The 72,089-nt window shown below is 46.0% G+C and overlaps 2 long non-coding RNA genes, 1 other non-coding gene and 2 pseudogenes across 3 annotated transcripts; 4 read left to right on the top strand and 1 right to left on the bottom strand.

Annotated features, from left to right (window-relative positions):
• Positions 1-3,677: 3,677 nt before the first annotated feature.
• LOC144118921 (uncharacterized) lies at positions 3,678-5,413 on the top strand. Its single transcript, XR_013312189.1, has 3 exons — positions 3,678-3,750; positions 3,852-3,944; positions 5,267-5,413. It is a non-coding gene; the product is annotated as an uncharacterized LOC144118921 (long non-coding RNA).
• A 22,166-nt stretch (positions 5,414-27,579) lies between these two features.
• On the bottom strand, positions 27,580-39,089 carry LOC144119973 (uncharacterized; annotated as a pseudogene).
• Positions 39,090-46,379: 7,290 nt separating this feature from the next.
• Positions 46,380-47,855, top strand: LOC144119972 (uncharacterized; annotated as a pseudogene).
• A 2,917-nt stretch (positions 47,856-50,772) lies between these two features.
• On the top strand, positions 50,773-54,650 carry LOC144118920 (uncharacterized). Its single transcript, XR_013312188.1, has 3 exons — positions 50,773-50,860; positions 50,960-51,052; positions 54,493-54,650. It is a non-coding gene; the product is annotated as an uncharacterized LOC144118920 (long non-coding RNA).
• A 3,803-nt stretch (positions 54,651-58,453) lies between these two features.
• Positions 58,454-58,592, top strand: LOC144122257 (U4 spliceosomal RNA). Its single transcript, XR_013312867.1, has one exon. It is a non-coding gene; the product is annotated as a U4 spliceosomal RNA (small nuclear RNA).
• Positions 58,593-72,089: the final 13,497 nt, after the last annotated feature.

Raw genomic sequence — 72,089 nt, 5'->3', positions numbered from 1 at the left:
ACAATCGGTTTAGTTTCTTCACCCTGAGGAACAGCGCATGATTCCATGACTTTTTCTCGCACGTATGTTCAAACTGATCTCTAGATATATAAGCGCAATCATCCTAAAAGAAAGTAACTCGGTTAAGAGAAACGGCCGTATCAGTAACTATGCAAACACTGCGGACGCACTACTTATGCATTGCTCGGCACAGAAGCGGCCACTTCAATGGTAAGAGCAGAAAGTTGGGCAAGAGGGTTGAAATGCATGGTAGTTAATAGCGCATGAAAACACGAAGGACAAGACATCACATGTACGAGCGATAACCGAAGGTTGCTGACGATTGGTGCTGTGAGCCGGTTTTGTGCTTTTGTTCTATTCTGTCAACATTTTGTCCTTTTAATACCTGCGCGTACAGAAATAATCCTTCAGTTGCGAGTTAGCGATCGTCCTTGTGGTGCCTTGTCCTTTGTCTTCTCTTGAGATATTGCCTACCTTGCATCAATGGTTGCAGCCTCTCATTACCACCCACACGACAGCAGTGCCACGCGGCAACAATAACATTCTCCGTTTCCAGACTAGGTGTTCACACAGCACTCGCTCTTCGTGCTTCGTGTGGATTCACACTGGTGAGTCCCAAACGTCGCGCGCCCGATTTCGGTCCGTTATAGTTACCGTTTCCGAGGCACTAGGAAAGCGGGAAGGAAGCGTAGCAAATCGATTCAAACCTGTCACGTGACCTCCGAGACAAGCCATGGTAAGTCCACCCTAAGGGGTACAAAGCTGCATTTATTGGGCGATGCGGAGGTTTTATCGAGAATTAGACACATCATATCCGCTGTTGGCTTATGAGCAGGAAACAAATCACCGTCTTTGTTACATCTCATCGCTCTTCAACACAGACTACAGACCAATGACAGACGCAGATCAGAGACAGAGTCCATGAATCGGAGCCCGCATATTTTGATATATTGAAAGGATGGTTACTTCGGTATCTATCACAGCTATTTAGCTGCACCCAGGCTGGTCATCTCCAGGAAACGAAACATGCATGTCGCGTCCCTCGTTCACTTATTTTGCGTCTCAAAAACGCGGCGTCTTATTTGTGAGTTTGCTTTTTTCTTTCCTTGACTTTGCCAGAGAGCACTTCTGTGTATCGCTTCTTATTCCGTTTTTTTTTCTTCTCCTTTCTGTCGAGCTCTACCGATGTCGAAACTCTGTCATGATGCTGAACTGAATATGTGTGCTGATTTGTTTGAGGTATCCAAACAGTATGGTTTCCTTCTTAATTTACTGAAAACAACAATACATGTGTATAAGTTTACAGAAATGATAAAACAGAACATGTTTGAACTCTCAAGGAATTTGGTATGCTTTCTTTTTTGGACATTCTCTACTGCAACCTATTATTGCACACGTTTGTGTCTTTGCTTGTTTTCTTTTTCTCTCTGTTTTTTTCTTCGCTTTGCACTTCGGATTGTTGCGCTTGAGCTTGGTTAAAATATTCTGTTCATGTAGTTATAGACAGTCCTAGTCGCAGTTTCCACCTATCGGCCTCCTGCAGTGAAAACATCCTGTAACCATGTATTCTAGCTGTAAATACGAAATAAAAAATATTAGAAAAATGTGTTGCAATCGATTAAAAATTCCGTTCTCGAGAATGAATAATACGCTGACTAGATATAAAGATGGGTTTCAAATAAACGACAATGGCATCAGTCATAGTGTCCGGAGAATGCCAAGAACGGACACAAGAATTCATATTTCCCAAATTTCAGTTCGCAGTCGTTTAATATATATATATATATATATATATATATATATATATATATATATATATATATATATATATATATATATATATATATATATATATATATATATATATATATATATATATATATATATTTTAAACGACTGCAAACTGAAATTTGGGCGAATCGGTATGCTTTCAGTGAAGAGGACCAGCGCAACAGCGGCGGGAAAAAGATAAGACACCCACCATAAACTTTCGTTGCAAGAAATTAAAATGTTCACCGATCTACATAAAGACGGCGCTGCTTTTCCGACATTAGAACAAGGTCATGCCCGAAATCATGGAAGCATTTTATATCCATAATCCCGGCGTAAAATGCGTCAGTAATCCTTCCGTCACATTAAATGACAAGAAAGTAGGATATTTTGCCTCCCACTTGACATAGATACTATATGTTAGCCTGCGTTTTTAAAATCTGTTTTCCGCATCTTTATGATTGTTGTTATCACCCGCATATATCCATCTTTCCGTCCTTCAATAAAGTCAGTTGTTAGCGCTTATCTTGCCCAATGTCATGCTGCCAGTGCGCTGCCCCCCAACAATGACCACAAACATAAAGATTTCCCAAGCCGCTTCGGTCGGTGTAAACATACCGAAAATTATATACAAACACACTCTCCAACGAGAAGTTGCTTACGAACGCACTTTTCGCATTTCGTAACACTGCCCCATAGCAATCACAATATCCATCGATTCACGTCGAGACCCTAGCGGCGTTCTATTTGTTCTCAAAAATGCATCTAATGGGCTTTTTATAGCAGACTTAACAAATCGGTGCAAGCGCAGGACAAATTTCAAAAGCAAGAATTAACTGCGAATCGGAAGCCTACAATATTCGCGCCAATACGTTCATAACAGTACTTTACAATATTCAACATATGCCTTAGTTTGAAAGGGATGTCATAGAAAGCTGGGCCTGTCATGAGCGCAGTGCGGTAATCGAGAAAGCGTTCAGGGTAGAAGAGATACAAGTATCACCAGTGCCGTTGTTGAAGACAGCTTCGGCATCCACAGCAAATCTCTCTCTCTCTCTCCACTGAATCCTGTAAGAGGAGACTGTGAAAAACCATGCGCGCTAGAGAAGACGTGCTGCGTACAGGGCCAGCCTTTAGCATGTTCCGAATAGGACCACTTTATGGAATTTATTCATGGCACTCCTATTATTTTTATTTACTTAATGCTGCGTTGGTATGATGGCAGTTGGAAAGTAGTCGTGCAACAAGACTTTGTACTGAAGTCGTGCTGGGTGAAGTAATAATTGTTCTCCAGGCCGCAGTCCCGTGCACGATAGCTATATTTAGGGCAGTCTGAGATTTATTATGATGGCCGAAAATAAAAGTAAAAAAACTGGTAATATCGCGAGTACAGTGTGCTGAATGTAAATACTCCGGTTAACAAATGTCCAATTATTAGCGTATTTGATCCACACCCTTTCCTCGAAATTCTGTGCCCAATTCATGTCCAACATGCTGGGGCAAAAGTTTTGAAAATTAGAAAATTGTAAGATACTGTTATAAAGATATTGAAGGTAATGGTCTGTTCTTCTGATATGTAGCAAAATCTTTATTTTCAAGTGTTTCCATTGATCGCATCCTCAGTTATGACTACCATTGAAAACCAATGGGGAATGCTTTTGACAAAAAAGTTAATTGAAAAAAATATGCGACTGTAGTAACCTGCGGATATATTTATTGTTATTGTGAAACCTTACATTATATGACAAAATTGCGTTCATAAAACGTTTCCCCCGAAAAAACGCATTTGTCCGTAATTATTGGGTACGCATGAGCCCTATTTATACATCGTCATGACGTTTTCACCCGATTCCCAAGCTGTTAAGGGGTGATGGTGCATTATCGTCGTGTAAAGTTCTGCTCTCTGGCGTTTCAGAGTTTCAAAATAATAAAGGACAAAAGGACACTAAAAAATGTGAGAGACGCGTATCGGAATCAGCGGTGAGTGAACGTCTTGTCAGTGTAATCCGTGCAAGTGTTAAATATTGTTTCATCGCCTGAGGCGTCCCTTTCTATTTTCTCTTGTGGAATCCTCTTCACAGACACGACTGTTTCATCGATCGTTATCCTGCATCTACCTTTGTTCCGGCAAGCGTGTAAAATTTGAGTTCGAGGCTGACGGAACTCCATGCTGGGTAGGTGTGTCTTATACCCGAGCCAATGTCACTGAGTCATCCAAATAACATAGCTTTGGTAAAGGCTTATCTGGACTTCCACTGTTTGTCCTATCATTTGTCTTTGTCCCATCAATAGGTAAGAGTTAATGGCTAATACCTAAATAATCTGCGATGTGCTGATGACATTGCCTTGCTGAGTAACTCAGGAGGTTAACAACAAATAATGATCAATGAGTCGAACCGCCAGAGCAGAACATGCAGAAAACGAAACTAATGTTCAAAAGTCTAGTAAGAAAACATCAGCTAGCAAATGGCAACGAGGTGCTGAAAGTGGTAAAGTAGTACGTCTACTTAGGGCAGGTAGTGACAGCTGATTCGGACCACGGGAGGGAAGTAACTAGAAGGATAAGAATCGGGTGGAGCGCATATGGCATGTTCTCTCAGATCGTGAATGGCAGTTTACCAATATTCCTCAAGAGAAAAGTGTACAACAACTGTATCTTACCGATACTTACCTACAGGGCAGAAACTTGGAGTTTAACGAAAAGGGTTCAGCTTAAGTTAAAGAAAATGCAGCGAGCCATAGAAAGAAAAATGATAGGTGTAACGTTAAGAGACCAGAAGTGGGCAGAGTGGCTGAGAGAACAAACGCGGGTTAATGATATCCTAGTTGAAATCAAGAGGAAAAAATGGGCTTGGGCAGGGCATGTAATGCAAAAGGAAGATAACCGCTGGTCCTTAAGGGTAACGGAGTGGATTCCAAGAGAAGGCAAGTGTAGCAGGGGGCGGCAGAAGGTTAGGCGGGCGGATGAGATTTAGAAGGTTGCAGGCATAGGGTGGGCGCTGCTGGCAAAGGACAGGGTAAATTGGAGAGACATAGGAGAGGCCTTTGCCCTGTATTAGGTGTAGTCAGGTTGATGATGATGATGATGATGATCCATAGTCTCCTGCTTTGCGTAAGGGTTAATTTCACACAGCACAATTGAAATTCTGCATCAGCTACGTTTAGCCTGAATTTGTGTTCCTCTAAACTGCTCCTATAAACTGGTTTTTCGTACTGCGTCAGCGCCAAGGAAGCTTGCAACACCATGAGCAATGTTGACGCGTATTTCTTTCATTCGCATCAAAATACAAGACTTTTTTGACAGCATTCTCCTTGGTAGGCCGACAGCTGATTGTTACACTGAAACCCATTAGCTATTGCTGCTTCTTTTCTCTTTCTGCGTTTTTTTTTTGCTGTCCAGATGTCTATGTCAATCAATGCTGACTTTCTTGGGTCATGCAATGGCTTCAAATTGCGGCCTTTTACTGTTCTCAATTCTGTTCTCAACAATATGTAGCGCCTACTCACCAAAGGGATTTGCCAGAATGGTGTATGCATGGGACATAAACATGGATTCCTATGAGATCATCAGCACTTTTTTCCGGACACATTTGCTCTGGACAAGGCTTCACATGTGTTGTAACGTAGGTCGAAAAAATAAAATGTCTCGACGATTCACTTGCCCTGTCACTTCGCCTGCATCTCCAGCCTTTGCTGTTTTGGGTTATGCACGTGCGCCTCCACGGCATTGCGCTTTGACCTGTCTTCGTGAAGTTGGTGCTGCATCCTTTCCGACCACACACCTTTTTGTCTTCTGTGCAAAGCCGAACGGCAGACCATTCTTCACTGTTTTCTATTTTTGTGCAAAAAATGCTACACAATACTTACTCATGGTGCACTTAAGTACAACTGTTTCAATCTTCAAACTGCTTGCCTTTATTGACGTACGTAAGGGGATACATTGTTTGGGTGTGGAGGAAACAACTTTATTGCAAAAAATTTGAAGTGTTATGATTCCCTGAGGGAGTCATCAGTCTAAGACCCCAATGACAGCTATAGGCTCTATATGGTAGCTATATGCTCTGAAAAATGCGTGGAATTCACGGTTCCAAGCATCGTCAAATGCTGCCTGTAAATCGTGACATGTGTAGAATAAAGGTTCATATTCTACTGCGCAAAACACTCATATCACCAGATAAATTCAGTAGATGGTGATTAAAGTAGATTCTGCTGTCGCTCTGCCGCCTGGAGAGATATTTACCTGCATGAGCTCCGTGTACATGTGCAGGGCACTTCACCCCCTCCCCCACCCATTGGTGTTTTTGAGCAACTTTGGCGCCAGACCTGGGATCGAGAGTAATGACATGAAGCTGTGTGGTGATGCTGTGTAGATATTGTGCTTCTCGAGTGACCCGAAAGCGCGGCCTCTGCTGCTGTTTTTCTTAGGAACCCTGGTGGGGTCTCTGGGGGCAGAACGACTGCGGTCATGTTACATGGCCTCCTCCGAAGGGAAGCATTGCTGAGAAGAATTCCTGTCAATCAACCTCCCGTTAATTCTTCCCGCTTCAGCCTGCCGACCCCACTGGGCCACTCAGAGTTGCATACTGAGACGTTATTCCTACAAGAGACCCTCCCGGGAAGCGAATGGGGAGGCGGTCCAACCCCAGAAACAGCAACGTGAGCAGTACTTCTATCCCGGTGATTGAATCTTTGCCGGAAGATTGTGAGCACAGATGGTGAACTCGCATATTTGATGTTTGCTAAAGTTGCGGCCCCAACGAACTTCTACACCCTCCCTGTGCGGAGCTGATGCTCTAGAGTCGGGAGGGCCTGATATGGCTGGCTCTCCGTCGTGGCCATCCATTATCAGCGGTGAAGGATGATGAGCCATCGACTCGCGACCTGTATTCTCATGTTGCGATCGAAATTGAAAGTTTACTTCTTTTACACACATTACAGCGAGAAGAAGGGACACTAGGCAAAAAAAGCTGCCTAAGACAGCCTGAAGTATCCCCAGTGCCCCAAGTATACATGTACAGCAGTATGTCCGCGTACAGAAGGCTTTGTACAATATAATTCCCCCTCAAAACAATAGAGTAAAAAAGGAATAAACGAGAGAAAACAGTATAACGCCTATCGCACACACAACAAAAGAGAGTGGACATCATAAGACATAAAAACAACACACATTACCGAACAGCACACTTATCTGCATTGCTCCCACAAAAGATTCGAAAACGCACATGACTGACAGTAACTTTTATGCATATGTTATTTTCTGCAAGAATGTTAAGGTAATGTGCTGTGATATAGGATAAGGAATGTTTACCATATGAGGTACGGCAAAAAGGCAAAAACTAGGGCAAGTGACGTCGTGTATTGTGCACTGGCGTGTGCTGATGAATATTAAAGGATGAGTTCAATATTTGTCTTAACTGCATTTTTGTACGTACAAAATATCAATATTCAAAATATCAGTACATAGAATACCATATTGCTTGAAGAACGGCAACGCATGGGAATGCCATGGTATGTTTGCAATCAATCTCACTGCACGTTTCTGCATAACTAGTAGCTTCTGTTTGTTGTGTTTTGTTGCTGTACCTCACAGAGTTATATAGTAGGCAATATTATGCAGTAAATATGCATTATAAACAAGAATCTTTATCCTTGTTGGCAATGTATGTCTGTGTCGACACGGGACACCATTGATTCCGTTCATTTTCTTGCGGATAGTGTCTATATGTTTGTCCCAACTGAGGGATTCCGTGAACACCATACCTTCGCATCTTATGGTCGATACGACTTCAATTCTAGTGCTGCCGACCATAAGTTGGAAACTCGTAGTGATAGGTTTGTTTTTTTCACGGCATATGGCTGCATTAGTTTTCTATGCATTTGCTTTTAAGCAATTTTTTAAGATCGTTCGCGGAAATATTCTAAAATTGTTTCCACGCATTAATAAAGTCCTTTTTGTTATCACCAGTAAATAGCATTGTGATATCCTCGGCGTAAGCTGTTAAAGTCAGAAGTGAGAGTTTGTAAAATATATCCTTAAAGTAGATATTAAAGAGTAAAGGGCCTAAAATGCTGCACTGTGGTACTCCACAATAAAGAAGTTTCAATGCTGATGAACTGTGGTCATTAACTACCGTTTGCTTGCAGTTTTCTAGATAGGATTGAATTAATGACTGACCTATCCCTCTAATTTCATAATGGTGTATCTTATGCAGTGGCAGAGGACGGTAAACTAAATCAAATGCCTTCGTAAAGTCAATACAAATTGCGAGACCAAATTTCCGGGCCCTAAAAGAATCTACAAGCAACTCTTTCTGTTTTTTAAGCGCGATTTCTTTTGACCCCCCCCCCCCCCCTCTCTGAAGCGGCCAGGGCGTCAGAAAGCTCCAAGCTCTTTTTGCTACAAATCCGGTCAATCTTATATACATATCTTTTCTAAGCTCTTCGCCAGCACAAGAAGAACTGAAACTGGTCTACAATTTGATAATTCTGTTTTTTGCGCCGCCTTCATAAGAACAATAGCATTTGCAATTTTCATTTGGCCTAGAAAAGTTCCGGTGGAAAGAAATATATTGTAATGGCCCACTAGTAGCGGTGCGTGTTCATTATCCACGAACTTAAGATGTCTCATTTGAAAACCGTCTTTGTCCTCTGCATTACTAGTGTTTAGGTTTGTGAAAACAATTATTATTCCGTGCTTCTTTACAGGCTCTAAAAACATCAACTCAGGAACACTTGGCGTTTGATAGTCATTCCCTACTGTACCAGTGAAATAGCCGCAAAGCACCTTCACAACATTAAAAAAAGCTGTTTATTGTACTCAAAAGCTCTTCGCCCTTAATAAGTTTGCCATCCTTTATGATGCTCTCGATAGTGGTCATTGCATTAAGATTCAAAATTTTATTCAGCTGATTCAAGGTTTAAAAACAGTTTCGCTACGCGATCCAGAAAATACTTCGGTAAAATATGCAAGCTTTGCGTTGCGAAGCTCCTTGTTGAGCTGGTTGCGAAATTTGTTATAATGTTCCAGCTTTAAGGGACTCCTAGACTTCAGAAACGGCCCGTAAAGTTTTTTTCTTTATTTTATGCAGTAACTCTTCTGTGATCCAAGCTGTATTTACGTTTACGGCTTCATACTAATGGGAAACACTTAGCGTAAACTGTCTTTAATTTAGTTATTGGGCTATCATACACTTCGTTAAGTTCTTGAGACATTCAGTATCCTCCCACGTTATTACCTTGACGGCCGCATAGAACCGCTCAAGAGTTGTGTTGTCTATTCGTCCTTACTATGGCGGTCGTTTCTGGTATAAGGTTGGAACTGTGGTCTGAAAGGAAGGAAAACTCGGGAAGGTTTTCGCTGACGTCAGACAGAATTGTTTCAGTATGTGTGTTGCTTTTGTCAACGTCAGTGATGATGAGGTGAACTGATGTTGCAGTAGAACAGGTGATATGCTCTGGCACATCATTGAGACAGAAAATGGCTGTGGCTTAAATGTGGCTAAACGTGGATATACAAGCTAAAGCTTTATTTATGATGTGGTTAAACTTGGTTAATCACAGTTGCAAGAGTATTGTTCACAGAGAGTTAGAGTCGTTGAGCTGTGGTATCACTTTTTATTTTTGCTCTTTATTGCTTCAAAGACTGCCTAAGGTTGGTGAAGTAGTTCGCCGCTACCTACGGTTTTGTTACGCAGTATCGAGCTTTGTCGGCTGAATGATCAGATTCTGCCTGGTTCCGATAGTACTGCCCGCGCGCACTGCACGCAGGCTCCTTGGCGTTCTCCCCAATTGTGTCTGTGCTCGCACGTCCCGGCGCGCCAACTCACTCTTCCTCTTCAGTCTCTGACGCTAGCTTCGCGCGCTTGGTATTCCGGACCCCCTCCAGCGAAGCAGCTCGCCGGGCGATATCCGCAGGGTGGTCAGATGCCGCTTTCCGACGACGGCGCAAAGTCTTCCGCTCCTGCACACAAAGCTCGGAGAAGATGGCCCGGCCTCGCTCGCATGAATGGACAAGCTCGCACTGACTAGGTCAGCACGGTGGTCCTCTTAACCAGGCGAGCGGCGAGTGACGTAGTCGGGCGGCGACTCAGCAGCAGAGAGCGCATGCGCCAAGCTCCGCAAGCGACGAGCGCATGCGCCAAGGCGGTGAAGTAGCTTTGGTCAAATGAAGGTCAAACTGCAGCCCGTAGTGAAATCGGCGCCGCTAGGCTAGTAAAGCTTTCACTTAAAAAAATACTAACTGTCTAGCTTTTTGAGTTCTTCCGACGCAGAAGCAGGGATCACATCAACATTGATATCACCAGAAAGAAAAATGTATTCTCATTCAATAATACATGTATGGTCCAAAAGAATTTCTATTACAGGAAGCAATGCATCAAAACTTCTATTCGGTGCATGGTAAAGCACATTACACATCTATTTCCCGCCTTTAACCGTTTATAGCTCGTAGTTTGGAGTAGATTGTGTCGTCCACGAGAAAAAGAACGCGAAAACAAGACGAAAGACGAAGACAGAACACAAACCACGAGCGCTGACTTCCGTGTGTCTGTTCTGTCTTCGTCCGTCGGCTTGTTTTCGCGCTCCTTTTGTCATAGGTAATCGATACCGACTCGCCCAAGTTTACACGCTTGTCAATTAGATTCTGTAAATCTGTTATTTACGTCTACATTGCGCATTTTCAGAGCCTGTATTGAAACACCACCGCCCTACGACCACACCTGTTAAGAACAAATTGACTAAAGTCAGCAAGATAACTGAAATCATCGGGGTACCACGTTTCCGTGAACATGATCAAACTAAAGAATATTTTATACGACCCAATGCTCCTATTGCTGCACTTTTTTTTAATTGCAGAACGTCAGTTTAAATGGAATACTTTCGTGCAACTCTGGTCATTGTTGAAAGCTAGAACATTTAAGGCTGAAGAGGTAAGAGGGTTATGAGAAGCCATTCCGAATCTAACAGTAGGAAATATATTTACGGATTCCTAGTTCAGTTAATATTAGCAACCTCATCCACAGTATTAATTTTGAGCAACGTACTGTTCTCGTAACGACGCGCATAGACCCGGCTATTGCGTACCCATTTCTTTTTTTTATGCCAATGGTTTTGCCAAGTAGTCGCTTCCGGTCTGGACATAAACACTCACTCACAAAAGCCGAGTTTTCCGTTTCAAAGCCAAAATCTTCGCAAGTCAGCCTGACTTCCGCGCCATCTCCAGGACGGGGCCTTGTCAGCGCCGGCTTGTGAATTATGCGACAATGTTTTCATCAGATTCATTGTTCGGCACGAATGTTCTGTGTAGCACGTCGATATCAGGAGAAATGCTTTCGCGAGCTTATTTCGCAGTGTTAACATGATTGCTTCTAGATTTTTAAGAAAGTTAGCTCTTACTCATCACGTTTTGAGATTTGGTGGGGTCTGCTACGACCCTTGATCATAGCGCCATCTGTGGCAGCCACTACTCTTCACAGTTCCGAGATTTCGTGAGGACTCCTACTCCCCTGAGATCAAAGCGCCATCTGTGGCTGCAACTAGTAAACAGCGCATCTCTCATTGAAACCTGTAGCGCCATCTACAATAGCATTTTAGAAAAAACCACCTGCCGCGTGCCAGTGATGACGTCACGGTCTATTACGGTGGAACTATGTGAGTATGACGTCAGGGGGCGAAATGGCGGCGTAGTTTCGGCTTCTCAAAACCAAGATGGCGGACATTAAAATTGGTTGTGCCCTCTTACCCTTCACCCCCTCACCAAAAAATATCCTAAAACGGGTAGAACTGCCCCGTTGCGGGACCGCTTTTTTCTTTTTTGCCGTTACGGGACAGGTGCGCAAATATGCATTATTCCGCTATATATACTCCGACAACGAGCACTCATCCGGGGACAGTTGTATACCTCATTTGGTAGGCAAATAAAACCCTAAAGATTGTTGTAGAGAAATAACACAACAATATAACAATGGGTATCCACTGTATACATGAAATTACTAATTGAAGCGTTACCATATCGCACCGCAAGCCGAATTCTAGGCCCACCTTGCCTCCCCCAAACGAAGCAAACTCCGTTTGGGACGTATCTTGAGGGTGCAACTCGACAATGGGTAGACGTGCATCGTAATTTCTCTGATAGATGGCGCTAGGCGGCGTGCGTGCACGCGTAGCCGAGCATGGTGGCAACCCACCCCATTTCAAAGGGTATTACGTTCCGTTTCTCGAGACGAGCGGCGCGTTCTTCTTCGCTTTCTTCATCTAGTAAACGAAACAGCTAACGCTCATTACTTCAACGTCTTCCAGATGGTGGCGGCCTTTCGCTGATTTTTTTTTTGCATGCACATGTATGCCTTTGATTAAATTCGCGTTTCGCGAACACTGCTCACATTGTACTATCCGCTCTTCATACATTTTTGCTTCAGCAGCAAGCGACTCACATCATTGCTTTAATTTGGCATTTTTTTCTCTCCGTGATGATTTTTCGTTTAGGGTCTTCTGAAGGTTACCCCTAATTTCTTTATAGTTGTCATTTATGAAGGTAGGCTAGCCTTAATGTCTCGGAGTTCACTGCGAATATCACTCAGAAAAGAATTCTTGAAAGTCTTTAATACCGCTTTAATTTTCTTGTTAACGTCTTCTAGAGCAAAGGCCAGTTCTTTGTTCATTTTTGGCATTATTTATGAGACCAGAACAGAAAATCGCAGTAGCAGTAGCAGTGTGCTAGACTTCGAAAATTCACAGTTACAGCAATCATGAATGCAAAATCACCAACCTCCGAGACGTGGGACGTGGACAGTGCTGCTCACACCACTCCTGCCGAGTGCACAGATTCCCTATTATCTTCCGATATGTGCCGCATGACATGACCTTCAGGTTGGCCGCCGACCTAGGGCCGTATTCTACAAGCTGTCCGTTTTACAGTGGCAATTTCCCGTTCTTCTGGCGGTCTGTCATTGGTCACTCAGACATACTCGCGGCTTTCAAGCGTCTCTGGAAAGCGACCCAGCCATCGGATAGAAAGCAACCGAACCTCCCCGTTGGCTGAATATCGCAGCCAACGGCAGCCAGCGGGTAGGTCCGGTCGCCTGCTGCTGACAGAGCGCTGCGATGCACCTCAACAGTGGTTGCATATCGTAACAGGTGGTGAGGTCCATTCGCCAACCATCAAATAGCCGAATCGCTTTCCACAGACACTTAAAAGCCGCGAGTATATTTGAGTGATCAATGACGGAGGACGAGATGGACGGGAATTTTCTATTTTAAAATGGGAAGCTAATAGAATATGGTCCCTGAACTCCACCGACATATCTAACAATAAGACACTATCTAATAACTATATCAACTAAACAGTTACGCTGTTGATTGCGCCTTCCCTCGGTGTGGTTCCAACACCTTCAGCAAACGAGGCGAATGTTTAATCACTTGGTCACCACTGCGCAGCCTCTGCTGAGTTACAAGTGCGAACTCGGCTCTAAGCCAGCTCTCCGTTCGTCGGTTATTTTTCTGCCAGTTCATATCTTGGTGGTCGTAAGAGCTGCAATATTCGACAACCATTTGGACATCCAAGTCCCATTCTCACCTGGCAGTGTCACTTGGACATTCGCAACATATGTGGTTCCTGTCGTGAGCAGCTGCAAGAAGCAAAACATCGAACTGCACGTTGACTGCTGTCTGACTACCCTCCTCACGAATGCGCTTGGGAGGGCACCTTGGTAGCTTGAAGGCTAGCTTTACCTTCTACTACGTCATTAGCTCTCACTGTTCGTGGAGTGTATGCAAGTCCATTACCAGCAACCAAGCATCAAGGCAAGCGAAAAAATGTAAAATAAATTCAGAATGCAAATATTATTAGGCATGAGTGAGTCAGAGCCACTGTGGCAGTGTCATCCAGATATTGTGTGCAGCCGATTCGGCAACGTCTCTGCTGGCAAGCAGAGTTGTGCTTCTAAGATGAGAGAATAAATTCGGCCGTGGTCGGTTTACGGTCTGTTGCGCTCCGAACCACGGGATGAGACGGAGACTCGACTGTGAGCTGCAGAAAGTTCATATATCTTTCTCTTGCAACCCTCGAAGCCCAGAAACAGCTTCACGCTCAAAGAAACTATGCCAACATCCAAAGCGCAAACACAGCCAAACAGCGAGGTGGTGTGTTCTCGATAATAATGAAATGTTCAGTGATGATTCGTGCCAGTCAGGCACATAATTTTATTGCGTTAGAACTCGCCGACTTCACCGATGTTTATCCTGTCTTTATGCGACTGCGTGGAGCTGGGTGACCGGGTACCACACACTGGGTAGGAGGTGGTCCACCTATATCGCGTGGCATGAGACGACATCAAAACAATCCCCCCTCCCCCCGCCCAGTTGCGAGCAAGCCGCGTACAGTGGCAGGTGGATGTTCAAATAATTATTAGTCACTAGAGGTTCCTCTGGAAGAGATCGGGCAGTGCCGCGTCTCTTAGCCGTTGCACAAATGCACCGCTGCGCCAGCGTTGGCTTGAGGACTCTCAGTGATCTATGAATGCAGAGAATAACCGACTCCACATGTATGGGCATTTACCCATTAAGCTATCGTGACATGCCCTTAAAACGGAGCTTAGTGACCCCTTCAAGTTTAGTGCACTAGTGGTAAAGCGCCCCCTCGCCCATTTCGCTGATCTTTGTCTGAAGCCTGCTTGACCTTGAACACCGAGCCTCGAACCGAAAGCGGAGTGAAAGCCGAAGTGCTGGCGCACCTAATTTGCGTTTGGCCTAACTACGTATGCTAAATTGCTCGTAATTTTTTCGCACGCGTTTTATAGAAACAGACCTTCGCTTTGCCAATGGAGCCATTCTCCTCTTTTTCCAAATGCCGCTGCTCTACTAGCGTTCCGCCTAATGTGTAATATAGATTATAGGTAGATTACAGACTATTACTTCCTTGTAGCCTTCTTTCCATATTTATCATATAAATCATGAAGAACAGTGCTGATAGAGGACAACTCTGCATTAATCCTTTCGTACCTCGAAACTTGTCGTACTTGTAATCTCTTTCCATGTAATCACTTTCTTTATTGACATGGACGTAAAAGGAGCCGTTTGTGCCTGATTATGGTGCCGGCTATTCCTTTGCACATAACTGTGGAAAAACAAACTGGGGATACGAAATTTCCTTTTTTAATTTCTGTATATTTACTTAAAGGAAATCAATACTCTCATGGCCAGTACTCCATCTTTCAGTATGTTCCACAAGAGTTTCCTATTTACGTCCTCGTATACGCACTGGTTATGTCCAGGAAAGCTAAAGAGGCCTGTTTTCCGCCATAGCTATTTCAGCGCAATTGTGTATATTTGCCTCTCCCTTTATCTAATTAAGATCAATCATTTCTAAGCTCCTTTCCGGTACGTTGGCATGTCGTCAGCCATAACTGAGCTATAACTGAGTTAGAGGTGACTCAGCTACAACTAATGCAATGTATTCCACAGCGGTTTCTCTCTCTAAACACTTTCCCTCATCACCTTGAATTTGTTTTCTCTTTCTTTGTCTCTTTGCACCCATACAGCTTATATAATTCCGAAATTTCCTTGGCTTACCTTTAGTTGAATCGCGAACTTCAGCCATCCATCTGCAAGATCGAGCACAGGCTCCACCTTGTGGCGCAGCAGCGACACAAGTTTGGGCACCCGCAGTAGTGTTAACGTGCGCACATAAGGTACGCATTCAACTAATGTTGTCCTTTGTTTCGTGGTTTCAGTGTGCTCCATTTACTTGTCCTCCGCCCACAGAATAAATGCCAACACGCTATCATCCATCGCTGCAATGAAGACAACAATTGTCCACACCCACACTAAATCGTGACATCCTCCGTCGGTCGTCGTGCCTCACGTTCTTTGGCGGGCGGCGTCTTCAACACACTGACGACGGCGTTAGGGGCCGTGTCTAAGCAACACGAATATGTCGCTACCATCCATACAACTGAAGAGAGCCGCCCAGCGTTTGTGCATACCCGTGAGTTACGTATGGGATTCCACAGGTGCTGACACATGAGTTTGCTTGCGGAATGCTGCCAAGCGGAAAGCAGTCTGAACGGGCCATTTTGGGCACTCTACCTGTATGGTGAAGTTTGAGTATTTTCTGCTCTCTGTGTTAATCATATTGAAAGCACATGTGGCCCGCTGCGGTGGTTCAGTGTTTGTGGCGCTTAGCTGCTTACCGGAAGACGCGGGTTCGATCCCGGCCGCGGCGGTCGAATTTAGATGGAGGCGAAATGATAGAGGCGCTTGTACTGTGCGACGTCAGTGCACGTTAAAGAACCCCAAGCGGCCGAATTTCCAAAGCCCCTCCCCACGGCGTCCCTCATAGCCTGAGTTGTTTTGGGGAACCAAAACCAAATGGAAAGGCACATGTAAGGCGTTTCTATATTCTTTATTGCTGTAAACTTTAAGCGGCGCATGCGTCACATCACAGCAGTGAGTGAGTGAGTCATTTAGAGAACAGAGAAAACGCTTGAGGGCTCAAATGACGCCCAGAAAGTAATTATAACCGCAAAAACGGTCTGGTCAAAGTATTTCAAGGTACGCCATTATCAGCCTAGTAGCGCTGGTATTCGGGTAAGTTCGAGCGTTTTTGCACGTGCGCTCAATGTGCCTGACAAGTAAAAAGTAACAGAATAATGTGAGCAGCATATATGCTATGGCGGTCTGTAGAGGGAGAAATAATTGTACAAAATATTACACGCGCCTAACTCTCTTTCCCTGATTGCATGATGAGGAGTTTACTTAGCTAGGAGTAATAGGTTTTAAAGGGACAGCGAAGAGAACTGTATCATTTTTTTTGTTCCCAAAATCCGATAGTTCGGCATATCATGGCTTAGTTCCCGCTTGACCGGGAGCGAAATATGCATTTATTTCAAACATAGTTCACTTCGAAGTTGAAAAAATCTTTCCGCTGCTCTGCTTCTAACTCGCGACTCTCTTATGACGTCATAGGCCCGAGTGACGTGAAACATGAGGAAAACGCTGAATCTGTGATTTCTGGAGGCAAGCGGCGCGGTCTAGCACCGCCGGTCGCACGTTGAAGGCATCTATCGGGGGTCGCTGCCGTCGCTTCGTTGACGTGTACACCGTCGTCTTGCCAGCGTTACGATGGATCCCGTTCCTAAACCCGACAACGAAGTTCTTGCAGAGAACTCTAGCTTGCAATTCAGCGACCTCAACACCACAGAGCGTGCGATGCTTTGGAGGGAGGAAGCGGCTCGTGAGGCCGGACATCAAGAATGTCCAAGCGCCGAGGAGCCGTCGGCATCCAAGCGTCAGCAGCAAGTGCGCGAGCAGTCATCGCCGAGCCACTATCACGACTGATGAGTTGAGACCTGTACGTGCGGACATATGTAAACTACGTAATAATAGTCCTCATAGAACGTAGTCCTCCCCAGCGTCTTGGTTGTTTACTAACGTGCCGAGCATTGCATTTCCTAATATGGAGGGTCATGCAACATTAGCTAGTCAGAGGAGTTTTTATCTTCCTTCTCCGAAGCATATGACTGCAAGGTGCAAGAAAGACACATTTAAAAGCTGGCAGCAGCTATGTCACCTACCGTCACGAGGAGCTGCGAAAATAAATCCTCTTATTCATTTACTGGCTGAATGCTATAGGCTCACGAGTGAAATTTCCATTGCTGCTGCAGATATGCGTATCCAGTTTGCCATTGTCTTCTCTTTTTGCGCAGTGACTCTGCGGTTGTTTCAGGTGCAGCTGTGCACAGTGACAAGTTCTGTACACCTTATAGGAGCTAGACTGTGTTTACTGCCGCGAGAAAGGCCGCTTCGTCGAGGCTCATCCGGAGGGCTGCATCACGGACCACCTGGAAGTCAGGCTTTTAGGCCTGAACATCGCTATGCACCGCGTTGCTTACTTCGAGCTACACGCACAGCGGGAAACTATGAGCGACGATATCCACAAGTGAAGTTCTGTTCTCGTTTGATGCTGCGTTAGGCTGCGCATACGGTACAACTTATCATTCCAGAGTGTCCATCCCGGAATATTCTTATTTTACTCTAGACCATAGCGCAGTTATTTTTTCTGCGTAAATGTTTCATGCTACCGCACTGTAAAAAAGTAATTTTCCAGTCCACTGCACTGCGCATGAAAAAGTCTACTTAGCATTTCAGGGCATTCAACCCTGAATGTTCCTATTTAACAGTAGGTCATAGTAGAGTTATGTTTGTTATGCGTAAGCGTTACATTCTGCATGCACTGCAAAAAGTTTGTTTTCTGTGCACTGCATTGCATATGAATAATTCTTGTAGCATCTTGTGACTTTATGGCACTATGTGTCTCTATTCATCCTTGGTTGTCATCTAACATGTATGCATGTGTGTATTGCCATCACAGGGCATGATTTACTCAGTGGTTTTGCTGTTTATTTCTAGAAGGTGCCGGTACACAGGATACCGGCAGTATGTTCGGTAGCTCTGGTGTCGCCTGGGAAAAAAACATCGCTTCATCTCGCCAGCCTTTGTTATGTCGAAGATAAGGGCACCATTCGCGGCAGACACATCGACAGAGTTTTGATACGTTGAGTATTAGGTGAGAAGTATAGACAATTTATGAGGTTCTTGTAGTGTGGACTAGATTCCAGGCTCCTAAAGGTAAGAGCCGAGAAACGTGGTTCTCCTTACATCTCAAGAGCGCTTCTTATTTGGTGGGTTGGTAGTTGTTAATTGCCATTTAAAGGCACAAAACCAACTACACATCCCACTATAGAGGACAACAGGACAGAGCACCAATCACAGCTGCTTTATTTCACAGAGAACACGTGCATGTGTATCCTCAGTCGTCAGTTGCTTAAAGAACACATTCATGCATCAGTTCATCATCATCATCAGCCTGACCATGAGGCCTCTGCCATAATTCTCCAATTAAACCTGGCCTGTGCCAGCTATGGCCAACCTATCCCTGCAAACTTCTTAAACTCATCCACCCACCTAACTTTGTTCCGCTCGGCGCTTGCCTTTTCTTGGCATTAAATTCGTCAATATGACGACCAACTTCGCATTAATTGCTGTGCCCAAGCCTATTTCTTGTTGATTTTGACTAGAATCTCATTAACCACGTTTGTTCTCTCATCTACTCTGCCCTCTCTCTGTCCCTTAACGTTACACCTATAATTTTCCTTTCTATAGTTTCCCGCGTTGTTCTCATTTTAAGTTCAACCCTTTTCGTTGGCCTCCATGTTGTTGCCCTATGGGCGAGTACCAGCAAGATACAGTTTTATATAAATTTCTCTTTGTCATTCATGATTGTCATTCATGATCTGAGAGAACGTGCCAAATGCGCTCCACCCCAGTCTTATTCTTCTATTTAGTTCCCTCTCATGATCCAGATCTGCAGTCACTACATGCCCTAAGCAGACCTATTCCCTTACCACTTCCAGCACTTTGGGGCCAGCTGTAAACTGCTACTCCCTTGCAAGACTGTTGAACATTATTTTGGTTTTCTGCATGTTAACTTTTAGACTCCCCGTTCTATTCTGCCTGTCAAATCATTGATAATGCCTTGCACTTCGTCTGTTGGATGACTTAGTAAGGCAATGTCATCAGCAAATCGCAGATTACTAATGTATTCTCCATTAATTCCTATCCCCAGCTGTACCCAATCCAAGCATCTGACTGCATCCTGTAAATATGCGGTGAAAAGCATTGGCGAGATCATATCTTCCTGCCTGACACCCTTCCTTATTGGAGTTTTATTGCTGACTTTATGCGGGACTACGGTAGCTGTGCAGTTGCTATAGATATCTTCCAGTATTTCTACTAAAGGCACATCTACACTCCGATTCCGTAATGCTTGCGTGACTACTAAGGTTTTTACTGAGTCAGATCTTGCTCGTAATCTATTAAGGCTACATATAGTGCTTGGTTCTATTCTGCGCATTTCTATATAACCTGATTGATAGTGTGAATATGGTCTATTGTCGAGCAGCCTTTATGAAAGCCTGCCTGGTCATTTGGTTAATTGAAGTCTAATGTTGTCCTGACACTATTTTCGATCAAGTGCGATGTGATAAACGATGCTTTCTCGGGCTTATACAATGTTATGAAATGTTCTTTGATGCACGAGCTACCTTTCATTTTGAAGTAGATTGCTTCAATAAGTTCTTTGGCTATTGATTTCTTACTTCTGGTTAGAAATCGCATTCCAGCAAAGCATGGCTCACAAGAGTGTGAAGGGCAAGCTCTGATGTGCTTTGGTAAATTTTGGTTTGGTTTGCTTTATGCGGATTTAACTTCGCAAAGTGATTCAGGCTATGAAGCACGCCGTAGTGAAGGGCTCCCGAAACTTCGACCACCTGGGGTTCTTTAACCTGCACTGACATCGCACAGTGCAGATGCCACTAGAATTTCGTCTCCATCGAAATTTGACCACCGCGGCCAGAATCGAACCTATGTCTTTCAGGTCAGCAGTTGAGCGCCATAACCACTGAGCCACTGCGGCGGCTCTTTGTTACATTTTCCTTCTTTATTTTGTACAATGTTTTGTTCATGATCCCTGAGATTTGCTCATCTACATAGTGCCCGGTTTATTATATGTATGAAAAATTGCTTGAGAGGGCAATTTCATGTAGTGTCCCAATGCTGCACCTCATAAAAAGTCACCCACGCTTGGTTCCGCAACCCGCTTTTTTAAAAATAATTTTGAACGTGAGGAGTCGCATGGCAGAAGCCCCCTTTTTTTAACGCGTCCCACAACACCAGCACACCCAATTTGTATAGAACTCAATGTTCAAATCTAAAAACTGTAAAAAGCTACCATTACGCAGTTCGCGTGTAAAATACAAGCCAAGCTGTCTACATACGACTAAAACAATGACCAAACCCTCTTAAAAATCTTCAAAATGTACAGAAATAAATTGAAGAGTCTGCCAAATGAAACTAGAAATGACAACGAAAGGGGGACGGGGAAAAGTGGTTGTTTAGCGGTTGTTAGTGCATTGGCATGTGTGTTGGTATGTGCCGCTGTGTGATCGCACACTTATGGGAAGGAAAACATAAGTTCAAGTGCTCTAGAATTGCCTAATTGTCTGCTGGAGTTGTTTTAAAAGGCTCTGAAGGCTTTGTGCTTGCTGCTACTATCAGGTTGCTAAAGTCTTCAGTACATCTCGGTATAACATCTTGCCTGGGCTAACATGCAGCCCCTGTGCTGCTTACGTGACACGTCTTTTTAGACTTCGACAAAACTTTTGACAAAGTTCCACACAAGCGGCTTTTTTTTTAAACTCTCACATTTTCATCTCCATTCTCTTGTTCTTGCCTGGATTCGTAACTTTCTAACTAACCGACAACAGATTGTTTTTGGTAATAAATGTTCATCCTCCCGCTCCTCTGTTATTTTTGGGGTACCCCAAGGCACGATCCTCGGGCCCCTTTTTTTCACATTTATATAAACGACCTATCAACTGACATACGCTCTAACATACGCTTCTTCACTGATGATTGTGTTGTTTACCGTCCTATACTCACTAACAATGATCACCAGCTCCTTCAATCCGACATAGATTGCATATTACGTTGCTGTCAGAATTGACTTATGTCGCTTAACGTGAAAAAAAACTTTTCTCCTTTCCTTACACAGGCATCACTCTGACCCATCTTCAGAGATCACCGCTTCACCAGATAATCATCTTTACTTTGATAAAAACAATGGTACTGTGCATTTTTTTACAAGATGAAGACTGCTGGTAGTTTTATTAAGGACTGTGAACCAGCACTGGTTGCTTCCTATGAACTTTTATACGCAACCAAGAACTACACAGGAATATAATATGCAAATCACAGCGACTTGCCAATTGTTGGCGCTCTCTTCTATTGGGTGACGAATGTAGCACCGTGCCTCGCTTTTACTGTTTTTACGTGCTACGTTGGTGTGCCATCGCTTGTTACTGCCTGTTCTCTGTTGCCATTCGAATTAAAATGAAGAGCCGCCAGGAGTGTGCTAGAAAGGTCAATAAACTCGATGCTTTTAGACATCATTATCATGTTGAAAAACCCCCGCAGGGGGGCGTCTGCAGCTTGGAGGCGTTGGTGAGTGGCGACACCACAGGTTCCCGAGCATCCGCAGGGACATTCCCACAAGCGGATGATGGTGAAGAGTGCATCACAGTGGACCCGAGCACCCGCGCCCAGCCGTGCGTAGCATCGCCGTTTCCGGGGAAAAGGGGCTCCTGGTGGTAGAGCGGATGCCGAGCGTTTGGACCTTTAAGGCCCCTCGGCGGAGGCAACACACCACTTTGGAACCAGTTCCGTGTATACGACACCTCCGGCCTTACCCGACCGGGGGAAATCGGCAGTCGCCTTTTACTGTCCTCCTCTCCATATTTTACTTTCCTATCTTCTTTCTCACAACTTTCCTGTCTTCTCCTCTCTTCTAGTTTTTTTTCTTATATACTTCCCAGGCGGCAAGGGTTAATTTTCTGTGGCGTAACTACCCTGAGCTGGCCATATTTCCTGTCCCGTCCCCTTGTTGGGCTCCATGGTGAGTGGCTGGCACCATGGCCAAAGAACACACTTTTTTACGGCTGCCTCTTTCCTTTGAAATGATCGCCCTCTGGAAAGTGGGCGGACCGATGTCACCTCTCAGTTTTTCAGCAAAAAAAAAACTACGCTTTCAAAGTACCACATCGTTCATAGCAAACAAAAAGAAAAGCCAGCCAGACTTATGTCCCCGTTTCTAGTATCCAAATTTCTCACAGAATCCCTGGGCCTAAGTATAAAGTGACAAAACTAGCTAGTGGTGACCTTTTGCTCGAAGTGATCGATATCATTCAGATTTCAAAGCTGGCAAGCATAGAAACTTTTGGTGATATCTCTGTCTCCGTGATCGCACATAGATCTCTAAGCACAGTGCGCGGTGTCATTTCTGACCATAACTTCTTGCAACTAACCGAAGAAGAAATGATCGAAGGATTGTCCAATCAGAATATGATTAATGTACACGGAATCAAAGTCCGTAAAGATGAGAAATTCCGACAATGCACCTGATTCTAACCTTCGCCTCCTGCACCCTGCCCGAGTCAATCGAAGTAGGATATGCAAAGATCTCCGTCCGTTCGTATATACATAACCCTCGACGCTGCTTCAAATACCAGAGGTTTGGCCACGGCTTCCAAAGCTGCCGCCGCCGCGATACCTGCGCCAAATGTGCCTCCAATGATCATCAATCAAACGACTACGATGCTGCGCCGCGCTGCGCAAACTGCGAAGGCGACCACGCCGCTTATTCATGGTCGTGCGCTGCTTGGGAAAAAGAAAAGGAAATAATTACATTAAATACCAAACAAAATATAACATTTAAAGAGGCAAGACAGCGTTATGCAACGACTCAGAACACATTCTCTTTCACTGCACGTACAAACTTCGCCGATGTGGTGCGAGGGCGCGGCACACCACAGCGGCCTTTCGCACCTGCCCAGCTCACGCCTAGTGAGGCTGAGGCAGAGCCATCCGCGCCCCTGGCAGATGCAGCGAAAGCTTCTATGCCACCCCCGAAAAGGGCCCGCTGGCCACCAAGTTGGCAGCCCGCAAGGCTTCCGCCGTTCGGGAGAAGCCCAAAACCTCCCTGCCCGGGGGCTTCCCGTGAAACTCGAACGCCTCCAGTGAGGCGATAGACACAAGTCAGAGCTCACCTCCACCTCAGTGGAGGTGGAACTCTCTTGATCGCAAGAAAAAAAAAACTGTAATGACAGGCCCTCAGCATGGAGGAACCTAAGGTCTCAATACAATCACCCCCCCCCCCCCCCCAATCATCATGGCGTTCTTTATCCACTGGAACTGCCATGGAATTCTAAATAACTATAGTGACGCAACAGATATCTTAAATTCTCTATCTCTTGTAGCGCTGTGTCTGCAGGAGGCCAACTTGGGACCTTCTCGTAAAAATATTTTTAACAGTATAAAGTCTTTCGCCGTTACCATGAGCAAGCAAATAGGCTCTCTGGAGGCGTTGCTGTTGTAGTTCAGAGCGGCGTTGCAACCTATGAAATAAAGCTCCAGACGAATTATGAAGCCGTTTCAGTCACTTCCCTGAGCTTTAAAACAATTACCTTATGCTCTATATATCTTCCACCACAACTCACTGTAACACTACAAGATCTAGAGGGGCTTTTTAGGCAGCTACCGGAGCCATATGTGGTAGTCGGAGATTTTAACGCGCGCTCCTCGTTTTGGGGGAGTGGACAGACACCAGAGGTCGGGTTTCAGAAGATTTTATTCTGTGCAACAACGTCTGCTTGCCCAATACAGACAAGCCCACATATTGCTCTTCATCCTCAGGAAAGATGAGTTGCATAGACTTGTCTTTTAGATCTCCATCCACATTTACCGATTTTAAGTGGGATATTCTTGATAATCCGTACGGAAGTTATCGCTTTCCAGTGGTAATTAACTTTGCATCACCACCACCAATAATCCCAACAAAGCCACACCGTTCGAAGCTGCACTTAGTGGACTGGCCACTATTTCAAGAAAAGGCCTGTCTGGAGAAAATATTTTCTGATATCTTAGCGTTCGAGAACTAAATGAATTTTTTACAACATGTATCATTGCGGAAACACGCGTAGCCATTCCTCAATCTTCAGGAGCTGTACGAAAAAATATTAAGCTCCGGTATACACAAGAGCAGAGAAACAAAAAAAAAAAACAAAGCCTGGGGAACTTTCCGAAGATAATTCACACACGACCACCTCATAAATTTTAAAAAGGCGAGAGCAAAAGCACGGTACATACCTCCCAATGCTGAGAAAACTTCATGGAAAACTATGTGTCGCCCATAAATAGTTCAGTTACAGCAAAACAAACGCGGGAACAAGTGCGCAAACTTAATGGCAGCTTTGCTCTTTTTTACGATTCATTTCCTAACACCTTCGGATACACAAAAAAAGCATTAGCGAACAGGCCTACAAACAAGGGGAACACTTAGCCACAGTTTCTAGTTCCTCACACTACACACAATTCTTTATAAAGTACAAGAACACAACAGAAAAGCAATGACTGCCGACAAGTGGCAGTGCAAATGAACATTACAATAAATTAATCACACTAAAAGAAATCCGTACAGTACAGTGGGCGGGCAAACAGACAGCACGAGGCCCAGATGAAATCCATTATGAAATGCTTGCTCACCTCTCCGAAGGCGCTGTAGAAGCTCTTCTGAAATTCTTCAATAAAATATGGCAGTCTGGGAAAATATCAGAGTCGTGGAAAAAGGCCGTGGTTGTGCCAATCCTGCATGAAACCTGGAAAACCACCAACTTCGGCTGGAAGTTACAGTTCAATAGCACTTACTAGTTGTCTTGCTAAAATTTTTGAAAGTGTGCTAAGTATTAGATTAATGTTCATCCTTGAATCGCGCAAACTTGTTGATAACCACCTATGTGGATTTAAAAAAGCATGCTGTACAAATGGCCATCTCGTCCGTCTTGAAAACACAGTCTGTGAAGCATTCATACACAAACAGCACTGTTTGGCAGTATTTTTTGACCTGGAAAAAGCTTATGATACCACCTGGAGGTATGGGATGCTGAACTGCCTAAAAGACTTTCTTTCTGACCGTTCCTTTTGCGTATGTCTAGACTGCACGCTTTCGAAAAAATTCATCCAGGAAAACGGCGTACCGTAGGGGTACCTTCTAAGTACCACACTCTTTATTAGAAAAATGAACTCAATATCGCAAATAATTCCAATGTCCATCATGTATTCCGTATATGTTGACAACCTTCAAATTTCATGCACATCTTCCAGCTTACCAATATGAGAAAGACAGATACAGCTTACACTGAACAAACTAGCGACTTGGACAGACCAAAATGGATTTAAGTTCTCTCCACAAAAAAACAGTTGCCGTCCTTTTCTCACTGAAAAGGGGCGTGCAGACTGATCCCAGCCTGAACTTGAATGAAATTGTCCTACAAGTAAAACAAGAGCATTAATTCCTAGGCATAACTTTTGAAAGAAAGCTCACATTCTTACCCCCCCCCCCCCCCCCCCCCCCATAAACACCCTCAAAAAGAAAGCTTCCCGATCTCAAAAAAATGAAGGTGCTCTCACGGAAACACTGGGGGACCGATAGGTTATGTGTTTTAGTGATCTGCCGCTCCGTAGTACGGTCCACTTTGGACTATGGATGCATTGTGTATGGGTTTGCAAGGCCATCATACCTCATAAAACTGAATCCCCTACAAAACGTGGCTTTTCGTCTATCAACTGGTATATGCAGAGCATCCCCCGTAATCAGTCTGTATGTAGAAACAAATGAACCATCCCTTGCAAACAGAAGACTAATGCTTACCTGTGCATATGTACTGAAAATAAGATCCTTACCAAAACACCTTTGTTACCCCGTAGTTACCAAGTGCACATCTAGAAGGCTAAAGGCTATTCAATAATAAACCGAAATCAATCAGACCTTTGTTATTCAGCTTTGAAGATGCGTGTCACGAACTGGGAATATAAGATGCTCTACCTAAAATTGCCCCGAGACACAATCCATTGCCATCATGGTACTGCTTTCCCGCTAAGTGTGACTTGAGTCTAACACAGTTTCGTAAAATACAAACACCACATGACCACCTACTATAAAAATACTTGGCTTTGAAAGAGAAATATTCAAGCTACATGGAGTTTTACACAGATGGCTCGAAGACAGCGATGTTTGTTGGAAGCGCCGTAGTACAGGTTGAATGGGAAAAATAGTAAGTTTGTCAAGTTATGTATCAATTTCGACTGCCGAACGTTATGCAATGTGTATGGCTGTGGTAAAAATAGTACATGAGAACATTAAAAACAGTATAATATACACCGATTGCCTGAGCCTACGCACAGCTCTGCAGTCAAGCAATGCAGTTTGACTTTTAGTAGGCAGCATCATACACAGCATAGAAAATTTCACAACACAAGGACATAACCCAGATCTGAAGCTCCGGCTTCCATCCTGCTTACCACGACGTGAAGCAAATTTGTTGTGTCTCCTGTGGCTTGGTGTAGCTTTCACCAATCATTACTCCTTCTTTATCGGTATGGCTTATAGCCATGAATGTGCCATCTGCGGGTGTGATGAGACTATCGCCCCCATTCTTTGTGAATACCCTGCATACAGCGCCGAAAGGCAGTCCCGCTGCCGAGCACTGGAGCGTCTAGATCCGCGCCCACTGACGGAAATGAAGATTCTCGGCCACTGGCCGCGACGATCACCGGCGATGAATACCTCCAAGGCACTGCTTTGCTTCTTGAGGACTTCTGGCCTGAGCTGTAGGCTGTGGCTTTACCGAACGGTGTGACTTTGCATATTGACTTTAATTTCCTGCTACTCAATTTTCTCTTTCATCTTCTTATCCCCTCACACCTTTCCACCCGTGCAGGAGAGCAAAACCGGTTATTCTTCTGGTTAACCTCCCTGCCTTTTCTCCTCCTCCTCCTCCTCCTCGTCCTTCCAGTGGCAGACGCCTTCCAGCGACTCCTTCCTCTCTCCTAAAATTGGAGAGGGAGATTCCCTTTCTCTAATTTGTCACCTGCCAAACGTGGCAGCGGGTCGTTGGCACTTTCGTGTACCGACCAAGGCAGGTGGCACGTGCCAAGTGTACACAAGAATACACCCCCGGACGACGCCGGACGTTTTTTGGAACACTCAACAATTCGGGGCTAAATTTTGCGCCGGAAATACAATAGAAAGGAAGTTAATTCTTCAATTTATTCAAAATATTGAATTCAAGATAGAACATAAATTGCTGGCATCCTTAAGGACGAAATATTGTGCGAAGAAAGCTTTGCTGATGGGCACCACCATCACGAACCTGCAAGCACGATTGAGGTTTCCACTCACCCAGGGAGCCATTCGACTTTTCCATCGTCAATGCCAATTTACCCAATGTACTCCGGCGGCCTACTTCCAGTGCCGCGTTTCTGCAGCGGCGTTGTCAACGCCAACGCGTATTGCTCTAATCCCGTGTTTCTTCCACAACGTTGTCCACGCCAACGCATTCAGCTCACATCGCTATGTTACTACCGACAAAACGCTCACAGCGCAGATATTAGTTTTATAGTAGTATTAGTGGATTAAGGAGACGATGTGCCATGCTCAGCATGAGTGTGTGTTTCAATTCACCACTAGGCGTGCTTTGGAAGAATATTGCGACGCTGATTACCGGCTAGTGGTCACGGCGCATGCGGATAGACTTGCAAAAAGCATTTGATGTTTCCCACAATATTTTTTTCTTGATTTTGGAAAACATAGGTGTAGTTGGTGTTATTTTAGAAGTTAGAAGTAGTTAGCATGGCACATAACGGATGCACCGCGATGTTAATTACTAACAAGAACTTAACTGAGAATATCCCAGTCAGCTTGTGAGTGAGGCAGGGATTCCCACTCTCCCCACTTCTGTTTGCCTTGTACTTCGAAACCGCTCTGTGCGAACCTAATTGCGAGCGAAAACATACGAGAAAAATGTTAAACTACAGTCGTTCCAAGTAAAAATTTTAGGCAACGCAAATGACTTGGCTGTTTTTTGTGTCGATGAGGACAGCGTTAACAATGCAATGACACTGTACCATAGTTTCTGTGATGTGGTAAGTTGTTGCGTTAATATGCGCAAATCTGTTCAGTTATGGCAAGTTGACTTGAGCTCCCCTCCTGATGTTTACATAAGAGTAACGTTTTCACGTACTCCGTGGTCTTATATTCGAATTCCCTTGGCTCAATATCCAGATAATGCGCTGTACTGGAACGCGAAAACGAGGCAACTACTAGAGCAGTCGAATACGTGGGGAGATGGAGATATATCGATATTTGCGCGGGCGGTCATTGACAATGTGTTCATATTTGCGAAGTAGTTGTAGCTTATCTTCTCATTGGAACCTTTTCCAACTTTTTGGCCGGTGGAGGCCTGGCTCTACCTAATCTGACTGCGAAACAATTGGTCTCGTGGTTTTTGTTTCTCAGAGAGCAACGCGACCGTTTTATTCTAAGATTTCTGCTCCTGCGCCTCTCATCTGCTCTTCCAAACAAAGTCGTTTCTTCTAAATACGGTCTGAGATACGTTGCCAATGCGCCTGTAGATTTCTGTCAGTGCGATTTTGAGTGCAGTACATCAACCATTGTGAAACACTAGCAGTTGAATCCTGGCATAGTAGACACCATGTTTCCAAAACCGACATATAGGTTCCTGTACAGCGGAGCTAGGCCAAGGTAGGCATAAAGATGTCCTAAAACGGGCTATGAAAATGATGGTCACAGCGAGAGTTAAAGCCGTCTTCTTCAAACATTGTACCAATGCGTTGCCTGTCAAAACGTGCCTACAAGAGAGAGGTGTGTTTCTGTAATGGGGGACTAGTTGACTCTTATGTAGAAACCCAGAGAATGTCAACATTTATTTCTTGATTCGTCGGCGCTGTATCCTTCTGGGGCCTCCTGCAACGTGCCATTAAAAGAGACATCTCGCTCGTTTCACGGGTAATCAGTTTCACACTTAACAAGGAACAGATTCCGTATGATGGGCTGTATCGTCTTGGCTTGCATTCGACCTGGCGGTCTCGAATGGCAGTCCGAAATAGGGATCCCGACGGCCACTCTGGGTGCTGTTATTTTGTTCACAATGTATGTAACCTGCATGATATCCTCACGAAGCAATGTTTCTATGCTGAATTAAGTCATTGAAGTCATGGATGATCTCGTTAAAATGAAAGTCATAACTTTTTGCATCACACTATTCATCAAGGTTGGGTCGGGCTGTACCTGCCGCTACAGGCAATAAAGAAAAAAAATGCCGCGATAGTTTAGTACCTTCGCGCAGAGGTCTATGCAACTGATCTGTTCGCGCCCCAGTGGGTTCGAATCCCCGTCGTGGATATTAATTTGAATTTATTTTTGGTTATTAATTTCACTTGGCACAAACCCACGGACACCACAATAATACAGACATCTTAAGATCTTAGCTACAGTTAGCTGAGACACGTGGAATATTATATAGAACATGTCATCAACTGTTGTCAAGTGATGTTCTAAGTAAGCTTGCTTCTGTCAACGTAACCGGCCTTTCCCTCGCTAAATGCGCAGTTGAAACTCAGGCTGTTTCGAAAGTCACAGCAGCACAGGCCCGTGGAGTCCTCGAATGGGAAAGCTGTAAACTACGGACCTGTACAAATGAAGACCTTGCAGGAAAATGCCGCCGACCGTGCCAGAGCTCTTCCGCTTCTCTACCCATCCCACTGTAACCAGCGGCGGTAGAGCCGTACTCTGCTATCGAACCGCGCTTCGAGAATATACAATCCTGGACGAACAAAGTATCCTGCAGAATACCGTGAAGCATTAGTGTGTACGTACATATTTCAATTAACGAGTCAAAACTGCATTGATTCGACGATACGCGACGGCACACACACTCAGCAGCAGCGGTGGGGAATGTTCCTGGCGTTTGTCTAAACCAGACCTTCATCGTTCATATGTTACAGGATTCATCGCGTCACTTGCACGACCCCTGTCTTTTCCGCAAACCAGCTCCAGTTGACCAGCAGCAGACAACGCCTCTGCGCCGTTATTCACCGCGTCACCACTACATCACCACTACGTCACCTCAAGACGACTACAAAAGGCACGCCCATCGACAGCAGTTTTCCACACGCACTCAGCAGCAGCGTACCGAATGTTCCTGGCGTTCATCTAAGCCAGACCTTCACAGTTCATATGTTACAGGTTTCATCCCGCCACTTGCACGTGCGCTGTCCTTTCCACAAACCAACACCAGTTGACCATCAGCATAAAACGCCTCTGCGCCGTTCAACACCGCGTCACCGCTACATCACCACTACGTCACCTCAAGAAGACTACAAAAGTCACGCACATCGACAACAGTTTTCCCCACGCACTCAGCAGCAGCGTGCCGTATGTTCCTGGCGTTCGTCTAAGCCAGACCTTCATCGTTCATATGTTACAGGTTGATTCTTTTGAACTTGTACTTATCGGCTGTGTGGCTACCGCTACTGCGGAGCGATCGTGTTCTTTAGAATCATGTCTGACTGCCTTGTCTGCGGCAACTCTTTTACAGACGTCGAAATACACTTCTCTTGTTCTGAATGACAATTCAGTTATCATGTGGGCAAATGTTCTGGGGTAACTCTATGTGCGCACTGAAGAAAGTCAAAGGCTGCCTTAAATCCTGGAATTGTGTCACTTGCAAAACAGCCAAAGCCCGGAGTGGTCAAAGTTCAACAAGCGATGAAGACATAGGTGACCTTAGCCTTCCGGATAAAATATCAGATTCACCGTAATATTTCTATCCTGCTACAAATGAAAGTTAAGGTAGATGCACTGGAGCAAATCAAAGAAACCATGGCAAGCGTTGAACTGTCCATGCAAGAAATGTCTTCAAAATATGATGAGGTCATCATCCAGATGAAGCAACAAAATTCAGATATTGAAGGTGAAGTAACGGAACGTAGCCGGTGGGTAGTGGCAGAACAAAGAACGTTTATTGCCGGGTGTTGCTGGCTTATAAAGACCGGAAAGGTCACATGACACATGACTGGCATGATACGCGGCACGTGTGAAACAGTCTTGGCTCAAGCTATACATCAGCCTGCGTGCTTGATAACTTATCACGCGTACTTGATAATACTACATTCCTTCCCCCTAAGCTGAAGTAAGTGAGACGATCCGGTGGCTTCCGTGGGCGTGTCGAGCGACGTGGTGGTTGGTCTTCAGCTTGAGAGCGGACTTCCCGTGTCTCCGTACCTTGATGATCTTCTGCCTCCTCAGAGCTACTTTGAGCGTCGTCAGGGGTCCGGACTGGGCTCGGCTTGCTAGGGGACGACCCCACGTCGAGCCGAGGCCTGAGTTGGTCCACGTGGCGGCGCTGCGATCCCTCCGGTGTTTCTATAGTAACCATGCGCGCTCCCGTCGTGGACACCACAGTCGCAGGCATCCATTTCTGAGCAGACCGAAACTGGCGCGACCATACAGGCTTTCCTGGTTGATAACGTGTTGGTGATTTTGTCACTGCTGGCACAGGTTCACCGGAATCATTTTCTGTGACCTTGATGTCCGTGAGTGAAGCCGTCAGCCTGGTTCTGGGACTGAAACCAAACAGCAGTTCCGCTGGCGATTTCCCTCGCTCCAAAGGTGTCGTTCTATAACGGAATAAAAACTTGATTAGTCGTTCTAGGAAAGTCCCTGCTGAATTCTTTCGAAGCCCTGTTACCGTCCGCACGGCCCGCTCCGCCAACCCATTTGACTGAGGATGGTATGGGGCTGTTCGGACGTGTTTCACATGGCTTTCCTGCAAGAAACTAGACATGGTGGCACTTGTGAACTGTGGTCCGTTATCCGATACCAAGCAGTATGGTAGGCCAAACCGTGCGAAAATACCCTCAAGTACTTGAATGGTGGTCTCTGCTGTGGCGGTTTTTAAAGGTATGGCCTCCATCCACTTTGTCTCGGCGTCAACCAAAACGAAAATTTGGTAGCCATTGATGGGGCCTGCAAAATCCATATGCAACCTGTACCATGGCTTGTTGCTCCTGGCCATGGAGACGGAACCTCAGCAGCTGGCATGGGCCAGCATTGAACACATTTAGGGCAACGTTGAACTAACAATTCGATGTCCCTATCTAGTCCAGGATACCAAAATAGCGCTCGAGCTGTGCGCTTCATGGCTGTGATACCGGGGTGACTGTTGTGCAGTTCCTTTAGCATGCATCGCTGCGCCGCCTCCGGCAACACTACTTGATGGCCCCAGTATACCAGGTCGTGGCTGGTGGCGAGCTCGTTACGGCGAGAAAAGTATGGCATCAGGTGTTGCTGTGCTGCCGATAAGTGCCGTGGCCAGCCGCGTGAGATCCACCCCCTGATCCGCTGAAGCTTATCGTCCGAGCGGCTTAGGTCCGCTAGTTGCCGAGCGGAAAGGGCCATGGAATTTAGGCCCCGTGTATAAAGCACGTATTCCATTGATTCTTGCCCTTGTCGTTCACAAAAGCACGGCAAGGGTAGGCGACTGAGCGCGTCTGCTTTAGCATTTAGGTGTCCTGGGCGGTACTCGAGATCATAATGGTAAGCCGACAGCAACAGGTCCCAGCGCTGGATTCTTCCCGCGGCCATGTGCGGAATTGGCCGTTCCCGGTGAAACAGCCCGGTCAGTGGCTTGTGATCCGTCACGAGAGTGAAATGATTTGCCAACAAGTAATCTCGAAACTTGGTAACGCCGAACACCAAGGCCAACGCTTCTTTTTCCAGTTGCGAATAATTCCGCTCAGCCGGCGTCAGAGCTCTCGAACGGAACGATATGGGGTGGTCCTTGTTCCCGATTCGGTGTGACAGCACCGCGCCGACCCCCACTGGTGAAGCGTCGCATTCAAGCCGCAACGGCTTTTCGGGGTCGTAGTGGACGAGAAGTTCCGCTTCCCCCATAGCGCGCTTGGCTGCCTGAAAGGATTTTTCGTGCTCGGCTGCCCATTGCCACCGTGCTCCTTTCGCCAACAGCCTATAGAGTGGAGCCAACGTGGTTGCAAGATTCGGCAAAAACTTTGCGTAATATGTGATCAAACCCAAAAAAGATTTTAGCTGGCTCACCGTCTCTGGTCTTGGTGCGGCGGTGATGGCTTCCATATTCTGAGGAGGGTGCAAGCCAGTTGCGTCGATCTTGTGGCCAAAGAACGTAACTTGCTTCTAGCGGAACCTGCATTTGTCAAGGTTCAACTTGAGTCCGTTGTCGAGCAGTCGCTCGAAGAAGGAAGGAAGGAAGGCCTCAGACTTTGCTGGCACATACCCACTACGGGGGAGTGGCCAAGACACAGGCGGTTAATTACTGGATACAGGAAATTTTTGACGGGAAAAGCAGTGGAAATAGTATGTAGTCTGATAGATTGGAAGAGGGAAGGAAAGCGGTCCAGTTAACTTGGAGATCGAAGACGGGACAATTGCTTAATGTGCATAATAGTACACAATGCCTGTAAAGTTACAATGTCTTACTGACTGAGATCGGGAAAAAGAAATTAGAATGGGAGTCGCTGCGTTTCTTGAAGAAAATTTTGCACAGCAGAGCGCACACTCCTGTCGCTTCGTCCAAGCAAAGAAGCGCCAATGGAAAGAACAACCGCGGAAGACACAGGCAAGCCCAGTTGATGAAATGGAATTTGCAAAAGACGCTTCCTCAAATGAGAAAAGCGGCGGCAGAACAGCAGGAAGTGATCTATTGTCTCAGGTTCGGCACAAAAAGGGCACAGTGGGGAAGCTGCCAGGCCAGATCTGTGAAGGTAGAAATTTAGAAGGGGAACCCGGCAACGCAAGCGCGTGAAAGAGACCTCTAGTCTGCGTGAGCGCCAGTCTTTGCTACTCCAAGGATGCAGAAGATGCTGATATTCGGGAGATGATGTATGAGCCGAGGCAGCAAATTCCTGAAATATTGTGTAGCTGCGAAACCTCATCGCAGCTGTATATGCACACGATGGTAGGACAGCAACAATTGGGCCGCTGAGAGAGGCTCTTGCTAAGGAATCTGCAACCTCATTTAAGTGAAAGCCCATGTGACCTGGTACCCAAAGCAACCTTACCGAATTTAGATGCAGCGGAATAAGGAACTTAAAGAGGCGTAATGGCCGAGAGTCAGTGGGTGAGGATAAGGAAGAGCAAATGGACAGAGAGTTTGTCATAACCACTACCTGGGAAACGGTAGATTCTAATTTTCGTAAGGCTAAGATTACTGCTAATAATTCAGCCAGAAAAATTGGAGTGAAATCAGGAAGACGGAGAGAAAAAGACCAATCCAGTGAAGGTGAAAAAATTCCCACACCTGCCTTCTCGCGATCCTGCGAGGCATCGGTAGCAATAAGAACATGAGAGGGAAAGGACCTTAGGTGGTCCTGCAATAGACCCTGAAGAAGCGGAAAGGGCTGCAGCTTTGCATTCGATGGAAAAATGTCATCGAATTCAATCTGGACAGATGAGGAGTTGTTATATATTTGGCGGACATCAGTGAAATGAATATTTATGCGATCAAGGAGAGACTGCACGTAACATATCTGCGGGGTATGAAATCGAGACCAGGCAGCACTAAAAAAGGCGGAAGGTTGACTAAGAAATATTATACTGGAAGCTTGAAGAGGTGAGTCGCACAATTTTAAAAATGTTTGAACTGTTAAAAGTCGAAACCTAGCTGATAACGAAGGCATTCGCGCCTCAAGGTGCAGAACAGCATTGGCGACATATTTTGGAAGCCCCATACAAAGGCGCAACGCCTCACGCTCCAAAAGCACAAGAGGGCGAAGTTTATAGGCAGGAACTCCTGAGAATAAAACACACCCGAACTCCAAAATTGGGCGGACGTACATTTTATAAATCATCAGAAGCGTATGCCTTCTCATGCCTGACCTAGCACTACAAAGCCTGCGCAGGATGCCAATGGCCCGAACTCCTTTTGCAGAAACTTGCTCAATGTGTGGCCGCCAGGAGAGAGTAGAGTCGTATATGACACCGAGATACTTCACCGTCTGAACTTGAGGTATTATGTTATTTCTATAGACCAGGCAGATGTTTACAGGAACAGAAACGGGAAATACTAACAATGCGCATTTCTTCACATTAAGGGACAGATGAATTCTTCCTAGCCAGTTGTCAAGAACATTGAGGTAATTTTGCAGGGTTCGATAAAGAGTGTGAATGTCACCTTCTGATGCAAAAAATGCAATATCGTCGGCGTACACATAAGTTTTCACATTTTGAATGCATGGAATTGAGCTTAAAAAAATGTTAAAAAGAACAGGTGAGAGAACTGATCCTTGCGGAGCACCTCTTGTCTGTGGAAATCTCCTTGAGGAAACACCATTTTGGCAGCAGTTAAATTCTACACAGAAATCCAGGCTACAAAATAGCTTGGGAAGTTGAGTTCCTGTAATCTTAGTAATAGAGTCGAGTGCTCCACGCTGTCGTATGCTTTACTGACATCCAAGGTGACAAGCGCAACAAACTGTTTTCTATTGCGAGCTAATTTAATACGACTCTCAAGGTCAGTATGAGCACACCAAATTGAACAACCCGGCCTGAAACCAATTTGACATGGATTCAATACAGCATTTTCTGAAATGAATGACATGACACGGCTGAGAAGGACCCTTTCCACCAATTTCACTAAGTTCGATGTTAACGAAATAGGGCGTATATTGTCTAAAGTTAAGCCCTACCCTTGGTTTTTAAGCAATGGAACTATTTCAGCAAGACGCCACTCATGCGGTATCCAAGGACCTTTAATAGAATGGTTAATTAGAGCCAACAGGTCTGCAGGAGATTCATTGAACAAAATTTTGATCATAGATGAAGTGACCTTATCGGGGCCAGGAGCCGCTGGGGATAAGCGCAGAACAATTTGCGACAGCTCAGGCATAGAGACCTCAGTGAAATCACTTGAGGTGCATGTAAATATAGTAGGAGAAGGTAAAGCAGATGTAAAGCGAAGCTCTAGGCCACACGCAATATCTTCTAAGGCCTTTGCGATGTCAGCAGGGGACTGAACGAGGGATTCAATGTTGGCAGTCGGAGGAATCACCTTGTTGCGCCTCATGAAATTAAACAAAGCTCGTTTACTTCCTGATTGGGAAAGGAAATCATAATGATTTGTATTATACTTCTCCTTTGCACGGGCGACAGTGCGCTTAAATGTTGCTGCAACATACTTATAATCCAGCCAATTTTTTGGGCATTGATTGCTGAGAAGTTTCTTCCAAGCGGCTTTCCGTCGTCTATATGCACGCGTGCACTCAGCATTCCACCACTTGTTCGCGATTGCACACTTTGTTCTCTTAACCAAAAATTCAGACGTTTGCCTTGCGTGGTCCAGTACTGAACATAGACGTGCAGCCTTGCTTTCGGCACTTATCTGAGCGCGAGTGTCTGAAGTGATTTGGAGGGCTGATTTTAGAGTGTCTTTAAAGCAATTGTAATTAATTAACGTGCGCTGATGTCGCTCAGGAAGAGTTAATTTACACGCAAACTTGAAACTAATCGGTAGGTGATCACTGTTTGTTGCACAGTCAACAGGCGTCCAAGACATAACGGAGACTCCTGGGGAGGAAAAAGTTAAATCCAAGGCAGAGCGGCATTGACTGCGAACAAACGTAGGCAATCCGGAATTGTTGCAGATCAAGTTGTTGCCAGAAGCCCAATCAAATAGCCTAGAACCAAAGCTGTCTGTTTTAAACCCCCAAGTCACATGGTGCGAATTGAAGTCGCCAAGTAATAGAACCTGAGATCGGCTACTAGACATGAGTGAGTCAAGGGGCCGAGTGTCACGCACACCAGACGGGAAATATGCATTAGCTACCGTAAAGGGCTGTTGACCTGGGACACTGAGGTCAACCGCAAGGATTTCACATTCATTGTCCGCATATTGAAAAGAAATGCATGCCCTGTGGCAAAACTTTGTAGATATGAGCACTAACAACCCTCCCCCTCGTGATGACCGGTCAAGCCGGAACAAATGGTAATCCTTGAGATGATAATTGAAATTTGGAGTTAGCCATGTTTCCTGTAAACCAACTAAATCTGGTAGAAGCTGATTGCATAGGCAATTTAAATCTATTGAAGCTGAGAATATTGATCGACAATTCCACTGGAGTACACTTAAGAACCCTATCTTGGCGGAAGTGCCGCAGCCGCGACTGCCTTTTCTAGAATACTGGTCTTAGCGTTTTGACTTGCGTTACTTTTCTTTGTCTTTGACTGGGGGCAAGATGGACCTGCAATATTCAGAGGAGACCCACTTCGTTTCTGGGCGCGGAGATCAGACTCCATATCAATACAATCCATAGAGGATGCGTCCATAACGCTATTCGAAGGAGAGGGCTGAGAGGTCTTTTGTTGCTCACATTGTTTTTGGCCCTGTGGAGCGGAATCGATTACTACAGAAGGAGGGGTAGCTTCCGAAGCCAAAGAAGACAAGAGCGGAGTGGTGGACGCCTGCAGAAGATTGGTCATCTGAGCAGCTATGACCTGCGAAATACACGTGGACATGGTTTCCATAATGCGATCCATTGCATTTGCCACAGCTTTCTCAACTGCCGCTGTAATAGCCTGGGACAAACTAGAATCCATTATGGGTGGGAATTTGGCGGCCACACTAGAGTAGGCTGAGGCTCTCTCCTTGACTGCGGCAAAAGCCTCTCTCCGCGTGCATCTGCGCTTGTCTATAAGCTCGAGCACCTGAACTTCTTGTGCTCGTGCAGGACGGTCAGGCGAATCAGCAGGATGAGCACCGCTACACAAACAACACTTCTCTTGCTGTTCAGGACATTTCTCTCTCATGACGTTCCCCACAGGCACAGCAGCGTAAGGCCGATTTGCAGGCTTTGCCGCTGTGACCAAATCGCCAGCAGTTTTGACACTGAAGGGGCCGAGAGTTAAAGGCATCTACTCGAAAAACCAATGGCCACACCTTAATCTCTGACGGACAAAATATTCCTACAAGTGTGGCAATGACAAACTCAGTAGGAATTTTTACTCCGTCAACCAGCCTGCTGCATCGATGGACAGCAATCACTCCCGCAGGCGAGAGGTTCTCAAGCGTTTCCGCAGGGCTCAATCGAGAGTCGACCCCTCGGACCAAGCCCTTGGAACATGCTAGATGAGGCGGAATGAATGCGCTCACCGGGTGGCTGGCGAAGGTCGTGCACTTTAGAAGATCTTCAATACAGTCTTTATCCGACGACCGGCACAAAACACCACCCCTGCCGAACTGCCGGACATCGGTAATGTGCATAAAGTGCTTCGATGTGGACTGAAGGGCCGCCTGCACTGCCTCCGGGTTGTTCAGTCGGATAGCGCCTCCATCGGAAGGCACTAATGCGACTGGAATGCTTGAAACACCGCTGCGGAAAAAGAGATCAAGTGGGAGCTGGTCTTTAGGAAGAGATGCCGACCAAGGGGAAAACCCCTGGCCAGGAGAAGAAGTCGACATTAAGCTCTCGTCCCGCACCCAATCACCCCAGAACAGGAGCAAACAGGCACAGACAAAAAGAAGGAGAAATTTAGCAAGCTAACGCAACACCGCCAGGTACTTAGCCACTGCCCCGCAGCCTGGGTAGCTGAGCGTAGCCCACTTCGGCAGATCAGCGGCTCGAAGAAGCTCGAAGACTTGCCGGAGAGTTGAATCGTCGTTCTCCTTTTCAGCAATAATGATGTCGTCCAAGTACACCTTGACGCGAGGAAGACCTTGCAGAACGGATTCGAGGCGGCGCTGGAACAAAGCTGGAGCAGATGCGATGCCGAAAGCGAGGCGCTTGTATGCAAACAACCTTTTGTGTGTGTTCAACACGGCCATTTTTCGTGCTTCGTCGTCCAGTGGAAGTTGATTATACGCGTGTCGTAAATCCAAAGTAGTGAACACCTCTCCGCCGTACAGAGATGCGAAGATGTCCTCAATTTTTGGCAACGGATACTGTTCCAGATGTGTCGCCAGATTCACTGTTAACTTGAAGTCTCCACACAGCCTAATATCCTTGTTTCGCTTCACTACGGGCACGACGGGCGTAGCCCACTCGGAAACTCTCACTGGTGAAAGCACTCCTTCCTGTACTTGGCGGTCGATTTCTGCAGACACCTTTTCCCGAAGCGCGTATGGCACCGGTCGAGCCTTGAGGAAGCGTGGTAGAGCGGCATCTTTTTTGTGTAGTTTCACGGGTGGTCCCTTACAGCAACCCAAACTCTGCTCGAAAACTTCTGGAAATTCTGTCAAAAGTTTCGCCGTCGTGGCGTCACCGTGTACTACATGTATGTTCTGCGACGCGCATTCTTCCAGTAGTGCCAGGCTAGCCTTACGGAAGGCCTGTATGGTGTCCTGGCCGCACAAAAGAGGCCCGTTGCAATCCACTACAACCAGCGAGCTGTCCACTTGCGTGTTACTGCATTAGACTTTCATGGCTACTCGGCCAAGAACCGGCAGCGGCCCCAGGAAGCACGTCAGGCGCAGTGAAGTCTTCTCCAGTGGCGGCCACCATTCGCGGTTATCGAATACCCTTCTTGGAATGACGCTGATAGTGGACCCTGTATCTACCAGCATGCGCAGGTTCCGGCCTTCCCAGATGAAATCCCTTTCAAATGGCCGTGTGGACAAGTTCCTACTGTTGTTGTGAGCCTCCAAAGCGTAGAGAATATCCTCGCTACTTCCGTCACTGCCGTCTAGCTCCTTCACCGCAAAGGTGCCTGAGCGGTTAGAGCGACCACTGGAGCACATCCTTGCCAGGTGACCCTTCATGCCGCACTTGTGACACGTCGCTTTCTTGTGTCTGCACACTTCCGAACCATGGTTCGAGCCACACCTTCCGCACTGCGTGGACTGTCATGGATCCATGCCCGCGTCCGGACTTCTGCGGATTCCTCCTGTGCTTCTGTACGAAGTTGGCAGCACCGTTGTCGTTGAAGCTCCTCTCTTGCATTGCCCGGAAATTCGTTTCTGCGGCTTCCGCTGCTTGAGAAAACGCTTCTACCTCCGCCAGGCTTAACTTCTGCTGCGACAACATGTGTCGTCGAGCTTGTTCATCACGGATTCCGCAGACAATCCTATCCCGCAGCATGCGGTCCAAAAACGTTTCGAAACTGCAGTCCTTTGCGAGACGTCTCAAGTCGGTGATGTAGTCCCGTACCTTTTCGCCTTCCGCTTGGTTCCGCATAAAGAATGCGTAGCTTGCTGCAATCTCATTGGCTTTTGGATCGAAGTGGTTGTCCAGGTGCTGTATGACGACTTCGTAGCTCAAGCTGTTCACCGATTCCGACTGGCACTGGCCTTGAAGCACGCGAACCACGTTGTCGCTCAGGGCCGACACCAGAAGCGCACGCTTTTTTCCCGGATCTGTGATGCCGTGGCCCTCAAAAACGGCCTCCAAACGAACACGGTAACTGCTCCAGCTACCTGTCGTATCGTTGAACTGGGTGGCCTGGCTGTCATCGTGCAGCTATCCCATCCTCGTCGCCACTGAAGTAACGGAACGTAGCCGGTGGGTAGTGGCAGAACAAATAACGTTTATTGCCGGGTGTTGCTGGCTTATACAGACCGGAAAGGTCACATGACACATGACTGGCATGATACGCGGCACGTGTGAAGCAGTCTTGGCTGAAGCTATACATCAGCCTGCGTGCTTGATAACTTATCACGCGTACTTGATAATACTACAGAAGGTCTATGCAAACGTGTGGAAAAGCTTGAAGTCAAAGTAAATGATCATGGAATCGAAGAGCTTCGGCAGCAAGTTAACGACCTTGATCAGTACGGCAGGCGGCTTAATCTAGAAGTGCATGGACTGCGCCTACATGAAAATGCAACTCTGCTAGAAAACCTTAACCACCTGCAGACGATCTGCAGCTGCCGCATCTCACTGGACAAGACATTGAAGCCGCCCACTGCCTTCCGTTGAAATCACGAGCTGAAACGACAGACGTCGAAACCGTGAATGCGAATGCATACAAGAATGTAAAGCTTCCGCCCGTCCTGGTTCGGTTTACGTCCCGTACAACAAGAGGTGCTTGGCTCAAGAAAAAGGCTGAATTGAAAGAATTAAGGAAGAACATTTATCTGAATAAAAATCTTACAGTGCAGAACAAAAAGCTTTTCTGGCAGATGCCAACCTCTCTGCCTTTCAAGTAAATAAACCCCCTCTCTCTTTCTGACACATGAATCACGAGCTGATGAAAAAAGGTACCAGTTTGCGTGGCACAAGAATGGTAAAATGTTTGTAAGCCGTGCTCCCCGTTCTCGGGTTATCAGAACTGTCACAATGGAAGACCTTGATAAAGTAAGGTAAAGGCATTCAACAGCTTTAGTTTTTTGTTTACTCATCTGTGAAAATTACAGCCCTTTTCCACGGATGTAAGTATTACGATAAGCATTCATTTTAAGAAAGCACAGCCTTACGTCATCACAACCGGTTTTCTTTGTTCCATTTGAGTTCTCAAACTTTAAAAAGTAAGCACGAGTCCGTCTGCATGCTCCTAGATGAATTAACCATAAATTTGATATTTTGGCTTTTTCTTGGACATGGTTGTGGGATGATTCTGATGTGATACACTTCCCAGCCTACAGATGAGCCTCGCTATCTCGGAAAACTAAAAAAGGGGGAGGTGTAGCCTTTTATATTAAATGCGACTTCTCCTTTGATGTGATTCGTGATGTCTCTGTTATGCATGACCACTACGAATCTCTCATGGTTTAATGTGCTAGCACTATATTTGTTGTTATTTACAGGCCACCTACTGGAATTGTTTCTAAGTTGTTAGAGTTCACTGAACGCATGTTTGATTACTGCTCGCAACTTGGTCAATCCCTGATTGTCACTGGTGATTTTAATATTAACCTAGTTTATTTAGGGCCCTACGCACAGGCATTTTTTGATGTTTTTTTCGTTTGGCTTTGAAGATGCCATTAGTGTTCCGACCAGAGTGACGAATGCATCTGAAAGCCTGCTTGATTTGTGCTTCACGGCGCAAACAAATGGTCTAGGATCAGGTGCCTTGATACCCGAATTAAGTGATCATATGCCGATATTTGTATTGTTTACTCCTGAAACAAAAATACGCATACAAAGTAAACGTGATGCGCGGCCACTATACAGAGCTATAAATAAGAACAGATTTTTTAAGATCAGTGAGCCAAATAGACTGGTCTTTCACCTACAACTTGACAGATCCTGTGAAGACGTTCGGCCGATTTGCTGCAATAATAAAAAACTTCATAACGAAGCATTTCCTTTGAGAAGAGTAAACGCAATAATATATATATATATATATATATATATATATATATATATATATATATATATATATATATATATATATATATATATATATATATATGGGAAACCATGGATCGACAACGAGTCTTTAAGGAGAATAAAAGAAAGAGAAAGACTGTTTGCCACTTTCCTAAAGACAAGGCAACGGGATCACTTAATAAAATTAAAAAAAGTGAGAAAAAGACTGAGCCGAGATATAAAGTTAGCACGAGAAAGGTGTCATCAGAATAAATTCCCTAATACTCTTAATGACTAAAAAAAGTCTGGAAAGCATTAAATGAACTGCTGCCTAACATTAAAGAAAGCGCTGTTTCTGAGATAAATGATAACGGAACAATATGGACAGGACGTTCACTCTAAGTTTAATCAACACTTTCTAAAAAGCGGATCATCGAGTGCTTTGGACACTTCCAACCCTACCTATAGATCTTATATTTCGACTAGTATAAGCAGGTTTTTATTTCTCGCACCTACAAATGACGCGGAGATAGGTAACCAACTACTCAAATTAAAGAACTCACCAGCCTGTTGTTGATGGCATTACAGCAGAGCCTATTAAAACACTCGCGGTGTACATAAGCAAACCACTGTCGTACATCTGTAATCGCATATTGTGCACTGGTATTTTCCCTAATGAATTAAAGATTGTAAAGGTATCGGTAATATTTAAAGGGGGTGACAAGAATGACTTTAACAACTACAGACCAATTTCAATTCTTTCAATTTTTAAAAATTAGTTAGAAAAGTGATAAAAGAACGTATCCTGAATTTATGCGCTGTAAATTATATTATAGCACCAAAACAATATGGGTTTCGGAAGCAACAGTGTACGGAAACGGCGCTCCTACAGAATAAAGAAAAAATTGTAAGCAACTTTGAGATTAAACTATAGAATAGGAATATTTCTTGACTTAAAAAGGCGCTTGACTCCATCAAGCAAGATATTGCAAAATTTAAATGAGTGTGGAATAAAGGGAATTGCTGTTAACCGCGTTCAAAGTTATTTAACTAACAGACTACAGTACACAGAAATACTTAGTTCGCTATCCTCACTAGGAGAAATCAAATTTGGTGTACCACAAAAGTCTATTCTCGGTTCGCTTCATTTACTTTTATACATCAATGATATCATTAAGTGCCTCTTACTACAGACTTAATCCTAAATGCTGATGACACCAACGTTTTTTTTTTTTCTGGTAGAAATTTATGCGCTGTTGAACGAGAAGCTAATATCTGTCTAAGGAAAGTTTATGAGTGGTTTAGAATAAACAAATTAGAATTAAACACTAAGAAAACGAAATACGTTATTTTCTGGCCTTGTGGCAGAGATATCGATGACGCCATAGTATTAAAGTCCAATGATGAAGTCATCAAGCTCTGCTCATTTCATATATTTCTTGGAGCTGTGCTTGAAGAACATTTGAACTGGTCAAATCATATCGACAACAAAAATCGCTATTGCGTGATCCATCGATACTCTAAATAAACTAAGGAGTTTATTACCTCCACAATTAAAAAAAACAGCTATATTAAAGCCTAGCGCATTCACGCCTTCAATACTGCTTATCCGATTGGGGAATGACGACAAAAATCAATATAGATAAGTTATTTGTTTTACAGAATCGCATATTAGGCATTATTGAGAACGCACCCGTCAAGAGTCATTCCGCTCCGCTCTTCAAGAAGAACAATGTATTAACAAAAGGAAACCTTATTAACAGTAAAACAGCAATTAAAATATTCCACGCAGTCAAGCTTAATGAAAGAGAATTTCTTCGAAAATACCTCCCGAACACCGATACATGACAAGGTACGCAACTTACAAAAAGGGTAAAATACGAACTAATTACGGCATGCAACAGCAATCATTTGTAATACCAAAATTTTAAATGGCTACACTGCCATTACAACGTTAGTAAATCAATCATCTTCGTTAGCAGTCTTCAGAAAAAAAGTTGAATGCATATTTGTTGTCACTTTAGGAGGAATTTTACTTCTTAAATCATGTCCGGTTGATTTGAATGCCTGCATTATATTTTTTTAACCCTCCAATGCCACTCTGTGTCAATGCCTGTGCTATTTTTACAGTTTTTTCTGCTCTCCAGTACTTGTAACAGTTTATTTTCTTTTTCTCGCCCATTGCTGAGGTGTGTGTATTGAGAGACTGACATTCGTCAAGCATCCTTGCCTTTCTGTCAGCCTGTTAGACGTGTGCTTTTTTTGTCCCTTGTCTTCCTGAAATAAACATTCAGACACACATGCTTTATAGCAGCCAGCACAGTCGTAGTAAGTCACTGAAAGGAGCGTGCGACTTCTTTCGGGTACGAGCCTCCAGACGCTTTACAAATATATTTTTGGAATGCATTGGTCGACACATACGTATCATGATCCGTTGCGCTCTTTGTTTGTAGGCGGTGAGGAAAGGTGGCACAAAATCACCCGAAAACAAACATCGACCACATGCAGCTCTTCTTCGATCAGCAGCAACATGGAGAAATTGGGTATCCTGGCTTTACTGCTGCTGGTAGCGACCTCTTGCCTGGGCGATGGAGTACTCGGTGAGTGGTCCTAACAAGGGCAATGCCGACAGTACTCGCAGCGTCCGCAACTTGCCTCCTGTTCGCAATTCCTCATTCGTAACTTGTCTCGGAGGTGGCGTAGCTAATGCATCCCTTTCTTTGTCTCCTGGAGTGGATGCAAAATCTGACAGAGGAACGAGAATTGTACAGGAGATTTCTTTCGAGGCTAGTGACGTCGGAGCGATACAGTGGCCCCATCGAAATGCCTGTGCGTATGTGCTAATGAGTCCAAGAAAGCTGGACTTGCTAGGAGAATAGCAGGGGAACGAAACTGAGAACAGCAATGAAGGCGTCTAGCGTGCAACCTATAAATTCGTTGTATCGGATGCAACGTGCCACCAACGCCGTGTTCAAGACATCTTCAGCAAATACAGCAGCTCTCTCGCTCTTCGCTGAGTCCTGTAAGGGGACACTGTGAAATGCCATATGCAGTAGATGTGATGATCTTTACAGTGTGCAAGGCTATCCACGTGCGTTTAAAATAAAACAACTTTGCGGGTAAACCTTGTGGGAGTGCTATCGTCTTTATTTATTTGTTTTCATTTAGTTATTTCTTTATTCACTCATTCATTCATCGCCAAGAGGGCGCGCTCGAGTGCGTAACTTAGGAGCGGAGTCGGAGCGCAACAACATGGCGAAATTGGGTATCCTGGCTTTTTTTTTTCATTTAGTTATTTCTTTATTCTCTCATTCATTCATTGCCATGATGTCAGCTGGAAAGTGATGTTTCAAGAAGACTGCCTGTTACTGTCTTCATGGGTGAGGTTATTCCAGTTTGCCTGGCGGAGGTGCCTCGCACTATTGATGTATTTAGTGTAGTCGTAGGTTCTTCAAGAGGATCAGAAAGAAAAGGCGAAAACATTGGCTGTGGTTTAGCTCTGGTTAAACCTTGAGTGACGCGACAGCTACAGCTGGCCGAGTGGAACTCGCTCAGTCGAATTTCAAGGTCAGTGGGCGCGTTAACTTAGCGTGCTCCAATCTCCAAGAGGGCGCGCTGGAGCGCATCACCTAGGAGCGGAGTCGGAGCGCAACAGCATGGTGAAATTGGGTATCCTGGATTTTTTTCATTTGGTTATTTCTTTATTCACTCATTCATTCATCGCCAAGAGAGCGCGCTCGAGTGCATCACCTAGGAGAGGAGTCGGAGCGCAACTTAACGGCCATTTGATTCCAGTGCACGTACGAGAGCGCCACCTGACGCCTCTAGTATTTCTGTTACCGGCGTGTTGTTTGGCGCGCATTTTAACTATGGCAGCAGACAAGCGCAAGTTACTCCAGTTCTTGACGGACGACGATGAGCTGGACGATCTTGATCCCCGGAGGCGCAGACAGCAGCAGCGGTTCACCTCGGTCTGCAAGCTGCCCGTGTTGCCATGCAAGGTACCATTCCACTGTTTTGTTACCATTAGGGAATGTTACCCGTCCCTTTTGTATGCAGACCGCGGAGTCGCAGAGAGGAGGATCTGTGCTATTGAGGGCTACGTACTAAATGTGGTATCTCGGTACATTGATACTCAGTTCAAGGAGCACTTCCGGATTACCCGCAGCACCATTGAGGTAAAATACATGCTTTTATTATTCTATTAGGGCAAATACGAGTGTGGCACATTAAAGAAATGAAGTGCGCTGCGCGACTCTGGTTATACAAGCACGGAAACATGCATGGCATCACACTTTTTATCGTTTAATGGGCAATGGTTCACACAAGTCAGCTATTATTTTAAAATCCGCTTATTTATTTTGTAGCTTATGAAATTCACTCAATCGATGCTCATAGCTCCCATCTTTGAACTGGAGAGCGGTAATTCCTGCTCTCCATTAACCGACTTTTAAATACTCTGCCTGATATGCAGGTGCTGCTAAGGATCACACAAGAGCGGCTTATCATGGAGAGGACACGTCGCGTACCTCTGCAAAGAAAAGTTCTGATGACACTGTGGTTGCTGGGCAACCAGGAATCATTTCGTGGAGTTGCTGATCAATTTGATGTCAATAAGAGGCTGCTGTTCATTCTAAATAATGGCATTATAGAAGTATGGTCATGTGCTGCAATAGACCTCATTCGTTGGCCTGCAAACCTGCATGAAGTTGCTCGAGAGTTTCCAGAAAATGGCACCTTCCTGAGGTTGCTGGTGGTGTGGATGGCTGCCACATGGCAATCAAAGCCCCTGAAAAGGAGCAAGATGCGTACTACAAGAGAAAAGAATTACATTCAGTCATCTTACAAGGTTGGTGCGACAGCAACATGATATTCACTCACATACATGCAGGCAGCCTGGGACGAATGCATGAAGCGAAAGTTTTTGCCACGTCTGACCTTGATAAAGTAGCTGACAACTTGCCAGAGAATTTTCACATCTTAGGCTACCCTGCCTATCCACTGTCAGTAGGTCTCATGCGACCATACAGAAATAATGGGGACTTGACAAAACAGCAAAGTTCAATGAAACCCTAGAAGCAGCAAGGTCGGTAATTGAGCGAGCATTTGCTCGGCTCAAAGGAGAACTCAGAAGACTCAAGTATCTCGACATGCAAACCACATTAAGGATGAGCAACTGTATTGCAGCATCATGTCTTCTTCACAACGTAATTCTAGAGTGTAAAGGGCCATTTGGTGATGACGCCATGCAGGAAGAGAGTGACGCGGATGCACCTCTCGACGATGAGGACACAGAACCTGCAAAAAACTGTGTTGCAATGAAGCCAAATGAAATAGCACGTTAACTGTGCAGAATGTAGTGTAAGAAGGTTTACAATAGGAAGTGAACTTGCAGTCCGGAGATGAAAGTGTTACACTTATGCAGCACACAGGCTGAATTTATGTAAACATTTTATTGTATGAATACTTTTGGCCACACAGGCCCGTGAACGGCAATAAAATATTACTGAAGTAAATACACTGCCTCTATATTATTAGAAAACAAAATAAACTAAACAGTTTTCCTGAGGTACTGTAAATCGTTCAGTATATATGTTGCGATTTTCAGAATATATTCACTGTGACTAGAAACAAAAGGCAAGAAGTAATACGCTGGAAACAAAATGCTGTCGCAAAGTGTGACTGGAAACAAAAGGCAAAAAGTAAACCACCAGAAAAACAACGGCTGTTGTAAAATAGATTTATTCACTAGGAATAAAGATGCCAGCCAGCAGTTCTGCCAGCAAGACGAAACACGCAAAAAAAAAAGGGGGGAAATGTCAGCTGCTGCTCCTATCGAGTGCGGTCGCTAAGGCGCTTGAGCATTTGCAACTTGAGTCGCTGCATCTTGAGCTGCTGCTTGTACCGTTTTCCTTCTTCGTCTTTCCATGAGTGCATGTTTCTGAGGATTTCACTCAAAAAGTCGGACGGCATTTGACGCCGCCCAGCATTTGGTGGGCGCTCTCGGTCAGATAGTCCGTCATTTGTCTGCGCCTTCTTGCTGTGTGCGGATGTCTCTGCCTGTTCCTTACTGTCGCCAGCTGACATGCAGCCTGGAATTGCATAGACAGCTGAGGTGGAAGGTATTTCGAGCTTGCTCTACACCATAGGAGCTTCATACTTCATGCTTAAAGAAAGCAACTCGTCCATTAACTGGAAATATGGCCACTCTTTTCTCCCCCTCTCCGCCTTCTTTTTATGCAGGCGGTGCTTGTCCTAGGTTCACTGCAAGCCCTTGAATTTTGTTTCACAGTCACTACCAGTGTGTATGTGCCCACGGTCGCACATCTCATTGCTGATCGTTGCCCAGATTTCTTTTCTGTTTTCGATCACTGAAGTCCTGCCGGTTATTGGAATATGATGAGATCAGGAGAAGAAACTCTGCATGCGTCCAAACCAAGCGTTCCTTGCGGAGACCTGCATCACAAAAACAGAACGCCTACAGCTTTAGTACTTGTATTAAAAGGTGGGTAGCACCGCATGACCATGTGTATAAAAAAGAGGCACTCCTCACTGTTGTAGTTATGATCACCGCTGTCACTGTCAGCCACCCACATCGGAAAATGGCCCTCTGTAAAAATAAAAAAATTGAATTATTTTCAGTAGCCCTAGAAGACAACAGAGATGAGCACACTTGTCCAGAGTGCTTATGCAGTGCTTTGCACAAGAAGTTCAATTTTAAAGAGCGCACGGGGTTTCAGACATAATACTGGCGCTCTGCCACAGCCAGATAGACATTCAAATAGTGTAAGCATAAGCCCCCTTGCCACTCAATGCTGCCTTAAAATCTCGCCACATATGCGCCGCGGCATAACACGCTTTAAAGAAACGTGCATTGCTCAGTATAGAGGAAAACGCGGCGAGAAAAATGCACTGCATGCAGGGTTTCCGTATACAATGACAGAAATCGCTTTCTTCGACTCTTTTTTCGTTTTATCACAATGTGAAAACATGGTGTTTCAGAATTAAAGAGCTTCTACCGTAAATTTTGCTGAAGAATAAGCTGACCATTGTACTTTCATGTGAAAGGGCAATCGCCCGCCTTCATGAATGCTTCACAAACAAAAAGCTCTCGTGTGTATTCCCGAGCGCAATGTGCCCCTCTTTTCGCCACGTTCTCCATTCAGCAGCCAAAAACATGCCATCAACATATTGCAGCCTTATAGGCTAAATCCGCAAGGCTGGCAATTCACGAAGAAACAAACAATTCTGTCGAATATCAACGCTAAAAATAAACCCCTGCGATGAATGCAACCGCCCGACGTATGGAGGCAAACGGCAAACTCTTCGACGACCAAAGAACGAAATAAAACATCCAAAGGAGTAACACATACCTAAGTCTCCTTGCGCGCTTTCCACACCGACAGCCGAAGCCGTGTGCAGCATGTCTACTCCACTGCCCAGCTCCACAAGCAGGTCTGCCCATGAAGTCGCAGCGCTTGTGTCCAGTACGAACCCTGCGCATGCACCTTATAATAAAATAAAGCTCTTGACGAGCTTGGAAACATCAATTACGTACCGGTGTTTATGAGCGCGGAGCCCGAAGCCATCACGCCATCATCTGAAGAAAGGGCGCCAAAAAGTTCGTCCAGGCCGGAAAAACGTCACGATACCGGAAGAGAGGCTTGACGCGCGCCCCCGTGCACCACCTTCGAGGATGGAGCGCGTAGAGCGCACTCTGCCTGCGTGCACCGGAAGTGAGTTGTGGTCGTTTCGCCTACTTGGAGCGCACTCTGAGGACTCGAGCGCGCTCGAGCTCCTTAAATTAACGCGCCCAGTCTTGCGCCGCTCCGTTTTGCAGGGTGTTGCTCCTTCATCTTCGCCTCTGGACGAGGATTCACTCTCTCACCCCTCTCACCCTCTCCACTTCCCCCACTCAGTTTTGCCGGCGCGCCGCGCCTCAGCACCTGCTCCGCACCACGTGACCAACCACGTGACCAACCACCTTGGCGGCGCCGCCACGCTGAGGGCTCGAAATGCTAGCGTAATGTAGCTATCGCTACAAAATACTGGTATTACTATGGTTTGTGTCCTGTTGTAAATGTAAGGTATGGCCTAAGAATGTCACGGAGTATCACTGGGTTTGCTCATTACGATTATTTCGCTATTTCGTGCACCGTCAGTCACATTTCAGATCAGCCATCACGTTTCCACACAAATCTTCGCGTTTGAACAGCGATTGAGTATTGTCGTCATGTAAAATAGTGTACTCTCTTACGTTGCAGAACATACGCACTGGCACCACAAGTCGCATGAAAATCCAGCTGCAAAGCCGCCTGAAAAGTGTGATAGAGCCATACCGGAAAGAGCGGTGAGCGAGCGGCGTGCGCGAACCCCGTGTTATTTTTACATATCTTTTCGTCTCCTAAGGTGTCTCGTTTCACTTTTTTCTATGGAATCTATTCCGCAGATGACAAGACATGGCCGCTTATTGTACTGCATCTACCCGTGTGCAGGCACGAATGTGAAGTTCAACCACGTGATAGACGGAAGTCTATGCTGGGTAGGTATGTCCTATTCGTGGGTCAGTGTCAGTGAGGCATCCAAATAACACAGCTTTCCTAAAGGCTTCTCCGGACTGCCACTGTCTGTGCTATCATTTGTTTTTGCCCCATTTATGGTCCCCTGCCTTGGTTTACGGTTCATTTCACATAGCACAATACAAATGCTTAATCAGATGTAGCCTGAACAGCTACAGCTCGAACTGGTTCACGCATATTGGTTCACTGTTTCACGAACTACACGCATATTTCTTTCATTCGTAACACAATGCATGACGTTTAACGCAATAGCGTTAAAGGCCCCGTTAACCAGAAAATCCGGTGCCGGCATTGTTGGCGTCGGTGTTGTGAGCGATAAATAACGGGCATGGCTCTGACAGGTGGCCCCCGGAGAGCAACCTGGCATCCGGATAGTGAGCAAACTGCCCACCGTGGAAGGTGGCAGTTAAATTAATGATTGGTCGCTCGGGAAGAGCAAGCTGGGCCGCACAAAGCCCTCGGCTGGAAGCACCTGCCATCGCAGGGCAGTGGCGCATCGCTTAACCGCTGCACAACTGCGTCAGGAGGAGTATGATGAATACCAGGGATCTATGAATGTAAAGGATACCGTTCAGCATATATGGAAATTAACCTGTTTCGTTATCGCGTTATGCACTTAAGGTGGAGCTAAAGTGTCCCCTCTAATTTTTTTGACAGCCGAACACAAGAACCACACACGTACGCCGCTATCAACACATGAGTTTCTTCTAATGGTCTTCAATTTTTGCAATCACTGCATGGAAAAAACAAATCATGATAGAGAACACACAAGAAGGTCAGCAAGCGACACGAAAATAAAATAAACAATCTACTCCATACCCCTGACGATACCCCTTACATGCTGTTATGTTGAGAAGACAGGCATATTTCTTAATGTGCCTCGACAAGAGCATGACAAGAAACTATGAAGTCGAGTGTTTGACGGAATCCCGTCTGGCGAGGAGGGAACATCATAACAGAAAAGACGAGCACTCGCCAAAAAGGAAAAAAGGAAAAACCATTGACGTTTCGGGGCCCGTACGGGTCCCATGTTCAAAATGGCAGCGGATGGGCGAAGGTTGTGATTTATGTACGGTGCAGGTGGCATAATGAGCATGCTTAAATGTCAGGAAGATTACCCCGCGTTCGGTTCAAAACTTGTGAAGTGATTCTAAAAGTAAGCGGAATGGTAAATGCTTCTCCGTCGCGATGACTGAGTTGTCCCCATCGATGGCATGTGACTCAGCTTGATAGTTTTCACCCAAGGCATTTTCTTTCGTGCAGCCTTTGGCGACGTCATTTTGATGTTCCTTTAAGCGCCTAATAAACTTGCTTCATTCGCCGATGTATGCAGCTTTGCAGTCCTTGCAGGAAATTTTGTACACCACTCCGCGGAATTTGTTTCTTTCAACCCGGTCTTTAAATCTGACAAGTTTTTGCTTCAGTTTACTTGGTGGCACGTGGGCCATATGGACATTGTAGTCCTTGAAGGCCCTGGCTAACTCCTCGCTGACTCTTGGAGTGTAGGGGATGCTGGCCCGCTTGCTTTTCTCGGTGCCCGTGGTTTCCACGTTTCGACTTGAACAGCGGCGTTCTGCAGTCATTATCATAGTTTTCGGGTACCCGTTGTTGGCAAGATCCTTCCTCACGATTTTTAGTTCGGCTCTTAGAGTCCTCAAGCTTGAACAAAGGCGGAAAACGCGGCCGAAAAGTGCGGATGCGAAGGAGCGTTTATGCGTGACAGGGTGTGCCGAATGGAAACTCAGGTACCGACCAGTGTGAGTAGGCTTGCGATGCACGCACGTTGCGAACCCATCGCTTGTTCTCTGCACAAGTACGTCCAGGAAGGGAATGGCCCTGGCGCCATTCTGTTCTTCTTCTTTGGTGAATTGTATTGTCGGGTGAAAGGAGTTCCGGTGCTCAAGGAAACGGCTTGCATCCTGTCGGCGAATCAAACATAAACAGTTATCAAATAAAAAAACAGTTATCAAAGTACCGGAGAAACAGTTTAGAGGCTGGTTGAAATGATCTCTCTGAAATGGACTCTCAGAGCCGAACTAAAAATCGTGAGGAAGGATCTTGCAAACATCGGGTACCTGAAAACTATGATAATGACTGCAGAACGCCGCCGTTCTCGTGGAAACGCGGAAACAATGGCTACCGAGAAAAGCAAGCGGGTAAGCATCCCCTGCCCTGCAGGAGTCAGCGATGCCTTAGCCAATTCCTTAAAGGACTACAATGTCCACATCGCCCACGTGCCACCAAGTAAACTGAAGCAAAAACTTGTCAGAGCTAAAGACCGGGTTGAAATAAACAGCTTCCCTGAGTGGTGTACAAAATTACCTGCAAAGACTGCAAAGCTGCATACATCGGCGAATCAAGCAATTTTATTAGGCGCTTAAAACAACATCAAAATGACGTCGCCAAAGGCCGCACGAAAGAAAATGCTTTGGCTGAACACTATCAAGCTGCATCACATGCCATTGATTGGGACAACGCCTCCGTCATCACGACGGAAAAGTATTTATCATCCCGCTTACTTCTAGAATCACATCACATACAAACCACACCACTGTTTTCAACTGAACGCGGGGCAATCTTCCTGAGATTTACGCATGCTCCTTATGCCACCTGCACCGTAGGCACATAAATCGCCACCTTCGTCCATCCGCTGCTATTGTGAACAAGGGACCCGTACGGGCCCCGAAACGTCAATTGATTTTCCTTTTTTCTTTTATGGCGAATGCTCCTCTTTTCTGTTATCAAAAAGAAAATATACTGTGTAGCCATATATGGTAAACTGGATGTCTGCTGTAGCGTATGCAGCGAAGGAAACTGCCAGCCGATTTATCAAGACTGTCAAATTGTGACCGAGGGCAAATCCCAGCTCGGCAGGGAGATAGTACAAGCCTGCCGTAGAGCGAAGGACCACGATCTATGAGTCAGGACCACGATCCATGAGTCTGTCAGTTTCTTTAACAAATACATTGAGTATGTATCAAACAGATTGTGAATCTTGTCCTGATGTAACTTGGTCCCCTTGTTCGCCGTTCTCCATTATGATCTGATTTTTTCATGCAGTGATTGTTTATAAAGTGACAACCTTGTGAATAAACTCATGAGTTGATGGTCATCGGTGTATGTGTCCGGTTGCTGCGTACGTTTATCTTTTCGCTCTGAATCTACACCCTTATCATGAACAACCAGCACCACGAACTTCTACCCTTTTCGACAGCATTCCGCTCGGCTGGTTTACCGCTGATTTTATGACACTTAATCACCTTCAATTTTTCTGTTTTTTTTTCTTTGTGCTTTCTCTTTTGCTGTTGTTTGAGTGTGAACGTCCATCGACGCTTGCTTTTCCGTGTCATTTAACAGTGTCAAGTTGCTGCCTTTTTCTGTTCTCATTTTTGACAATATCCAGAACAGCCGCGGACGAGGGGAATGCTTCAAAGGTTTATGTTTACCACGACGCATTCCTTCATAAGAACATCTGCACTTCTTCCCGGACACATTTGATCTGGACAAGGCTTCACATTTGTGGCAACAAGCATTGAAAATATAAAATGACTCGACGATTCACTTGCGCTGTCGCTTCGCCTTCACTGCAAGTCTTTGCTGTTTCGTCTAATACATTTGCGCCCCCACGCCACAGCAGTGCGGGCAGTCTTCGTGATGTTGGCACTGCATACTTACCGATCACGGCTTTTTTCTTTTTTGTCCTCAAGGCCAGGCTTTCTTCACCCTTTTCTATTCTTATGCAAGAGCTGTCAGAAAGTGCTTGAGCTTGGTGCCTTTTAGTACGACTGTTTCAAACTTCAAACTGTTTCTTTGTGACACTAGTACATGTTTTTTTTTTGGAGGACGAGGAAACGACTTGATTTAAAAAAAATGTAGCTTCTGTTGAACTCCGCTTAAAACGACGTATAGTGAGCGAAAGCGCGCTGACGTAAATGGTGACGCCACAGACCACACCATAGCAACCAGATGGCGCAAGTCTCAAAGTCGTAAACTACACTTTCGAGACGTGAACTTAGATCAACGCAATTTTCAGCCTTACTTCTCGAACGCATAACCGAATGGCGCTAAGCACTTGACACTGTTCATGAGCAATGTGCATAACCTTCCTTTTGACGTTTCAGTAGTCATGGAGCAGAAGATAATATATGGGCAATTAGCGGGAGATAACACGCCCGCATGCATTCAGTATATATATATATATATATATATATATATATATATATATATATATATATATATATATATATATATATATATATATATATATATATATATATATATATATATACAGTGCTAAGCGGACAACGTTTTAACATTCCTTCTTTGGGCAGAATTTCCGTGGTCTGGAAAGGAAGTTTTCAGCTAATACTGACTTTGTAACTGCGAACTTTGACACCCGATAAAAGTGTTTAAATAGATTATTCGACACTGAATTTCACAAAAAAAAATTAAACACACCACGCTGGCTCCGCGCTACGTTAAAGCATTCAGGCTGACGCCGACAGTGAAGAAGGGTTAATCAGGTGGTTGAACCAAACAATTGGCACCGCCAATGCATAATATGCGCCTTCACATTAACTTTTTTCCCATCCGCGAGCACGTTATCCAAAGTGAGTGCATGAACAACGCCTTGTAGCAGGGCGAAACCAGAAAGCCCGAAGACCAGCAATGACGGAAAGGTAACGTGACCAAATTTCGCAGCACCCATACTCTCGCGCTAAAGCAGCGTGGACATACGTACTTTGTGCAAATGAGATAAAATCGAAAAAACTTCCCTTGGCCTAACCGCCTCCTTCTTCGGGCTAAAATTTCGCACAGGGCTGTTAATTCGCGAGCAGTTTTGATTTATATTACGTTTGGGGCGAGTACTAGTTTGATTCGGTAAAAACATTGCTGTGGCTCAACTCAGCTTAGCCAGGTTTCACGGAGCGGAAGCTTGGTTAAACGTGATATACACACAGTTAGGCCTATGTTCATCTTTATTGCAGCACACAATTTTTATTTACTGTTCAAAATCGGCAAGTATTGATTCTTATTGCTAAACAGCCAGGTTTCGCAGCAATGATGCCGGTAGCGCCATTACGTACTTTCGGGACGAATGAGGACTCTAAAAAGGATGCGGAGAAACGCATGAAAGGAACGCAGGGTGTCGGGAGAGGGGCAGCGGCGCCCAATGCTTTGTGCCCAGTTTTTACACAGTATTCGAGAAAGCCGTTACAAGCCAACCGTGCAATCGCATTCTCCTCAGCCATAACTTCAGCTAACCGTAAAGCACTCGTTCCTCCGGTGAGCGCAGATGGCGCTACCGGTACCACTGCTGTGAAAGCTTGCTGTTTCGGTACGCTGTCATCGCAGACGATTAACATTTTTTTATTAATTCTTACCAAATCAAGCACGGACCTCACCCGTAAGTAATATAAAACAAAACTGACCGTCAAACACAAGCTTTGTGCGAAATTTGAACCCCAGCAAATGGGTGGTTTGGCCGAAGGAAATGTTTTTCCTGATATTATCTGATGGACGCTACAGTCAGTACTATGTGGAGATTATGCTTGTCGATCGACCAGAGCGCTAGGTATCTGCTGCTGGTTTCCTTAGGGACCCTAGCGGTGCCTCAGAGAGCGGGACGACTGCATGCGGTCGCGCTAACCATCCTCCGCTGAAATGAAGCTTTTCCTAGGACAATCGTGTAAAAAAACTCTCGTTCATTCGTTCTGCGTCATCCTAGCGACGCCATTGGGCCCCTCAGTGTGACGTACTAAGGTGTTATTTCTACATGCGATCCCTCGCAGAGAGTGAACGTGGAGGTGGTCACTGACTTCGGAAGTGGCAAGGTACACAGTGTTTCTCTCCCCGCAAGTGGCAAGGTGCACAGTGTTTCTCTCCCGGTGCCCTGGCCTTTTCCAGAAGTTTATGAACGCGGATGGCCAACGCGCGTGCATTATATGTTTGCTCGATTTTCAGCCCGAACTAAGTTATGTCACCCGCCCTGAGCGGCCCTGACGATCTAGTCGTGATGGCCTGACTTGGCTGGCTCTCCTTCCTGGCCAGTTATTTTCGGCGGCGGCGCGTGATGAGACAGCAACGTGCGACCTGTGTCGTCTAGTTGTGTTGCACACCTTCCCCATTCTCTTCTGATTTGTGCCACACGACACAACTCTTAGGCTGACCGGCGACATTAACTCTGCTGTCAGGTTTATGTAGTCGTTGATTGGGCACGCTGCTCTGCAGGCCCGTCTCCACGTGTGGCGGTGGGGTCTATAGGTTGTAATGAGGAATAAAAGTTCATGCAGACATCGGTGCACTGCTTTTAATGCAGCTTACTATTTAGTATACACCTATGGTCTTAATTAGCCATGCCTTCCTTCCATCGGAGTGGTCTGAACACCTCTCGCACACTAGGTGGATGTTCAATCCACCAAGCCACCGCTGCGGTGCACCGCTGCTGACTTAAGAGTGTGAACTCTGCTTTAAGCCAGCGCTGTGTTTGTCTGCCATTTTTCTACCAGGTCATGCGTTGATGCCTGTAAGAACAGCAATAATCTACTGCCAACTGGCCCTTCAATGTACCATTCTCCGCTGACAATGTCACGACGACATAAGGAACATGTCTGGTTCCTGCCATGAGCAGTCGCGAGATCCAAGGGAGCGAACCGCCGTGTCTGACTACCTTCCTCACGAATGCACTTGGAAGCGCACCTTTATAGCTTGAAGTCCAGTTCTGCCTTCCACTTAGTCGTTTGCTTTCACCGTTGGTAGTGTGTCGGCCTTGACGGGATTTTTTAATTCCCAAAAAACAACACGCAAATAAGGCTTTGGCATCGTAGCATGACGTCATAAGAGGCCATTACTAACAACCATGCATCAAGACAAAGGGTAAGCGTGCGTAAAATAAATTGCGCGTGCAGGCACGCATTAGCCCCGTTTTACTCACAGCCACGGTGGCCGTGTCACTCAGATATCGAGTAGAGTCGGTTTCGCACCATCGCTACTGGCGAGAAGCGTTGCGCATCGAAGAGACGAGAATGAACAGCTTTCAGGAACCATGTCCGGCTATGACAGAAATCCACTGCCCTGATTTCTTACTCTCCTTTCTTTTTAACTTTTCTTTTCATGCTAGCTATGTCGCTGTCAGCCACGTTACGAGAAACGATCGGGACAAAACGTGACGGAAGCCAGCAGTCATCGAAACCAAGGAGCATAGGGGGTTTTGTAGCGATAGCTACACTACACCACCTCTTCGAGCCGTCAGCATGGCCACCGCTTCAGCATGGCCACCGTGGCCACCGCTGGTCACGTGATTGGTCACGTGGAGCGGAGCAGCTGCTGCTGCCGGCGGCGGAGCTCACCGGCGAAACCGACTTGGCTTTGGGCACAGGCAGTGTCGCATCCCATGAAGTCTGGACTGAGGAGTGACTATTGCTAGTTAAAAACTTTTCCCAATGCCGCTCCTGGACGGCGTGAAAGCCGTCGGCCGAGACAATATTTGGATGACCTCCTGATAAAATAATAATAAGCGGCACGCATCCCGCAGCAGATCTGTACTGAGTCGGTCCCGCGTGACCTCCTGAGCGCACAAAGCCCATCAGAATCTGCGACCCTCCTTTCGACCCCAACCTAGTCTTTGCCTCGAGTCCTCACTCTGTATGACACCAGCCTCCTTTTAACAATAAAAAAATACACCTCCGGCGCCGCAAACGTGCTCTAATCCCTCCGTGCGCGGTAACCCTCCCCCGTGGTCTTAACCGTGCTGAGGAGGTTGCGTTTCGGAAGATCCGGGTCGGGGTTGCCCTAACGCCAGCCGTGACCGCAATTTCAAGTGGCCGCAATTTCAAGGTTTATATCCCCGCTCCTGGTGTCCACTCTGCAAGATCAAAGATGGTGAGGCGGATATTCACTACCTGTTTTGGGTTGCCCGGCGCTGAAGCCGACGAGAATTCGGCACCTGGCGGCAGTATGTCTCGCATTGAACAATCCGGATTCAGATATCGCTTGGTCACAGGGACCACATCATCGAGGAAATCAACATCGCTTTTTAAAAAAAACCGAGCTGCAACAGCTGTGGGCATGCGCCGTGTCAAGTGGGACGAATATGTAGAAGGTTGTGCACATACAGCACCACCGCTAGTCTCACCTCTTGTCGAGGACATCTGCCGCAGCTTTCACTGATTTTCTGTTTATTTTCTGCATGCGGCTTTTGGCGACCCCTTTCTGAACTGAATAAGGGAACTGTCACACATAATAGGGAGTTTAAAATAAAATTATAAATGAAAGATGTGTGAAGAAGATGACCTGGATTAACTGAAGACTAAAGAAGATGAAGAAGAAGCATTCGGTGAGGTGGTGAGAGATGATTGGTGGAGAAGCATTCGATGAGGTGGAGAGAGATGATTGGTGGAGAAGAGAAGAAAGAGAAGACGACAAGGCTTACGTGGACTAACGCTAAGGCTATAAAAGGGCGAGGGAGAGCGAGGCACGGGGGGGGGGGGGGGGGGAACAGAGAAGCGGAGGCCTCCTGCGGGTCAGGGACGCTTCGGCTGGAAGAGAGCGACGCCGGCTACTGCTCCGGTGAGCTGGCGTTCTACAGCTTCACATCGTGAACTTCCTGCCGTTCCTGAGCCCGTTTCGGAAATTAAACTGAGAACGCTACCACCTGCTACGGCCAGGGGTGTCTCAGCGCTGTTTCCACCCATCCGGGTGGTGCATCCAACGCCAACAACACCGGCATTACCTCCACAGGCGCTAGGACCGGGAGCTTGTACGACGCAGCCAACGATGCCGCCAGCGACGCCAGCCCAAGCACGTCGAACGCCACCTCGATGCCGGCTACTGGACCCATACAACGCCGCAGCCGCATCGAACCAACCGTGAGTACGATCACCGACCACTAACAATAGAACGCTAGTAGTAGACGCTGGTAGCAGTGTTCCCGGGTCGTGTGTATTTATTATCTGTGTTTGTGTTAATAATAATAATTGGTTTTTGGGGAAAGGAAATGGCGCAGTATCTGTCTCATATATCGTTGGACACCTGAACCGCGCCGTAAGGGAAGGGATAAGGGAGGGAGTGAAAGAAGAAAGTAAGAATGAGGTGCCGTAGTGGAGGGCTCCGGAATAATTTCGACCACCTGGGGATTTTTAACGTGCACTGACATAGCACAGCACACGGGCGCCTTAGCGTTTTTCCTCCATAAAAACGCAGCCGCCGCGGTCGGGTTCGAACCCGGGAACTCCAGATCAGTAGTCGAGTGCCCTAACCACTGAGCGGGTCTGTGTTTGTGTTAGTTTCGTTAGTTTTGTGTGCTAGTGTGTGTGTCATGTAGGGTGTATTAAATGTGCGTCTGTGTGGGTACGCCTGTCGCCTAGTCCATTCTTTCGGTCCGAGTGTTCTCCGGGGAGATCTGTGAGAGGCACCCAGCTAAAGCCAGCCTGTCCAATTGGTTTTCAAAGCTCAATTGCATATTGTGAGTGCATGGCTTCCTGAGCAGAGATTCAAGTCAAAGTAAAGAAATGCCTTTTTTTGCTAATTTTTAACGCGAGGAGTAGAATGGCAAAAGGCCTTCTTTTAACGCGTCGCACAACACGAGCATACCCAATTTGTATAGAACCCCAATATTCAGATCTAAATACTGTAAAAAGCTACCCACACGCAGTTCACAGGTGATATACAAGCCAAGGTGTCTACTAACGGATAAAACAATGAAAACACCCTCTTAAAAATGACCAATTTGTAGAGAAATAAATTAAAGTGTCTGCCGAATGAAACTAGAAATGATGAAAGGGCGACGGGGGAAACGGGGAAGGGGAAAGGGGTTGTTTAGCGGTTGTTAGTGCATTGGCATGACTGTTGGAACGTGTCGCTGTGTGATCGACATTTATGGGAAAGGAAACATAAATTCAAGTGCTCTAGAGTTGCCTAGGATAGCATAAACTTTATTTTTTTTTAATTACAGAGTCATTCAGCGGTCCGACAGAGTTCTTCTATCTTCCTGATGGATATATCTTCTCTCTGGCAGGGTTGGTGCCCCTATTCCAGGGCTCAAGTGAGGGTGGCTGCTCGTCGGGCATGCTGTATAAGCACCCGTTGTATACACGGGTCACCGCTGGAGAGCACCCTCTCCCACTGTTCCGCACTCGGGTTTTTTACTCTATAGAATGCTTTGTTTTTGCTGCATTACGATGTAATATAATACAGGGTGTTTTTTGCGCCACTCCATGGGCATGTGTCCCTATATTGCCCAGGAACATTTTGCTTAGAATGTTTATGCTTGCGAAAGTTCCGGGTTGCAGTTTCCACCTGTGTACTGCGTCATGTTGGTTTAGTATGTTTTGGGGTGGGGAGTATCTTATCCTTGTTCCTCTATGATAATTTAGTAGATCTGAATACGTCGAGGCCACCGTCATGAAGTCCTCGGGGTCTCCGTTCAAGCGAGCGTGGTTTGTATGCCCTCAAGCGATCTTGTCGACCCTTTGGTTGCCTTCAATGTCGGTGTGTTCCGGTATCCAAAACAGTGTGTGTCTGACTCGATTCTTGTTCTGGCCAGCGCGGAGAAGCACCTGGAGCGCTTTGCGGCCAATTCTGCCATTTGTATAATTACGGCATGCTTCCTTAGAATCTGTTAGTATTACATGGGATGTATTTGTGCGGTAGCCCTCCGCGGCCGCTAGAGCAACAGCCATCTCTTCCCCCTCCGCTACCGTACAATCCCGTGCCGACGCGCAAGTGATTTCCTTAAAATCCGAGCCTATCACTGTCGCTACGACCTTTTGCTCTTTCGTTCCTTGTTTGCAAGCATAATCCGCGGCGTCCGTTTAGACCGTGTTCGCCTTGCTTGCTAGGTATTTCTCTACATATTTTGCCCTGGCGTTTCGCCTGGCCGTATGTAAATTTGGGCCCATGTTTTTGGGTAGCGGCCCTAATTTGATAGAGCTGCGGAACTCAGGTTCGCCATTCTTTGTTCCTCGCTGATTGATTCCTGATAGCGCAGTCTGGCCAGGAGTTCTCTGTTGGTGGCAGTCTGCTGGAGCCTGAGTAGCTGTGATCCCAGTTGCGCTTCCTTCAACTCCTCGAACGTATTGTGTTGCCCGAGTGCCAGCAGCTTCTCCGTTGAGGTACTGTTTGGGAGGTGTAGCGCCGTCTTGTATGCTTTGAGTATGATGGCGTCGATCTGTTCTCTTTCACCCTTGTTGTTGTTGTAGTAGGGGAGGGAGTACGTGATTCGGTTGATTACAAGGCTCCTAACCAGCTTGCCAGCTTGAGCGTATCATCCTCCCTCATGCCACTTCGTTTCTGCGACAAGCTGGTGGCCATGCGAGCCACCTGCGTGGTCGCTTGCTTCAGAATGTTGATGGTGTGTGTGCATCGCTGGTTGCTTTGCACCCACATTCCCAAGATTCTGATGACTTCCTCCTCTGGTATTCGTTGACCCTCTAGGGTAATGTTGAGGGTTTCTTCGTTTCGTTTTCCTCGCCTGACTCTCAGGGGCTCGGACTTCTCCGTCGAGCAAGCGAGGCCTCTTGTCTTGACGTAATCTTCCACGCATTTTGCTGCAGCTTGGAGTTGTTCTTTGTGGCTGAAGGAGCCGTGGTTGGTCCATACGGTGATATCGTCGGCATAGATGGCGTGTTGTATGCCTTCGATATTCTCCAGCTTCTGGGCCAATCCAATAATTGCTATGTTAAATAGGATTGGTGAGATAATGGATCCCTGCAGGATTCCTTTGTTGGGTGTGGGGAACTTTTCGGAGCGCAGGTCTCCTAATCCCACCGTAGCTGTTCTGTTGGACAGGTACGCTTTTACGTAGCCGTGGGTTCGCCGTCCAGGTTGTCCAGTCCCGTGTGGATGGCCGCATGGCTAACGATGTCAAACGCTCCTTTTACATCCAAAGTCATTATTACGTTTTCTCCGTTGTATAGGATGTTGCTGAGTGCTTCTTTGATTTGTAGTACGACGTCTTGATTAGATAATTTGGTGCGGAAGCCGAACATGCTGTGAGGGTGCAGGCTCTCGTCTTCCATATGTCGCTGCAGCCTCCTTGTCCCGACTCTTTCATGTAACTTGCCCCTGCACAAGGTGAGTGATATCGGTCGCAGGTTTCCAACTTGTGGCTTTTTTCCTGGCTTGGGAATCATCACTACTTCCGCGAGCTTCCACTCCTCCGGCACTGTGTCCGCTTCCGAGTGTTTATTGAGGAAGTCTGTCAGCGGCGTGACGGCCTCATCACTCAGGTTGCGGACTCGTGCATTTTTGATTTTATCCGCGCCTGGCGTCATGTTCCGGGTTGATGCCCCGATTGCTGCGAAAACCTCGTCCCTGGTGATGGGTCTGTCCAGGTGTGGGTTTTCTTTCCCCCAGCATCTTACCGTGTACGCCTCGGGTTGGTCTTGCTCGTAGCACTTTATGCGGACTTTCTCTAACAGTTCCTCATCTGTTCCTTCAAATTGGTGTGCCAGTTTTTGGATGGCCTTGTTACTTTCTCATTTGGTCTTTGTTGGATCCATCAGGGCCTTGAGGATGCGCCAGGTTTTTGCAGTGCTTAGAGTCCCGTTTAGAGAGTCGCTAAATTGCTGCGAGCTCTGCCTTGCTAGTTCGGTCGCGTGCTCCTCTGCCTTCTTGGTTATCTCTGCTATCTTCTTCTTGAGTTTCTTGTTTAGCTTCTGCTTCTTCCACCTTTTAGTGAGGCCCCGTCTGGCCTCCCATAGCTTGAGGGGCCGTGAGTCCACTTCCGGTGTCTGCTCTGTTCTTTCCACCTCTTGTGTGTATTGCTGCTGAATGTCTTTGAGGTGCTTGCTCCATTCCTCTATGGAGGTTATCCCTCCTCCATTGGCCTGCATTCCTTCCGGAAGACGTTCTAGTCTGTTATTCGGGCTACTTCTATCTTGCGTCTGATGTTTTCTGCTGACACTTGCGTTCTTATTACGTAGTGATCGCTACCCTGGCTCTCCAGCAGGTTCTCCCACGCGACTTTCCTCCCTCCTTTGACGTATGTCAGATCTGGGCATGTATTGGGGCTAACGCTATTTCCAAGGCGCTTCGATTGGTTTTCGTCTGTCAGGAGGGTGCAGCCTGTGCTTTCCGCTGCATCGCTGACCTGCGTTCCCTTCTTATTGTCTTCTGTGTAACCCCAGCTCTGGCCGCTGGCATTGAAGTCGCCTACTATTAGTAGGGTGTTGGATTTGGCTAATTTTCTGGCGCCAGTGAATAGTTTCTAGAAATCCCCGTCTTTTTGTCTTGGTGGGCTGCATAGATTTACTATGAAAGTACCTTTCTCTTTCCTTTGCTTTTTTTGGGATTATTTTGGTTACGACGTGTCTAATTGCCTAATTGTCTGCTGGAAGTGTTTGAAAATGGCCTGAAGGCTGTGTGCTTGTTGCTACTATCAGGTTGTGAAAGTCGTCAGCGCACTTCAGTATAACATCATGCCGGGGCTAACATGCAGCCCCTGTGTTGCTTACATAACACTTCTCGTCAAATAAACGAGCTTCAAGAAGTGCTGTGCATGGCCAGTGTTACATGTGTCCTTTCCTGGCAGAGGTACAGCTTTCAATTAACAGCTTGCCAGTTAGCCAGCCAATTAGTTTTAAAATTTAGTTGTTGGAAAACGTACAGCTAGTAACACTGATGCGCACAGCAAAGACGTTAAAAACAAGACTCTCTGCAGTACATCAGGTCATTGCTAAGCTACCGGTATTGTGGCGAGTTATGAAATGTTGATTTGCCTCATTCTTCACATTTGGCAGAATAAGCAAGATAGCAGATGAGTACGCATGCAGGCTAACATTAATTAAAAAAGGTACATTCAGAAATGCTAAGTAAAGCCCTTACAATACAGACTTAGCTTACTTTCGGTAGCGTCCAAGGTTTTCACTGCGGTGGTTGGTGACAAAACCAGAGCGGTGTCTGTTACTTCAACAAAAGAGGAATACAGGGCGGGTTTTAACGTTTCATATATGGGGCTGCTAGGGCATAGAGGGAGGGAACTACCTGTGAGTAATAAACACAAAATTGTAAGACAAGCTTACAGGATTGAAATAAGAATATGAATTCCAAATAAGATGCATTATTTACCTATATCCTTGTACCGTTTCATTGCACGAGGTGCTGGAGATGAGATGAAGGCTTTCCCATTCTTTTTCCCACAGCTATTTCAGTGCATCAGCCATTTCATGGCTTGGCAAAGCGCGCTTTGTGAGCTTCCTCCAGGTGTGCCTTGGATGGTCTGGACTGCACACTTTGTGCGTACACTGCTCCAACTCTCAGTTCAATGTGTTTCATGGCATATCTGAAGCTAGGATACAAAAAAACACAGCTTTATAACCTTCATTTGTAGGTCCTGTGCATACAATATAGTAGACAAACGCATTGCCATCTCAGTGATTTAATTCAGATGCTTTTTTTCAGACTCTGCCGAAACTAGAGCCTGACTAGTTCTGCTATATGGGACCGAACAAATCTCGGGAATGAGTCGTCAATGCTGATGTCTTGTTTTGCAACCAGTGCCTATTAAAGGAACTCTTCACGAAATGATCACCTTTGCTTTGAGGAAAACAGTGGTATTGTGCATTTTTTTACAAGATTAAGGCTGCTGGTTGTTTTATTAAGGACTTTGAACGAGCACTGGTTGCTTCTTGTGCACTTTTATACACAACCACGACCTACAGAGGAACATAATATGCAAATCACAGCGACTTGCCAAATGTTGACGCTGTCTTCTGTTGGGTGACGAATGTGGCACCGTGTCTGGCTTTTGCTGTTTTTACATGCCGCATTGGTGTGCCAACGCTTGTTACTGCCTGTTCTCTGTTGCCATTCGTATTAAAATGAAGATAGATCTGCCAGCAGTGTGCTAGAAAGGCCAATAAATATGACCTGAGACTTTTTGGCATCATTATCACGCTGAAAAATTTTCATTTTGCTTTATGTGGGGCACTGCTCTGACATCATGCATAGTATTCTGCATGTATTCTTATGCAGACTCACCGAGCCCTCATGCCTTCATATGTAAATGCAGTTGATTTGAATGCGTCCCTAAAGCAGGTAGTTGGCAGAAGTAATTTCGACAAGTAGCACTTCATCACACTGAAGAGCTTGGAAAGCGCATTGATAACAGAAGCAGACGAGCATGATGACTATTTTCAAGAAATAAACGGCGCCTTTGACTGAATTTGCATTTTCCGCTGTGATTGGAGAATCCCAGTTACAATAAACTTCAGATACAACGAACACTAGCCCCGTGACCGTCAGTTATAAGTGGGATGGACTGTACATAGGATCTAGAGGAAACCTAGCCGAAAAGTCATGTCGTGGGAGTTCTGGTGCACTTTTGTCGAAGCCACATCGAGCACGTAAGAGAAAGCCAGTTTGCAAGACAGCTCAGGAGGCACTGCGAGCACATACTTTTCTTTTATCTCATTTTATCGTGAAGTATCCACAGAGACAGGACCTCAACCTAAGTTTACACCAAAGCAATGCACTTGACATAGATGCCGCTGTATTTGATTGACTTCATTACTTTTCTCTTTCTATGCAGGCTGTTTGAGTAGGCTTTCTCAACATCTAAGGCGGGCGGCTCCCTGAGTTTATGCTGAGCCTGTGCGCTTTGCACAAGTTCCACTCACAATGAAATATGCACCAAATTTTTTATTAGCTAATTTCTTTGTTTCAGCAATGTGCAAAAGGGTTTCAACCAAATCTCGCCGCCTGAAGGGGCATGGTATTGCTTGCTCCTGACTTCTAGTAAACCATCGCAAATGCATTTGAGGATGAATTCTGTTTACTTCATATTTTTCACTTCTGCAGGCCGGTAAGCACAGCTGAGCTTGGCTACCCAATGTTGCTTCCTACTTGGCACTTTCCTTGCAGAGGAAGTGATTTTGAAGCACCTATCGGGTTGTGCTGCTTTCCATCCACTTCAGATCAAGTCGTTTTCAATGCATCTAGAGGCTTACTATTTTAATGTTAACCAACCAACTTACGTCGTTCATGGCAGCCAACATTAATTTTTGGGTTGGTTTCGTTTTGGCATACGTTCCATAAATAAAAACTACTGGGGCGCTCAATTACAATTATGCGTTGACAGTGCGTCGGCTTTAGGACTTCTCCTCGCATGAAGAGCTCAGGTTAGCGGATTTGCGCATTAATTAGCAAAATGTGATTAATAAGCTTGGCCATTTTTCCCGGTAGCCACTCGTCGGACTGTTCCCGTGGCAACCATCTTCAGGGTGCGCATTCCCCCCCTCCCCCGTGTCAGAACCTTCTCCATCTCACCCTCTGTGCTGTCGTGGCGACCACCTTGAGGCCTCTCTCTCCTCTACCCAGCGAATGAAGAAGGAAGAATGACCTCTCACACTTTTCCACCTGCCAACCGTGGCAGATGGCAAGTCATTTTTGCGGAGCCATTTTCATTTTTACTGAGTACTACTTAGTCATTTTCCTTTTGGGTTTGCCTTTACACGCAAGAGCATGCCTCATTACCCCGTACGCATAAATGGGTCAATAATAGCCAACGAAGGAAGGCATCGCTTCCTTGGAGTAATCATCGATCGTAACTAACATGGAGCCCACGGTCCTCGTACATGATAAGGCGACTGACATCGATCATTCACGTTCTCTCCTTAATGGGAGGGAAGTCGTGTGGAACATCAGTGCAGTCAATGCTATAACTGTACACCGCATTATTCATGGGAATTCCTTCGGTACAGTATCCCTGCACTAAAAAACTTGAGGATAACGAACATACGGTGTCTGAAAATTCTTCAAGCTCAAGCTCTCTGGACGCGCCTAGGACTGCCAAAGTGAGCGTCAGCAGCCGCAGCAGTACTCATCGCTGAGGAGAACCCATTGACTGCCTATGTCACAATCGTAGCCTTGAGAGCTCATATTCGTCACCTCTTTCGGATTCCCGCACGTCACCTCGCCAGTCTTTCTGCTAACCGCCGGAGTACATCGTTTGGGAAAATTATCGATGCTCATCGCGATTTCCTACGAGCCCAATTTACACCAGCATCTAGACCGTCTTCTCCATTATGGAGTCTGCACCAACCTCGTGTGCTTCTTTCCTTACCGGGCATCAAAAAGAAGGCTGGTTTATCGTCAACAGCATCGAAACAGACCACTCATGAATATTTGCATGATAAACACGGACACCGGTGGCCCGTATACACCGATGGCTCAGTGACCCCTTCCAGTTCCTCGGGCTCCGTGGTTATTTCCGTAAGGAGTTTAGTTAGGAAAGTGAAAACGTCACACCGAACTTCATCGAGTGGTGCTGAACTTACTGCTATTTGTGTCGTCATTGAGCATATCAGTGAAGAAACACGCCAGCAATGATCTGTTTTCAATCATTCAAAGGCAGCGTTCCAAGCCTTACAATCTGCTGTTCGTCAAGGGTCCAATGAACAACTTTTCTTGGAAATTAGAGAGCTCCGCCACACCGCCATGAATAAAGGGCACGATATTCAACCCTCGTTCGTGAAGTTTGGAGACATATAGTCCAATAAAAAAATGCGTTGAGCATTGAAATCATTCGTGCAGCACCCCTTGGAAATAGTCTCCCTTGCAGTCTATACACAGCTTCCAACGCTTCTTGAGGTCTTGGAAACAGTTGAAAACGCTTCTTTTTAGAGGGCTGTTAGCCCTTTTGTGATGGCGTCTTGAATGTTCTCCACGCTGCCCATACAGCGACCTTTTAGGGTTCTCTTCACACGAGGAAACAGGAAAAAATCGCAGAGGGACAGGTCAGGCGAGTATGACGGAAGGGGAAATAGAGTAATGCTGTGCTTGGAAAGAAATTTTGTCACGCTGAGAGCAGTGTGCGGCCTTGCGTTATCGTGGAGAAGACTCCATTGTCCAGATGGCCATAAGTCAGGGCAACAGCGTCGCAGTTCATCACGCTTGTGTTGGAGCACGCGGATATATAACTCATTATTCACCGTCTGCCCTTGTGGGACGAACTCGTGGTGTTTGACAGCTCTGGCATAAAAAAAAAACTATCAGCATCGTCTTTGTTTTGGTCTTCTGTCGCCGCACCTTTCTCGACACCGGAGAGCTTGTGAAACGCTGTTCGGCGCTCTGCCTCTTTGTTTGAGGATCATATGGAAAACACCATGTTTCGTCTCCAGCAATTATGCTGTTGGCGAATGCAGCAATTTTCTCTGCCTCGGGGAGCAAATGAGCGCTCACTGATGCCCGCGTGTCCTTCTGGTCCTGTGTGAGGGAGTGCGGCAGATGTCTAGCATCCAGCTTTCGTTTCCCCAAGTTGTCACGAAAAATTTGGCGGCATGTTTTCTTGCTAATGTCGAGAGCATCTGATAGCATGCGGACTGTAATGGTGCGGTCTTTCTGTACGATTTTCCTGATCCGAGCCACGTTGTTTTCATTCCGTGAGGTTGAAGGGCGCCCCTGCTTTGTGTCGTCTTCCTCCGACGTTCTCCCCGAAACTAACCTCTTGTGCCACTCAAAAAATCGCGCCCGCGATAATGTCTCGTTGCCGTAAGCGTCACGAAGGAGCTCATACGTCTGCGTGGTTGTCTTGCCAAGCCTCACAAAGAATGTTATGTTTACGCGCTGTTCGGTGTGCACGTCCATCTCTCCACATACACTCACAGTAGAATGCGCAGACGACTAGTGACAACGTATTTTTCTACATGTAGTGCCATATAGCGGCCGCCACAGCAATAAAGATGAATAGCTTAGGTTAGCCTGAAAAGATGGCGCTACACATACGCACCAACATTTATTTTGGGGAACCACTTCTAGAGAAGAAAATAACTCAGTCTCGAAACTTTGCGGACAAAGGTTGCGTTTACCAATGGCTGCCAGGACACAACGGCATCGCAGGCAACCACCACGCCGACGATGCCACGCGAACTGCTCACCATGAGGGTGATTGTGTTTCCATCCACTTCTCTAGAGCTGACGCAGCGGGTAGGCTTAGACAACTGGCACGAGACATCGCGCTTGCCGCGTGGAATTCAGGCCAATTCTCGCTTTTGCGTTTAAAGACTTTGGACCCAGATCTGAAGCTGCGGCTTCCATCCTGCCTACCACGACGTGAAGCGACTTTGTTGTGTCTCCTTCGGCTTGGTGCAGCTTTCACCAAGCATTACTCCTACTGAATCGGTATGGCTTATAGCCATGCATATGCTATCTGCGAGTGTGATGAGTCTATAGCCCACATTCTTTGTGAATGCCCTGCCTGCAGCGCCGAAAGGCAGTCCCTCTGCCATGCACTAGAGCGTCTAGATGAGCGCGCACTGATGGAAATGAAGATTCTTGGCCACTGGCCGCGAAGATCGGCGGCGATGAATGCCTCCAAGGCACTGCTCCGCTTCTGGAGGACTTCTGGCCTGCGCTATAGGCTGTGACTTTACTGAACGCTGCGACTTTGCATAGTGATTTCAATTTCCTGCTACTCAATTTTCTTCTTCATATTCTTATCCCCTCACCCCTTTCCCCCCGTGCAGGGTAGTAAAACCGGTTATTCTTCCGGTTAACCTCCCTGCCTTTCCTCCTCCTCTTCCTCCTTCCAGTGGCAGCCGCCTTCCAGCGTCTCCTTCCTCTCCCCTAAAATTGGAGAGGGAGATTTCCTTTCTCCAATTTGTCACATTCCAACCGTGGCAGCGGGTTGTGGCACTTTCGTGTACCGACCAAGGCAGGTGGCAGCAAGGTACCAAGTGTACACAAGAGTACACCGCCGGACGACGCCGGACGTTTTTTGGAACACTCAACAACTCGGCGCTAAAATTTCCGCCGGAAACACGATAGCAAGGTAGTTAATTTTTCAATTTATTCAAAATATTGAATTCACCATAGAACATAAATTTCAGGCATCCCAAATGAAGAAATATTGTGCGAAAAAAGCTTTGCTGGTGGGCACCACCGTCACGTACCTGCAAGCACGGTTGAGGTTTCCACTGACCCAGGGAGCCATTCAACTTTTTCATCTTTAATGCCAATTTACCCAATGTACTCCGGCGGCCGACTTCCAGTGCCGCGTTTCTGCAGCGGCGTTGTCACGGCAATGCGTATTGCTCTAATGCCGTGTTTCTTCCGCAACGTTGTCAACGCCAACGCATTCAGCTCACATCGCTATGCTACAACCTACAGAAAGCTCACAGCGCGGATATTAGTTTTATAGTAGTATTAGTAGATGAAGAAGACAATGTGCCATGCACAGCATGAGAGTGTGTTGGAATTTACCACTAGGCGAGCTTTGGAGCAATGTTGCGACGCTGATTATCGGCTAGTGGTCACGACGCATGCAGATGGATTTACAAAAAGCATTTGATGTTTCCCACGATACCCTTTCCTTGATTTTGGAACACATAGGCGTAGTAGGTATTATTTTAGAACTAGTTAGCATGGCACATATCAGATGCACCGCGGTGTTAATTATTAACAAGAACTTAACTGAGAATATTCCTGTCCGCTTGTGACTGAGGCATTGATGCCCACTCTCCACACTTCTGCTTGCCTTGTACTTCGAGCCGCTCTGTGCGAAGCTAATTGCGAGCGAAAACACAGGAGAAAAATTTTCAGCTACAGTCGTTCGAAGTAAAAATTCTAGGCTACGTTGACGACTTGGCTGTTTTTTGTGACGATGAGGTCAGCGGTAACAATGCAATGGCACTGTTCCGCAGTTTCTATTTGATGTTGCAAGTTGTCTCATTAATATGCGTAAATTTGTTGAGTTATGGCAAGGTGACTTGACTTGCCCTCCTGAAGTTTACATAATAGTAAAGTTTTCACGTGCTCCGTTGTCTTAAATTTGATTTCCCTTGGCTCAGTATCCAGATATTTCTCTGTACTGGAACGCGAAAACCATGCAACTGCTAGAGCAGTCGAATGCGTGGTGAGATGGAGATTTATCAATATTTGCGCGGGCGGTCATTTGCAATGTGTTCGTATTTGCGAAGTTGTTGAAGTTTTTCTTTTCATTGGAAAATTCACCGAGGGTTTCCGACGTTTGTGTGACAATCGACCTTTGAAAGAACAAGTAGT

This window comes from Amblyomma americanum, chromosome 2 (assembly GCF_052857255.1).
Source record: "Amblyomma americanum isolate KBUSLIRL-KWMA chromosome 2, ASM5285725v1, whole genome shotgun sequence".
NCBI classification, from domain to species: Eukaryota; Metazoa; Arthropoda; class Arachnida; order Ixodida; family Ixodidae; genus Amblyomma; species Amblyomma americanum.
This window is presented reverse-complemented; position numbering and strand designations above follow the sequence as displayed.